Source organism: Bactrocera neohumeralis, chromosome 5, assembly GCF_024586455.1.
Source record: "Bactrocera neohumeralis isolate Rockhampton chromosome 5, APGP_CSIRO_Bneo_wtdbg2-racon-allhic-juicebox.fasta_v2, whole genome shotgun sequence".
NCBI classification, from domain to species: Eukaryota; Metazoa; Arthropoda; class Insecta; order Diptera; family Tephritidae; genus Bactrocera; species Bactrocera neohumeralis.
In genome coordinates this window covers 68822400-68894488 of record NC_065922.1, presented here as the reverse complement: position 1 = coordinate 68894488, position 72089 = coordinate 68822400, and positions in this window count along the sequence as shown.

Genomic DNA, 72089 nt, shown 5'->3' with positions numbered 1-72089 from the left:
GAAAACCATTGATTCCGCAAAGTATTTAAAAGTAATCTTAGTTAGAGTTACTCTATTTTTATTACAAGTCTAAAACTGACTACCTGATGCGGTCTTCAAAACCCTTAGAGAATTCATCATTTCAGATTACTTGATATAAATGTCATAACATAGACTTCTTTGGAAAAGCAGATAGTGCTTTCATGTCTACTGTTACTTGAGTAGCCAGCCAGATTAAAGCTTACATTTGTAACTTGAGTCTAGATCGTACGGACTAAAACTAGGCCAAGAGATCTCTTACTAGAGCTTTGAGAGCTAGAAGATGAAGGCTGTCTTTCATTGCAAATCTTTAACTACTATTATAATGCTTGAAAATTTGTTTTTCTAACCTCACTTAGGATCTGGGTTAACTTTATACTATATAATTATTTTGCGGATATGTGAATTTCAAGAGTAAGGGATTTTGTCCAAAGAAAGAGTTGCTCTCTTACTTGTGAGGAATAGGTGAATGTGATTCTAATTGTTAGAAAAAAGAGAGGTGAAAGAGAGGGGCTTTGACGTTCCCAAAATAGATGCGGTGGCAAAAATAAGAATAGATGATATAACCTGGGGCTCTCTTGTTTGAGCTTTGAGAGCTTTAGAGCTGCTTCAAAATGGTCTGTAATTGTTGAAGATGTCGATTTAGTTTCAATTTTCGATTTATTCTTTATTTTCGTATAAATTTCTTGAAGATGTTCGAGAACACTACACAATTTTTTATCATTTCAAAATATCATTATAAATTACAAATATCGTTGGGATCCAGATTTATGTCGGCAAATGTTGTTACAATTTAAAATAGATTTGAGAGCTTAGTTGTCATATTTGTACATGAAAATTTGAGCATATATCAATTCATATAATAAATGCTTTCAATTTTTCCTGTTTTCAAAGAGTAGCTCTGGCTCTGTATCCTCCATTTGTTTTATTGCTCCATAGAATTCTAAGAAGTAAATCCGAAATGCAGCTGTGTAAGTTTGGTTCTTTAGAAGCTAAAGCAATAAGCTTGTACAGTCAGCCTAAGAATTTTTGTATAAAAGAAGTCTGAAATGCACTGCAGACAGTGCCCAGGTATTTAGGTCAACAGGATGAGACTACTGAGAAGAAAAAATCCAAATATAAAAATTGAAAAAAAAATGCATGAAATTAAATGAAAAGAATTTTAAAACAAAATAAAATGAAAAGCAGAAAAATATTTTTTTTGTGTCTTGAAAAGAGCTGTTACGCAGGATTTATGTGGCGTTCCAACGCACTCGCACATACAACATTGAGGTTATGCTAACGCAGAGGTTTGTGTGAGTCTCTAAATGCTTTATTGCGTTATGGGAATGCATTTTGGCGAAACAATGAAAAAATTTAAGTCTCTTTATTGTTTTTATTTTTGTTTTTTTTCGATTTTTTTATTTTTATTATAAAAACAACATTTTTACCCATTGAACAACCATGTAAACGCTACTCAACAGCTCCATTCATATCTTTTCACTATAAATGCTTGCAGTTTTGAAAAATATTTGCAGGTATGTATTCTACCTGCCGTGTCTTAAGCCCAGCACCATCCCAACCAGCCAACCATAATCGTTTCGAACGCGCAGCTCCTCCTACTTTTGCTGTTGTTGTTGGCTTTGTGTCAGCTAACATCATCCTGTTCATTGCCTGCATGCATTTTTTACCTGCTTCTTCTTCCTTTTTTATCCCTATTCATATGCCGATTGCTTTTGTTCGCCGCACTATTGCAAGCGTTTACAATTTACCATTGTGTCTTCAGACAAATTTTCAAACTTGCTGCATATACATGCATACATACATGTGTTACTTATATTGCAGCCAATACCAATAGATTCGTTCGTATCCTTTTCATGCACCGCTCCCATAAACACAACAATTACAACTACTACTTGAACTTTATGCCAACTGAACTTTATATGGCACTTTAGCTGCCATAACTAGTTATTATTGTTTTTGTTTTTCTTATATGTAAGTTGCAATACAAAAAAACTAGTAGTGCGACTACTAATCCTGTGCGCCGCCTTACCCCTGCTTGCATATCCTGTTTAGTGCAGCAAAAAGTCTTGCAGCGTTGAGTGAACTTTAGTGGGGAACAAATGGCGTAATTATAAATTTACTATTTATGTATGTACATATGTACATACATACGAATAGCAATGTTTTCTTATTTCTTGCAAAAATATTAAAATTCATTTATTTTGTTTATTTTTTTGTGTACTTCAAATAATTTTATTAAATAAAAAAAATATTTTATACCCTGAACAGCATAAATATACATACAAGTACTATATATCACGTTTGCTACGAAGTTTATAATTTCCAGAAAGAAATGTCGGATGTCCTATAATATATATTTACATATCGTCACCTAAAATGCAAAACAATGTATCATCAAAAAAAAAAAAATCGAAAATCGCTGTCAGATAAAATAACCAATATATAACCATTATATAACCAAAATGATAACTAATATATAACCATTTTATAACCAAAATGATAACTAATATATAACCATTTTATAACCAAAATGATAACCATTATATAACCAAAATAATAACTAATACATAACTATTTTATAACCAAAATGATAACCAATATATAACCACTTTATAACCAAAATGATAACTAATACATAACCATTTTATAACCAAAATGATAACTAATATACAACCATTTTATAACCAAAATGATGATAACTAATACATAACCATTTTATAACCAAAATGATAACTAATATATAACCATTTTATAACCAAAACTCAAATTTTATTTCAATATGAGTGGTTTCAATTATATCACTTTTCCTCCGCCTGTAAACTTATGAAAAGTGATGTTACGTTATTTTGCATTTTAGGTGACGATATCAGTACACTCGTACTACTATATAACATAAATTATCAGCATGACGAGCAGACTCTGTTTAGCCATGTCCGTCTGTATATATGCGAACCAGTCCCTAAGTTTTTGAGATATCGATTTGATATTTTACAAATGGCATTCTCTCCCCAAAAAGCTGCTCATTTTTCGGAATCGCCGATATCGGACCTCTATAGCATATAGCTGTCATACACACTGTATAATCAAAATGAAGTCCTTGTATGGAAAATTTTTTTATTAGACAAGATATCTTTTCGAAATTTGGCATGGATTATTGTCCAAGGTGCATAGTTGCCATATAAACTGACCGATCAAAATCCAGTTATTATATGGAAGCGTTTTTACTTGTAAAGCGTATTCTAGCTCTGCTGCAATCGAATTCAAAGTTATTTTGAAGTTTCTTCTCCACGACTTTATAAACGTCAAACGGGGTACGTCCATGTTTTTATTTGTTTTACAGTTTCTGCTTACAATATAACCAATACAACCGAATGAAGCCAAGTTCTCCGCCAATAACTCCATTCAATGCATTCCAGCTTCTACCGCATTGAATGAATGAAGAGTTGAACCGTTCCCACGACAGTCGGGTCTAAGCATCCGGATTTTTAACTGCCCAAGAACTGTTGAATCGGTACCATGCCTCGAAATAATTTCAGGAATGTTTTCTACAACAACAACAATGAATTTATTTATTTATTTTTGTTGGAACTTAACTTTCGGTTGATATTATATAGCATACCACAATATCTCTTCGTAACATAGTCGCCATTAAACACCTGTAGAGTTCCAAAACTCTTATACAGAATCCGTCTCTCTAACACTCGAAACTAAAGGTAGATTACCTGGGTTTAAGCCACACAAATATGCTCTGAGGACTTTGTATAGTGATTGAATGGGCTTTTGCTCCTTACGCAATACGATCATTAACCGTTAGTTGGCTCGATCGATTATCCACGTTAGTTGGAGCCGATTGTGGGTAACCCATTTATAGATTAGACAGTTCGCACCTAAATTTTATTCAGAAGGCGGCTATTGGCCAACTTCCTAATGTTAAAGAGCTGATGCTGAAATTTTTCAGCCCAGCTTCTTCAAATGAAGGTATTTTCGGAGTTGATCGAGAGCTTCCTGACAGTAAACCTCTCCATCAACCGTCCCTCCAAGCTTTGACTCATCCGTAAAGAAGCTCACTACCCCTCTCCTCCAACGGTTTCTTCCTACCCATAGCTCGCTCGTCGGTATAAGGGCAGAGAACGAGCCGCCAGTCAAATATTTTATTTGAAACTTGTTGTGAATTCGAAAAGTTTTTATTGCACTTCAATCCATTTTCCGAAATATCATTTTTCGGTATATGGCACTCGTTTTTTACATAGAAAACTTTATTAAAGCGTTCATTGAATATATATGTATGTATATAGTTCCTTATATAATTCCATTATAATCGTTATATACATACTTACATACTTGTATACGTGCAAAAATACGCATTCCTGCCCTATGTCAATAGCCTTTAGATTGAGAGCGCTCCGCACGCTTTGCCAATTTGTCACTAAACTTTTTTAGTTTAGCTTTGTTTACCTCAACCCCAACCCCTTTTTTGTACAAATAGTTCTAAGTTGCGGTCACCAATCGCATTCTTTCGAGGATAACGCACTTACCATATTTTTCTTTCGCGCCTCAATCTCGAATGGTTTGATAGGTAGCTACATCTATGTATATAGCATTAAGCCACGCCCGCCTTTGTCAATTGGATCTAGCAGAACGTTTTTCTGATTCATATGATGTCTTTCTACCAGATTCTTTACCTAGATATTACAAGTATATATCTTACTAATCTCTATAGGAAGCCTTTCTTCATTTCTTTCCAATGAAGTACCTTTAGTTTAGTCCTAAGATTGTGATGAAAGCCGAATTTTATTGTTATCTCTGAATTAACTTCTCTTTCGATATCTTTCAGCTTCATTCCTGATACAAAATATTTAGTCTCACTACATTTTCGACTTTCCAAGCGTTGTTTGATGTTTTGTTTATGCATTATGCAAATGTCTTTGGTATAGTGATCTGCGAAAGACAGCAGTAAGAGCGATATATGTATATATTTGCTGGTGTTAAGATCTCCATAATCGATAAGCTATCCAGCTTTTTTGTTCTCAGAGTCGTATCTGTATTACATACTATATATATGGCTTCTAGTTTCTTTCCTTAATTCCATCGTCCGAAGTTATTTTCGGAACTAATCTTCGATGTAGTTATTTATACTAATCTTTCCATGAGCTCTTATTGAGCTCAATCAACTCGTGTTGATAAAAGATGCTATAGTTATAGTTATTGATTTCCTTAACGGAAGGCTTTCTGTTGATTGAAATAAAAAATACCATGCCATAAACCCACTAGTTTGTTTCCTAACTCCAAAAATTTACTGACAGTATAAGAAATTGATATTTGTTGTTTCGAGGCTTTTTTGGTACTCAGAAAGCATTCCAAAATCTGGAGCATAAATCAAGAATTCGAAGAAAAAGTCGAACGAATCTTTTGAAGATGGCCTTGAAATAATATACACAGTCGATTACCAAATTCTTCATTTTCAAGCGTACCGAACGAATAATCTTAATTGACTATTTTTCGAAAGCTTTCGGAACATCGAAGTCAAGCTTACCTTGGACCACAATGGCTATTCTCAATAAACCACAAAGATATGGGAACTTTATATTTTATCTTCGGCGCCTGAGCTGGAGTAGTTGGAACATCTCTTAGAATCTTAGTCCGAGCAGAATTAGGACATCCAGCGAAACTACAAAAGAGCCGCGAAATATCATTCTTTAATTCAATTAGAATCTATCTATTGATAAAATTAACAAGCCTACCGCAGCCTACTAAAATAGTTGAGAAATGACTCTCTCTCTAACTCTTCCTTTAGAAGTTTCTAATTAGAGACTATCCAATGACAAAATTATCAATTTAAATATGAGGTTTTCGTTCGAACACCATTGAATACTCTCCCTAAGATCCCTCATCAAAGTTGGAGCTGAAAAAAGTGAAATCTCATGCGAGATTCGAGTGATCATTACGTACCAGCGACCTTAGCCAGATGTAATGTCAGTGGCACATAATAGGAGTCAAAGAAAACCGTTAGCTGAACAAACGAGACCTCCACATAATGAATGGGAAATAAAAACCATAAAATGGGATAAAATATACAAGAAAGTTTAATAGCAGCAAAGTGAGTATAGCGCGGTGAGAAACTCACAACGACTTCATGTAATGGAAACCGCATTCGCTAAAGCCACAACATGTGAGCGAGTCAGCGGTGCATGACATACAGCTGTCATTATTAAAAAGCGGCTAACCGAGCAGCTAGCAAATGCGAATTGGTGAAAACCCCAAACGGAAGCGTGACATAAAAGAGAAAGGGGGAAACCAACGAGCTTGTGAAAGAACTGGCCACCGTTTAGCGGTCAAAGACCGGCCAAGCCCTTGATTATGAAATTTCAATGTCAAACGCCGACGCCAGCGTCAGCACGCACACGCGTGACTGGGATAAGACAACAACAAATATGGGAAGAAGCAAATTTATTTTTGACACTTAGTTGCCAAGCGATGACACCAAAGTGGCGAAATAGCTGACAAGCAAGAGCGCGAGAAAGCAGTGTTTGAGGCACAGGTGTGGGCGCGGGCGTTTAGGGCTGGCGTTTTGCTGAAAAATTGCGTGTGTGTGCGTAAGCGGCTTTGGCCGAGGAGTGTGAGGATTGGTAGCCCGAGGCAGCGTGAGTGAACCGTCGAGCAGGGTGACTCAGCGCGTCGGACAGCATGAGGTGCTTCGCTTCTGTGGTGCGTGTGTGTGCTTGGTGGCGCGCTATAGGCCGCCTATGATGTCGAGGGCATTCAACTTCACGGTCATGGCGTTCAAAATAAATACTTACTCATTATTTGATAACGGCAAAATTATAGTAGAATGACAATGACAATGGCAATCACGTCCAAGGCGAAGCAGGAAAAATTCATTTAGAAATCAAGCAAAAGGAATAAGACTCGTGACAGCTGCTGCAGCAACGTTGGTAAATATTGGAATAAGAAAAGTGGCAAAAGGCAGCAAAAAATAACAGTACATATACGATTGTTTATACTATTAAAGCCGTAAGTTGATAAGCTCTTGCGTGCCTGTGACAGCTAGCCTATTGATTGCTCAGTGCAGGGGGGTGGCGTGTGCGGATTTAATGAATTTATATGTGTTCCGCAGTTGCTGGGTCGCTGCTCTCAGCTACTCAGTGCATTGTCCGATAACAATAATACACGCGTAAAGTGCGATAAGCGCCATCGAACACCATCAAGTGGATTGAGTAACCGCGCCGCGACCGAGCGAACACCCTGCGCACGCAGCTGCGAGCTGAAGAAGTATGCGGCAATAAAAAACATTACTTATACTTATTAAGTATTAAAGAAAGTGTCTGCAGAGTGCGTGAAGTGTCGCGGTTTGGATTTACTTGTGATATATTTGACTTCCAAACTATTTGTTATTATATAAAGACAACGCAGTTTGAAAATAGAAAGCTAGAGCTCTCTGCAAGACTGGATAATATTAATCTGCAGCTTCTTGATCGCCATCCAGCCGATTTGAAGTCAACGTTTTTGTGAGTCCTACTTTCTGAATAGCTTAGCTCGATATCTCAGCGACCGTCTGAGCGATGTCGTCGAAAGTTTATCTGCTCTCTTTACTATTAAAGTTTATTATCTTTCGATGTAGCTGCGATCTTACAAAATATACATTTTTGTTAAGCTATGCCTGTTTCCTGAAACCGTTGTCATGTAGCTTGATTAGGAAAGCCTAGAAGTGATGATTGATGAGCCATATCGAGTTTCATGTGACCTCCAGTGCAACAGTATTTGAATGTATCTAAGGTTTGGTCCCACTCTCCTTAGCAATATTGCTCAGGAACAATTTAGGAGGTTGTTGTATGTTTCAAAACTCAAACAAAACTCGAATGCTAAAGGCTGCTGTTCACAGATTTCCTCTTTGGATGGACGCTGATTCAGCTCCTATTGTTATGATGAGCTTTACATACATAAACGAATCCTTAAAAAATATTGTTTATTTCCATGGAAATCCAAATTTTATCGATTCTACGATTACTAAGTTTTGGTATGTCAATTAAAGCCTAAGAATTACGTCACTGAAAGGTTGCCAGCTCGATGGAAAATAATATGCTGACTTACAGTGCTAACTACTTTTGTATTTTTTGAGCATATGTTGCCATTCAAATAGGCCTTAAGTTTCGTTAAACACTGTTGTGGAAAACTAATCTGACTGAGCTCTATAGGAACTTTTTAAATCCAATATTCTGGATACCGGCATTAGAAAAAATGGTTTCGAACCAATACCATTAAGCACGAGCTTCGGTTTCTCGAGCCCAATCTCGATAAGTTGAGTCCTTTGACAAGAATGGAATCTTCCTACACTTGCTTGAAGAACAACTTCTACTTTCTATAAGAGTCTTGAAATCTATACAAGGTTTGTTCGGAAAGTAATAGGACTGATTTTCTTCCGCCGCGACTGTACTTCGGAGCGTGCGCGCATCGACTGGATTCGGTAAAGGGCGACTGGATTCGGTCGGTAGAGGGCGCTCCTAGCTAATGAACGAGCGACTGGTCAGTTGTCTCCGAGCACCCTTTCTGTGAGTGTTGCAAGCCGAAAATGCAGCGTTCGGTTCGTTAGGTTTTACATGTTTTGGAGTAATTCTTCGCCTCTATTGCTTCAGTTACTTGAGGTTAGTTATTGCAGTTGACTTCGGAACTAAAAAGATTCCACTGACATAAACTTTTTAGGTCAAATACCCCTCAAGAACTTGGCACAATATATGCGGCTTTTTTTTTTTTTTAGTTCCTTAGTCAACTAAGTTGTTTCAAGTAGTAAAATGAATCCTAGTTGTAGGCCAATTACTCTTTTAAATTCCGCTTATTTAAAGACGAAGTCAGCCTAGTTAAATCTCAAAAAGGGGTTTGAATCAGTCGGCCTTGGTGAATTCTCTAGTCACCAAGTTGTGTTCAGTCGAGCAAGAAGGAAGGATGGAAGTTAAGGATGGAAGGATGGATGCTTAATAGTCGCAGCTTAAGACCGATTTTGGAACCACCTCCGCCTAGTTTAGCACAAGCAGGCTTCATAGGCTTCCGAGCATTAAGAGACTTCCGTTTGAAATTTAACTGATTAGACTTAGTTACTTTCGATGCTTATTTAGCTATCGAGTAGCGTTGGGAATCTGTAAATATCTTTCGGATCTCCAAATCTCATTTCGTGTTCAGTCGATGACTCAGCTATGACGGGTGATCCACCTGGAGGTATTTTTTTTTAATTTTTTTTGATAGATTTGACAGATGTCATGTTATTTTTGTTCAGCATTTTATCAAGGAAAGACTTACGCCTGATCAATGCTTGCAAACTGTTCAACTTTATTACGATTATTGTCGCATTTTACATCAAGATATTACATGGAAAGCGTACAAAATACAGCTGTGCAAGAACTGAAGCCACTCGACGTTCCCAAGCGACATCACTTCCCTCTATGGGCTCTTGAAAAGTTCCAAGAAAACTCGACGTTTTCGAGCCAAATTTTATTTAGCGATGAGGCTAACTTCTGGCTCAATCCGTATGTGAACACACAAAATTGCCACATTTGAAGTGAAGAGCAACCAGAAGAGATTCTAGAGCTGTCATTTCATCAAAAAAAAACAATGGTTTGTTGCGATTTGTAGGCTGTTGGAATCATCTGTCGGTATTTCTTCAAAAATGATGCCGGTGAGAACGTAACCGTCAATGGCGCCCGTTGTCGCACCATGATAACCGACTATTTGATGCTTGAAATTTAAGCTCGTGATCTCGGCGACATTTGGTTCCAACAAGACGGCGGCACTTCCCACACATCGCATCAATCAATGGATTTATTGATAGAAAACTTCGGTTAGCAGATAATTTCACGTTTTGGCCGTTCGATTGGTCACCAAGTTCGTGTGATATCACACCGTTCGACTTTTTCCTGTAGGGATATGTAAAGTCTAAATCGGATAATCCCGCTTCGTTTCAAGCCTTGGAGCAAAACATCACGCGTGTCATTCGCCAGTTACCAGTCGTAATGCTCGAACGAGTCATCGAAAATTGAACCATCTGAGACGTAGTCGCGGCCAACATTTGAAAGAGATAATCTTCAAAAAATAAATGCCAAAGAAAGTTCCTTCGAATAATAATAAACTTTCCTCTTTATAATAGGTTGTCAAAAAAGTCTTGCGGTATTTTCGCTAGTTGGCGCAGAAAGCGCGTAGTTCTAGTTTTATTCGTCGCATCGGGTCATGCTATACCTTTTTGGAAAGCTCATTTCACGCGCTAACACGTGTTTGATTGATTGTCGTTTCTTTTAAGTCGTTCGTGAGTTATAGCGTCGCAAACATGGAGCAAAATGAGGAGAAAATACGGCATATTTTACAGTACTACTACGATAAAGGCAAAAATGCATCTCAAGCCGCCAATAAAATTTGTGCAGTTTATGGACCCGATACAGTTTCTATTTCCACCGCACAACGATGGTTTCAACGTTTTCGTTCTGGTGTAGAGGTGGTCGAAGATGAGCCACGCGCCGGAAGGCCTGTCGTCGAAAATTGCGATAAAATCGCTGAATTGGTCGAAAGAGACCGGCATAGTAGCAGCCGTAGCATCGGTCAAGAGCTGGGCATGAGTCATCAAAAATTCATTTTTATTTCAAAAAAAAAAAATCAATAAAAATACCGCAAGACTTTTTTGACAACCCATTATTTGAAGTTTCTGTTTTTTTCTGAAAAAAAAAAGTTGGGAACACTTTAAATGGATCACCCTTTACTACTCCTATACAACGAAATACAGGTCCTTGTTAAGAAAATGTCTTAAAATTGCCACAAATGACGTAACGACGCTAGAAACCCTTTTGGTTTTCCAAATTCCTCCTCAAAGCTAAGTTGGTGACTCAGTTGTACTACTCCTAGACTTCGATAACTGCCTATCTAAATCTTAAAGTATTTAAATTTTGGAAAATTTAATTCCTGCAGCGAGCGTTCTGAACTTTTTGCTCTATAATTGTCCAATTCACTTCCAAAGTTAAAGCCGCGGCGCTGCTTCGTCACATTCAATTTAAATTTCATGCAACAAATAATTTAAATACCGATTAAATCGTATGCTGCTACCCTTCGTGAATTTAAATATACATATGTATGTCTGTCTGTGTGTGTAGGTATTTATATATGGGTGTGTGTGTGCGTCTGCAGTGCACTGATGTGCCTAACCTCAGACAATGCCGCCGTGCTTGGCAAAATTGTTGTGTCGCAATGCCAGCCCCCTTTTTTATGCACAACCACGTCAAATGGCAGCAAAAAAAAAACAGCAACAAAATAACAACAATAACAACATGCCAAACACGCAGTCACGTTTAAAGTCACACATGTGCTGTCTGCCGTTATGCAGGCGAGTGTGTGTGTATGTTCGTGGGCAAATGCAACATTGCGTCCACACGATTTGCGCACGAGTCTAGCTGTCTACAAAAATTGCAGCTGTTGCTGTTGAAATGCCAAAAAAAGCAAATATTCAAAGAACAACAACAAAAATTCGAAAAAATTTAATGCGAACAACAACAATAAAACACATGTATGTATGTATGTATGTATGTCTGTAACAGCAACATGCCAAAGGATGTGGCAATGCCATACAAATACAGACACGCACATTTCTGCATAACAACAACAACAAACAATGCAACGAACTGCAATCGGTCGAGGGCGAGCGAAGGACGTGCGCGCAACGTGTTGACGGGCGCAAAGACCAACGACCAGCACACATTTCGCGAAAGCGCAAAAAACTGCAACCCCAATGCATAACACAGCAACAACAACAAGCGCCGCTGCAAACAACAACAACAGCGGCAGCAATATGTGCACGACTGCCAACGACAGGAGTAATGAAAGAACGCAGCGAACAACTACACACACCAACACATATAAATACACACGCTGGAATGTTTGTTTGTGTGTACGTGTATGTGCACTTCTAAACTGCGCCCGAATCAACGCAGCAACACGAAGCGCCAGCCGAACACAAACTGCCAGCGTTCGGGTTCAATGAACTTGGACGACCCTGAGCGAGGTCAGCAACCCCCATTCGGCTCGCACACAGCTGGCTGCCGTGCACACACACACACATACTTTACATACATACATATATAAATCTATATGCATGTGTGTATACTAACCCTGCTGTCGTCATCATCGTTCATTCAAACGACGTCGTCGTGCTCAGCACGAATCGTTTGCTTAAATGAAAATGAATCGTCGCGTCGCTTTCGTCAGCGGCAACAACAAATAACAGCAGCCGCTTCATTATCACCATCGTGTCACATTGCGCCCAACCGCCCTCATTCACGAAGCCGCAAACAACAACACACACGCATACACGAGCAATGTTGTACAACAACACGAACTTCATTAACAGCAACTTCATCAACAGCGAGCGCATGGTTAGTTGCTACAATGCTTGTTCTTCTTCTTCTTATTTGCCGACGAACTTCATCATTGAGTCGTCGCCGTCGTTGCCGGGGTCGTTGATGGTCGTTATCCCATATACCGAGAAAAATCTATTTTTATGTTCTGCATACAACACACACATACATACACATACACACGCGAGTTCTATTTCGTGTTTGTCTCATTCGTGTGTCCGTGTGCTGCTTCGTACGTTCGTTGGCCCTTTTGGCATATTGCTTTTGTTGTTTTGTGTAATTCATTTCGATTGTGGCTCTTGTTGTTGCTGCTGGTTGTCAGTATGTTGTTAGCACCTTAACGGCTGTAGCAGCAACGTACAGCAATGTTTTTGTACAAGCGGAGAGCGCAAACGAGCCACTCACTGCTCCTCGCTAATTTGCATGGCGCAGAGTTGCCACGTCAGCAGTTGAAATATCCAATACTCTTCAATAGAACTTTGAAAGGCTTATTAATTTCAACAATTATTTGATGTTAATATAATTTGTTTGCTTAAAATTTTTAAAATTAATTTTTTAGAGTTGCCACCTTACCGATTAGTAATGCATAAAAAAAATTAAAATAAAAAATTACCTTGAAACATACCAATTTTTGTCTCTTCTGATAATCGAATATTTTCAAAAATTATAGAGTTGCCAAGTTAATTTTTTCATTAAAATAAATATGAAACTTTTAATTTCTTAAAATGATCAATCGAATATTTTCAAAAGTTATAGAGTTGCCAAATTAATTTTTCATTAAAATAAATATAAAACTTTTAATTTCTTAAAATATAAATATTTTTTTATTACTTCTAGTCAAACTGGAAACGAAAATCTTTGTTCAGTTAACTAAAAAGCGAACAGGGTTGCCAATTCAGAAAAAAAAAATACCGATGCAAACGTCAACGTCAGGTTCTATCCCGTTACACTGATTGCATCTTGATTTGTATACTGGCAATTGAAATAATCAAAAGAAATTAAAAATTGTGTCACATGGAAAGTAGGCGTGGTTGGAGACCGATTTCGCCAATTTTCACTCTGTAATATACATAGGTATGTTAGTAGAATGCCATATACCGAATTTGGTGGAAATCGGTTGAATAGAAATATTAAAAATTAAATATTAATTGATCGCAACCCAACGGGTTCATGAGACAATCGGGTAACCGAAACGTGGGTTACTATTAGACATTGAGCTTAGGAGGCATTTCCTTCAGTCAACTTAGGTACTAATGTAAACTGGAAAGTGTATATAGATTCTCTGTGCGATCCTCAAATTTGTAAAGATCGCTTGATTTATAAAATACATATATTATATATAAGTATAGCTACCTTTCAGCAGCAGCTAGTAAATAAACAATTTATACTTGTACCACCTTTTCCAGTTTCTAGAAATCTCTACCCTAGATTAGGTTATGTTAGGTTAGTCTGGTTGGCCAATGATCCACGCATAGACCAGTTTTGGTCCTTTACGATAACAGATGGAGTTCAGCTACTATGTAGGTCCATGATGAGTATTCATCCTTTAGCATGCCTGCGCTTGACGCGAATTTCAACATACTCTGTGGCCTGTGTGGTTTCCCAATGTTGATCACATTTTCAGGTGTTAACCACTCATGGAAATCTCGTCCACTATCTCATAGTTCTCGATGACTTTGTGACCCGACACCCAGTAGCAGTGAAGTTGCTTGCTTCTGGCAACACTTTCCACTGCTGTCCTGCTTCCCGAGACACTTCTGGCCGTTATGCGATACCAGGTTACTGCCTTAATTGCTGCTTGGCTGTCTACGTATGTGTTGACTCTGGAATTGACTGCAAGTACAATAAAGGCCAGGGGGCCTATTCTGTAACTCGATTCGAAAATGTATTCTATTCGAAATTCGGATCTACTTTATCATTATGCGAAAGTTGTACCACCCTTTGCTTTCTACAACTCAAAAGCTATCGAATATTTTATTCGAAAATTGGCTTGAAAATCCGAAAATCGAGTTACAGAATAAAAAAAATCCGAATTCGAGTAAATTGATTTTCGAATCGAGTTACAGAATAGGCCCCCTGCTCCGCAGCTTTCGCAATAGTAAAGACTTCAGCTTGAAATATACTTCAGTGGTTCGGCAACTTAATTATATCTATATTTTTTAAACTAAAACGCAGTTCTTAGGAATATTATTCAATTCTTAAATTCCTCTAATATTGCGTTCACTACTTCTCATTGCTTTGGCAACCCTAACTACCAATCTTCCGCTTGTTCACCCGTTGCATATCTCCGTCTACACTACTAAGCGTATGCGAGTGACATGAATCGCATGCTCTCCGCTGCGGTTGTTGGTCTGAAGGTTGTGCAGCACTACTGCAAGCACCGCCGCTCGCTTTGCCATCTTTCTTATGGGTACGTCTCCCCGGGGAGCATGCGCCGGCACTGACAACAATTAGATACTTTAACTTGCTTGTTGTATTTGCAGTGATGTTGTTATAGTATGATGTTGTTGTTATTTTCATTTGTTGTTGTTATAGTATGTTGTTGTTATTTCCATTAGTTGTTGTTGTTTTCATTTGTTGTTGTTACTTTGTTGTTATTTTCATTGGTTGTTGTTGTTACTTTCATTGGTTGTTGCTTTGTTATTGCTCAACTGTCATGCCCGGCTGGCTGGCGTTTGCACTTGCTTGACAACCGTGGCGTCTAACAGCATGCTGCCTGCTTGGGCGCATCGCTACTGCTGCTATTGCTGTTGTTGCTGCCACAGAGTCGCTGCTTTGTTGTTATAAATATGTAAATTTTCTTGTTGCTCGCCGGTTGCTTGCCACCAGTAGCGGCTGATTGCTGACAGCGGCTGTTTTAGAGTAGCTATTGCTGTTGTTGTTGTTGCTATTGCTGTATGCCTGACTACTAGACTGTCTGCGCGCCTGCCCCGTCAGTATAGCTTGCTGGCATGTTTGGTTGGTTGCTTGATTGTGTGTGTGTGTTTTGTTGTCATTACGGATTTCCGCATTGTAATCCTGCCGATGGCCTTTGTACACCCTTATTTACATGTTGATGAACCGCACTTGTTATTTTTATTATTGTTTTCGCTTACTCTGGCTGTTGCATAGTTGCATGCATACTTACGTTGTTGCTTGGCATTTATCGCTCGGGCGTTGCGGTGGGTGGGTCGTATCGGCCCTCGGCACGCGCTGTCAAGCAAATTGCTTGAATGTTGCAAATTGTTGCAGACATCGTTGCGTATTGTTGTTGCTGCCGACATAGAGTCACATGTAGGGTTTTAATAGACACGAATGCCTGCATGTATTTATTTACCGTTTATCCATTTTATTTGCATTTTTTCGCTTGCCTTTATAGTCAATTTAATTATTTCCTTTAAGTCCATCAATCATTGACTGGCGGTCAGTGATCTGTTGACAATTTCCGATTTGCGTTGTAATTATAGCGAATTTATGTGTGTGTGTGTATGTTCGCAGACAGCGGAAGTTCATTTGTGCTCAGATCATGATGAAACTCTGTTCGCTTGATGAGCTTTTTGTACTTCGTGGAATTCCAGTCGCCTCCGCTTCGAGCTTCCATAATCTGAAGTTATTTCCGTCTATAAATTTTCCAGCAGTATTTCAATATTTTTGACTCAAAGTTGATTTATAAGTTGACCCGCAAGCTTTAGTCACTGACTGGGCCCCCCAAACTCACTTTGCGATTGTGACACCTTACTTGTATACACAAGATCTTTAAGTATGCTTTATTTCCTCTTAAGCTCTGTCAAGCTTGAATGTGCGCTTGTGTGCATAGGTCATCGATATTGAATTAATAATAAACTCATATAAATACCTTCATTCCTCAATCTCTAAGAGCTTATTCATCCATTAATTCGAACATTTGGATGTTTGCTTTGTGTTTGCTCAGGAACCTGAGTTAGATGCTACTAAGCTCAGCTAAATCCAGATCTCCTGTATTAAGTTGTAGCACACAAAGCAAACATCCAAATGTTCCAATTCACTATGTCAGTTATCAGACTACATAGTAAGGAACAGAACCATAACGACTCATCCAAGAACTTTTTTTGAAAATCTTGTGAGAAATTTCAAGCGTTACCAAGCTTTATATTACAAAACTTAAATCGAAGTCAGAAAATCTTGCAGTGCAAGAAGGGTTATCAGCATCGAGTACACAGCTGAAAAGACCATAATTCAAGATGTAATATCGATATCTGTTGCTGTTGTTGTAGCGAGTTAATAAATAACAGCCATTTTCCGCATAAAATCCGGGACAAGTCTGTTGCTGTAGAACCGACTGTTGTGGGAATTGATCTCCGTCAACCTATCAACCTAAACAAAGACTGCTGAATTCCTCATTCTATGGTCACTCGATTAAAAACTAACTAGCGGTAGTGGTTTACCAGGTTAAAATCAAAGATTAGCCTTACTATTTAGTAGATACGATTTTGCATCGCTTTTAGAAAGCTTTTACTTGAGCAAAACTCTGAACTCTTTGAAATTATGTGGAATTATCTACTATATTAACTTGTACTCCGGAAGTACCTATATTAATTTGTACTCTTGTTCATCATAACTTCATTATATCTTGAATATGCTTACTTAACCAACTCTATGGATTACAAGCTTGGAGTTATTTACTATGGAGTTCAGAGCTTTCTGGACGAAGTGTCTTTGTCAGATGTTATCACGACGAAACCCTTACAGTTCAATAAGTTTTCTCTTGGTCTGACAACTTGTTCCATTCGAGAGTTATTTACCAGGTCTTTCATCCTGAGCTTGCGAGTTCTTTCAAGCCTTTATTATGTCCATACTTGATATTCCCACTATTTGTTATTGATATAGCTGGCTGCCATTGTATCTCAAAAGACTAATACATAAGGTTTGGGAACTGTGCACTAATTTTGGTGTGATCTGGTTTAAAGTCCATTAAAACTTTAATTATTAATTTGCTCCAGAGCATGCAAGTTCTTTGAGACCTTTATAATCACCACCTTTACAGAATAATCCAGTTTGTCTTAGAGACAGATTTACATATGAATTACTATGACATCTATTTAAGCTGGTAATACACCGGGTCTATAGTCCTTAAACTGCTAAAAATTTGAGTCTGTTCTAATTACGTTGAACTGTCTGTCGTGGGAACAACTTCTAACGGAGAATTAAGTGCTTTGGATTATGATAACTCGTTATTGATGAGTAACGAACTACTTCTAACGGTAATGTGAACCTAATAGTTTTGTTGAGACCGAGCCTTTGGACTACAAAGGTTGGTCTTCAATTTGGTTAGGGAAGCTTAGAATGAAGTTTTGATAGTAAGTGGTTCAGATATAATCACACGTTGTTGATAATTAACGAAGTAAGAGTGTTGAGAGCGAATAACTGTAATCGTGAGCTAGTGATTAGTACCGAGGTTAGAAGTAGTTGTAGAGTTGGATGGTTTGACTGAAGACTTGTGAATTTGTTGCTGTAGTGTCGGTTTCGGATGACTCAAACTTGGGTCGGAACCAATTCTATATACATATGGTGTAATGAGTCACAGCGCTAGATGTAGGTTTTGAGCCTTTACAAGTGTGGTTTGACTGAAGAATTATGAGATCGTTGTCGCTTTCGGATGACTCGGAGTTGGAGTTGGAGTCAATTTTATCTATGCTGTAAGGAGCCGCAAGGCAAGAAATAAGTTTAAAACCATTACAAGTCTGGTTTGACTGAAGAATTGTAAGGTTGTTGTTGTAGTATCGCTTTCAGATGATTCGGAGTTGGAATCGGAGTGGGATTTAATTTTATTTATGCAATAAGCAATGGGACTAGAAGTAGTTTTGAGGCCTTACAAGTCAGGATAATTGTGAGATTGTTGTCGTAGTGTCGCTCTCGGATGACTTGAAGTTGGAGTCGGAATAAATTTTAACTATGGCGTTAATCAAGTTATGAAGTTTGTGGATTGTATTGCCAAAGGTAAAAGATTTTAGTGCAGGGAACGTAGAAAGAGCTCAGCTTAGCTTTGTAGAAGTGAGGCATTCTTAAACATAGAACTCCTCTCGTAGGTTTAGCTGAGCTGAATTTGCGAAATTTGAATGCCAAGTTATAGTAGACTTTAAATCGAACTTCAGCACACATTTTACCAACTACACCTAAAAGTATGCAACTGAAAGAAACTTTAAAGATTGCAGGCTAATTTTAGGCGCGCTGCCAGCCGAAGTTGTAACTAAAGTACAGTGAGTAAATTGCGAATACACATTTATTACCATTATAATAAAACAACAACAAATACACTGCATTCCAAGCAATGCAGCAAAGCAATGAAAAATTGCACGAAACGTAAACAAAATCCAATTAAAGAACAGAAGTAATTAAGAAGCAAAGAAAAAAAGTTTGTGCAGAGCAAGCGTTGACCAACATGGTAGGGATACACGCGGAGCCTGTGGTGTGCGGCTAAAGGCCGGCGAACCAACTAGCAGACGACTACTACAATATTATTGTGCAGACGAGTGAGAAGAGGCGAATGAGGAGAGGCGCGAGGAGCAATTACGAACTGCAAGCGTTGCAAAAATGTATACAGAAACTTACTATGTCTGTATGTATACATTTATATAAGTATGCATGTGTGTGTGTGTGTGCCGTGCAATGCGCCCTCTTTGTCAATGCGTACTTTGTTGACCTTTTAAGTTGAGGTTGGCCACCGATGATGATGACGTTGCAACGACCCGTCAACATTGCTAACCACCGATATTGCTACGCTTTTTCTTCCATTTCGTCGTCGTTGTTGTTGTTGTTTTTGTTGCTGCTATTGTGCAGTGCATGGCTGCGCGCTGGTGTGCTTGTTATGCTGTGTTGCTATTGTTGTTGGGGTTAATGAAACCGATTGGCACAGAAAATGCAACACTGCAAATGCGACCGGCCCATATGGAACAACGAACTCAGGAAGACCCAAGACCGTTGACGAGACAGCGACACCAATACATATGAGCGGCGCATCTATATGTGTATGTATGGATGAGTGTGTGCTTGGAGAGGCGCATGCCCTCGCACTGGCAGCCGTTTGGTGCAAATAGTTGCAGGCGTTGCACTAAAGAGTGTTGTTGGCGGTTTCAAAGAGGACCGCGATAAGAGCAGATATGAAGAGAAGTAGTAGGTTTGAAATATTTTTGTGTGTTTAAAGAGCAGCAAAGCAGGAAGTAATTGGAAAACGTTAACCGAAGAGTGTTTAAAGAGCGCATTTAGCTGAAATTGAAATAAGAAACGGAAATAGTTTAAGAAAATATAATGCTTTCAGCATCTTATTGCATCATAAAAAGAGGGGCTTTAAATGAGGTCCATATAAAGTAGTACTATCATTGCCTTTTGAACCCCAAGCTGCAACTTTTGATAAAAAGTATCTTTAGTATCATCAAACAAGCTTCGTCGTTGAGCCGCTGATGCCATCTACAAAGTTCAATGTCATACTCGTACATAGACGAGGGTAAATTAAAACTTCTTTGGTTTCCAGTTATCTCAGGTTGATTTTTCAAAGTTTAAATAAACTGTAATGGATTAAATTAAAGTTTCTTTCGGTTCCAGTTGGCTCAGTTAGATCTTTCCACAGATTGAATGACTGCAATGGATTCGCCTCTATCAACCAACGTAATTCTATCACTTTACTAGGGATTTTGTTTGAGTTTAATAGTCCAACTAAGATTAGTTTTTACTAAGAAGCTCAAGTTATACTGAATTTATACTTTCGAACACTTATTTCCAGTATTTGCTTCGTAATGGACTTCAATCTTTCAAGCTATCGAAGTTTGTTGTAGTAGCGGCAAAATTCAGCCGAGTTGACAGTCCTAGACTGGATATAAATCCGGGTCCGTTCCGGTTACGTAGACTCGATTGTCGTGGGAACGGTTAAGCTATTGTTATTTTGGAATGTTATGGCTGGAATGTCTTAAAATGTATGACTGTAGACTGTAGACACAGAAATTTCCTGCTATATAGCATTTCGATTGGTCTTATCAACATTTTTTGCTAGCCAAACTAAAGCACCGTTCTATCAAACTCAGTGATCTAGCCATAGAATTGTCAGTATAAAATATTGTAGCTCCTGAAAACTAGTGACACTTAATTGTTCCATCCTGATCTCAAGTATAGCCCCATTTCCATGAAGTATATATGTAAGTAGTTTGGGCCTAACTTTTTAATGACTAATTTCTTCATTCTGAAACAATCGTTGTTTCGTGTCCCTTTCCCTAATATAGCTTCTCTTCACTGTTTGTTTTTGTTTATGGACCTTTCGCTGATAGACACCAATTCGTTTTTGTTTTAAGCTTTACTTTTGATCCAATGTTAAGTGAATGCTTGGCCACTCTTCGATTAATCTCTGCTCTCATTTAGTCTAAGTTTACTAAAATATCTGAAGTTTACGAAAAGTTTAATCAAATTGGATAAGTTCGTTATCCAAAGTCCAATCTTACACCAAAGGAATACCGGAACTAAGCTGGATTTAAAATTAAACTTGTATGGATGTATGTATATAACGAAAACATTTCGCTTCAATTCGGTTTAAACTTTATTTCAGCTGTGTCGGATCATTCCAGGTTCTTATCCTCATATCGTATTTCAATTTCCGTGCTGTTGGGCTTCCGATAAGCGAATTCATACCATAGTTATTGCGTTTCTTAGGTGTTTGAGTGCAAAAAGTAGAGCTTTATGTCGTAAGCTCCAAGGATTATCTTACTTTAGACCACTTTGAATCAAAATTAGCTTCATCGTTCAAAACTTGGACTTTTGCGGACTGCCTGGAACTGAATATTATTTTTTGGATTTTTATAGAAAAAGTTTCTTTCAGTCTGTAATTCATGATACCGAAATTCTCATCGCCAAAGCGCACAATAGTCTTATCTAATCTTAAAATTAATCTCAACAACTATTCTTTCAATAAGAAGAAATACTATCACTGACCAATTGTTTTTGTTTATCCTGCCTTTTCTAACTAAATTAATTACTCTCTAAAGTAATTACTCTTCAATACACATAAAATGTACTCTTCTTTATACTACACTCTGCAAGCAAAGCTCTTAAAACTGCTCTTTTCTCAATACTCTTTAATTAACTTCTGTACTCTTAATTTTCGCATTAGTAATGCTCTTCGCTACACTCTTTCTTATTGTGCTCGCTCTTAGCAATTGAAAGTGAACGCGTTTGCAAGCATTCACCCAAACAACAACATCTCCACCCGTCCACGACCCGACGTCCAAGCAAGCCCTCGCATTTTACCAAATACCAACAACCTCAGCACTTTGTCGTCTTCCCGTAGCGCAGCGCTGACTTGTAGACATGCACAACAACAACAACGGCATTGTTTGTGCTGCTCACACCCAGCTATCAGCGCGCATGTTGCAGCCAAAACACTTCCGCATTTTCTTTCACACGAGCATTTCGCTTTTTTGTTTTGCTCTCGTAAGCGCTAGCTGTCTCCCTCTCTCTTTCTCCCACAATGCACTTTCCGTGTTTATCACTACTCATCTCCGTTGCACTGTAGCTTTGCTGCAACAGCCGGCCTTCTTCGCTAGCAAAAGCAATGCAATAAATGCGAAAGTGCGTGGAAAGCGGAATAATAAAAAAACTTTCGCGCCATTTTCATTTTATTTGACGTTTGCTTTGTGCTCTAATTTCTCTACCTTTCTGTTTTTATTCACCGTTTCTTTACTGTCAGCGCTGCAACTGTTGCATTTTGACTTTTATGACAGCTGCAGTTGGGCACTTGGTGTTCGGGTTGCAGCGCTTGAGTGCTGCTATCTACCGTTAGATGGCGCTTGGAGAGCCACATGTGCCGTTATTTTGATTGTGAAAGCTGAAAGTTGTTTTTGAAGACAATTTTGAACGTGAGACAGTTAAAGAGACCATTTGTTGTTTCGTTTCAAGAATTCTGCCTATAGGAAGGCTCCCCGAATATTTGTTTTATGGAATTTTCTACCTTCCTCTTCAGTTGCATCTACTGAGCGAATTTGTGTGCACACACCGATAATAATTTTAATTTGAGGTTCAGAACAGTTTTATTTTCGTTTGAGCCCTTCGGGAAACCTTTTTGTAAGACCTCTGCGTAGTTCGAGTGGAGCGATCTATAAATGTTTGCTGAATCTTTGATGAACTCTAAATGACTTAGAACTCTTTTTGGAACCAAATATCAAAGATTTACACCTTGTCGGTTTCACATCAGTTTAGTTGCGTTCTTGCGGAAAGGTCTTACAGACTCTTCTAGATCTCGTATTCTCGCAGCGTTTTAGCGCCTGTGTTTGGCTTGCTAAAAGTTATTCTGTTTGATTTTCGGCATAGAAAGTCATTACGAGTAAACCAACATATCGTAAAATATAGTAAAAAAAATTTCGGGATCCCGAATTTTCGGGATTTTATATAGTAAAAAATTTCATTTCGAATTTCCGGGATTATATAATTAAGCACATTAAAAATTTCAAGTTTTCAAATTAGTTTGCTTTGATTTTCGGTATAAAAATCAGTATGATTAAACTAAAAAATCGAAATATAATGAAAATTTCGTGGTCATATATATCATAAAAAATCCAATATGCTTAATTTCGGGATCCTATTTTATTTTCGACATAAAGAATCCGTATGCTTCAACAAACTCATCGTAAAATATAGTAAAGAAAATATCGGTATCCCGAATTTTCGGGATTGTAAATTTGAGCACCTTTAAAAACCCAAGAATAATGAAAATTTCGAGATCATATTTTATTTTCGATATAGAAAATGCTTAAATAAATACAGCTTAAAATTTAGTGCGGAAAATTTCGGGATCCCGAATTTTCGGGATCAGAAAATTAAGCACCTCTAAAAATTTCTATATATCTATGTAATATATCATGAGAATTTTGTTTTTAATAATGAAAATTGAATCCCGAAAATTTCGAGATCAGTATTGTTGTCATAAAAAATTGTAAGTCTAAAGCCTTAATTTTTTTTCTCAGCTTTGAATCCCGATATTTCGGTATCATAGTCTTCATTATCTTCTTACACATATCTAAAATGCTTATAATCATCCAATTTTTTCTACAATCCACAGTTTACCATACAACTTGAAACAATTGGCAAACACTCATCACCACAATAATAACAACAACAAGTCGTCGTGCGGTAATCGCTGCAATTTTGTTGACGCCACTTCAACACCACCAGCAAATCACTCAACGGCAGCAATACTGAATAGGCGCACAGCAGTGCTTAGAAAAGCGCCAGCGACACAAATTGCCGCAACAAAAACAAAAGCAAAGCAGTTTACAGAAAATGAAGTAAGTGAGTTGTTGCATGCCATAAGCGCGAAAATAAAAATTGCACTCAAAACAAAAACAACAACTAAGTGTAGACGAAGCCACTGCAATACACATAAACCGCGTCGCAGTAACAACAATAAGAACTATATACATAACAACAACATCAACGACAAGAAAAGCAGGAAAACTGACCAACCCGACGATTTTATGGGGTAAGTCGACGCCAATGTTGCATATACTATACACATCTACTATATACATATGTTTGTAATTGTAGTTTGTTTCTTCCTGTCTTTCTTTTTTTGTTGTGATTTTCACTCTTGTCGGCCCTGTGCCGCAGTTGATTTTCGCTGAAATTTTTTTGCTATTGCTTCGGTCAGCTAACCGTTACTGCTGGTTTCCTGTTCGCAATGGCTACCTTTTCAGCGCCACTTTTGCTCTTTTTCTCACAGGCAACACTGTAGAGGGATAATTTCAGGGTATTGCAGGTGTATTTTTAAATAATGATTAAAATAATTTTTAAGCTTTAGTTAGTGTGATTGGGAAATACATATGTATATTTTCACTACCACTAAAATACGTGAGACTTGAAGAACGTATCTAAATATGTACATACATATATTGACTCCGAAATTTTGGATTATTTTTTAAACTTTAATAAAGCTGAAATATAAATTTAAATATTTCTTAAGAATACCCTTGAAAAATATGTGTGTTTATAGGTAAATATAAGCATTCCGAAATTTCGGAATAATTTTAATTACCATAAAAGTTGAATTATATTTTAAAATCCTATTTAAAATATTGCGCTTACGTTTTTCTGTATGCCCCTCTAATGAAATAACTTAAATATGTTCACTCCGAAATTTCGGATTGGGTTTTTAAACTTTATTAAAGATGAAATGTCACACGAAATATTTTGCTATGTTTATTTTTTTTAAATTTATGTAGATAGTTCACTCCGAAATTTCGGAGTAATTCCTAATTCAATTTTTAAAAGCAAAACTCGCATAAAATGATTTTTGGAAACTTGTAATTGCACAAAACCTTGGATTAACTCAGCTGTTAATCTGAGAAATATTAAATAAAATCTAAAATTTTGTTAAAAAATTTCACAATTTTCCGAAAATTCTTTCAAATTTTATTATTGCATTCAAATAGTTCTTACATAACCACATTTTACATTGTTTTTGGCAAAACTATTTTCGGGATCCCGAATTTTCAGTTTTCAAAAAACAATTTATTAAGCTTAAAATAAAAAGAGGAACTAATATTAATTAATTTCAGAAATTATACCTATTTTAATTAGCATTAAAATAAACCTAATATCAGTTAATCTGTGAAATTATGTTTTTCGGGAACCTATAATTTCAGGATTTAGTTAAAAAAAAGAATCAGTTTTAGAGACATACCTAATAGAACATTAAATGATATTGTGCAATAGAAAAATAATTTTCGGGATCCCGAAATTTCGAAATTTCCGAATTGCGTTTTAGCAATAAACATTAAAATTCATTATCCTCAAAATAAAAATAAACTGAAATTAATTAATCTATGAAAATATATTTTTCGGGATCCCGAAATTTCGGCATTAAGTTTTTTCAAAACAAAAAAAGAATCAATATTTAAAAATATGTATATCTAGTATTAAATTAATTTGTGCAATAGAAAAATTATTTTCGGGATCCCGAAATTTCGGCATTAAGTTTTTTAAAAACAAAAAAAAGAATCAATATTTAAAAATATGTATATCTAGTATTAAATTAATTTGTACTATAGAAAAATTATTTTCGGGATCCCGAAATTTCCGGATTGCATTGTTAGCAAAAAAAAATTAAAATTTCTTAATTCATGTAAAAATATTGATTTTTCGCAGATATTTCATTTTTGGTATACCGTTAGTGCTACTATTTTTAGTATGATTACTAATTCCGGGGAATTTTCGTCATGAGTTGTTGAATATTATGCATGCGTGTGCCTCGACTTGCAGCGTATCAAAAGTCCTATTCTAAGTACTTATACACGTTCTATATTATTGTATCAAGCCAACAACCTTCATATGTCTATTTACACTTTCATTCGAGCTGCGCTTTGGAACTTTGTTTCAATCATATATACATACATATGTATGTATACTTACTTACGTACATACATATCTGTACATACAATGTATATGAATGTGTGTATGTTGCCGTGCATTTCAGCATATTTTATGGCTGAACTAATCGCGTTGTCCTCAAAAACTTTTATCTAGTTACATATTTATGTAAGGTTTAGCAGTGCAATAGAGTTTGCCTTCCTACACACACACACACACAATAAAAATTCTATGTATTCGATAAGAACTGTGGCAGCTATTAAATGAATATATGTATGTATATATATTTTTTGTTATTCTTGTTGTTGTTTTGTGGCATAAAACTCGCGTGTGCGCTTGTATATTGACCATAAATTAAAAGTGAACTTATTTGTTACTCATACGCCCTGTCATACATACCCTAGTCAATACAAAGCTTACAAAAGCAAGCATAAAAGCACATGTCTATACACCAGCGCTATTATTTTATGCCTACATACATACAAATAAATGCCGCCAATTACGGTTTTAGCAATTTTTTTTTATAAAAATCTATTTGCAACACGCCACACACGGCTTTGCTTTACTTTCCACACAGTAATATACATACATACCTGCACACAAACTTTCATATGTATGTATATTCGACACGCAGTCATTTGTGCAAATGCATCTGCTTTATTTGCTATTTCGTTTGCACTTTTGCCGTGCCGCGCCGCCAATGCTGCTGACTGTCGTGCAATGGCCGCGACCAACAGCCAACAACCAAGCACCAAGTGGCAGAGTCATAGTCAGCATATAGCCTCAGTCGTTGCCTTTGCCTTTGCCGTGCGTCGTTCGCCATAAGCACACAGCCACAGTCATAGCCATAGCCGTAGCAATGACCCTTAATTGGGCCAACAACCACTTTAGAGTGCAGGCATGCAACGCCGACAGTTGCACGCTCGGCAGCAGCGTCGTTCTTTGCGTGCGTTTGCTCGTCGACGCGCTTGTTTGTGGTTGTCATGCGATGCTATGCACTTTTCACCAATAGAAGTGTACTTCGCTTTTTATTTGCGCTTTGCGTTCGAAATGAGAGATTTAAAAATAGAAAGGAAAACACTGTAGAGGAAGCGTTGCAGCGAAAGCGCTCGTTTGACTGCGATGGCGGGCGTGGGCGCTACAGTTGTGGGAATTGTTTCTGCAAAAGAATTAAATAAATTTTACAATTTTGAAAGTGAAAACTGAGGCTCAATAATATTTCACTATTTGAACATTTTTATTTGAATGTTAAATTTTGAGAATTTTCTAAAAACTTTTTCAAATAAAAAAGAAATTAAATTAAATTACAAATTAAAAAAAAAAATCGAAGTAAAAATAAAATAAAATTTTCAAATTAAAATGTTTGACTTTTTAAAAATAAAATTTTTTCAATAAAAAGAAATAAATATGTATTTATTTTAAAAAACTATCAACAAAAGTGCAAGATCTTTTTCAGTATCGACATTTTGCGAATTTCCAATTTTTTAAACTCTTAGAAATTTTTGCTGAAGATTTTCAAATAAAAAATAATAATTTTCAGTATTCTAATAATTTTTAATTTTCGATAACTTTTGTTGAAAAAGTTTCAAATTCAAAAATTTAGTTTTTTTTTAAAGTAATCAAATTAAAATATATTTTTTTTTATAAAAATATCTTTCTATTTTTTGTTCTTAAATTTTTATAAGCATCATTTTTAATTTTGTAAATTTTCGAAAATTTTTGTTGAAAGTAAAATTATTTTTGTAATAATATTTTCCAGCTTCTATTCTAATAATTTTTAAATTTGTGATTTTTTTTAAATTTCTTTTCTAAAATTTTTTCAAGCTTGAAATTTCAAATTTTATAAAAATGTCTTTCTAATTTTTATTTTTAAATTTTTTACGGATAATTTTTAATTTTGTGAATTTTCGAAAATTTTTGTTGAAAAATTTAAATTAAAAAATCGATTATTTTGTAATTATAAGAATTTTTACATTAATATTATTTATAATAATAATATTAGTTAAAATTTTTTCAAGTTTTAAATTTCAAATTTCATAAAAATGTCTTTCTAATTTTTATTTTTAAATTTTTTACGGATAATTTTTAATTTTGTGAATTTTCGAAAATTTTTGTTGAACAATTCAAAAAAATCATTTTTTTAAATATTTTTTTTAAATCATTTTTTTTTTTAATTTTAAGAATTTTTAAATTTTTTCATCATTAACAAAAGTAAAATTATTTTTCTAATAATATTTTACAATTTCTATTCGAATCATTTTTAATTTTGTAAATTTTGTGAATTTTTTTTTTAAATTTTTGTTGAAATTTTTTCAGTTTAAAAAAAATTTTTTTATATAATTTTTTTTTATAAATTTTTAACAGAGTTTTTTGAGAATGTGTTTTCGTAAATTTTTGTTGAAATCTTTCAAATTTTTTTATAAGGATAATTTTTAATTTTAAGAACTTTTGAAATTTTTTTCGTCATTTTGAAAAGAATTTCGCAAAAGTGCTTTCTTTTTTTTTTAACTTTCGTATTTTTTTTTAATTTTCAAGAAAGTTTTTTGGTTCTTCCGACCCCATTTTGTTCCCCAGTAAGAGACTTAGAACATTCTGCTTTCCTCAGTAAGTTCTGCTTTATAAAAAGATTAACCGCATCATCATTACTCTCCCAAAACCAACTACATATGTATGTATGTACATACATACATAATATATTTTCCGATGTCTGTATTTACTGCTCAAGTGCTATATGCAACGATTGTGAACTCATGCGAAGTTGCTCCTTGAAAAGGAGCACAATAACCGCAACATCGCGCAACTTCCGCTTGTCATTGGTTTTTGTACTTGTTTTTGTATTTCACATACAATACCACACTAGGTATTAAGTATGCAGCGAGTTGCGTGAGTTGTCTGCATCGACAACCTGAGCTCAGCTGTGCGCCTGTGACATTAAGTTGCACAACAAATACACAAACACACGCGCACGCACTCGCGCGCATTCCAGAAACAATTTTCTATTGCTTTTTTGCAATATTTGCATCTATACATACATACATACATACATGCGAGCCAATGTTCGATTTCGTAGCGTTTTCGCGCATAAATTCGCATGCGAAAGTTGTTGCATGCCACATTGCCACGGCATACTACATGCATACATACATATATGCCAACAACGCACTGTGTCATACAAATGAAGGCGAAAAGGTTGTTGTACGGCAACTAGGTAAAGGAGAAATGTACACAGCTGGAGTATATGCGCTTTCAATGCGGTGTGGAAATGAAGCAAAGAAATGTTCGGAACTCTTATAGAAGCTGCAGTATACTACTATATATAATAAATATTATATATAGCTTCTAAATAAAAAAATTTAAAATCGAAAATTATATTTATTTATATACTAAAGTTTACTTTTTACTTTGACATTTTCCTAAGAAAAGTAACGTTATATTTTTTTAATTATGTGGCAACCCTATTTTTTTTTTAAATTAGTATTATACACTTATACTTAAATATGCCTTATAACAGATTTTAATGATCGATCAAATACATAACCATATTTTATGCTAGTGCAGTGGCAACCCTAATTAAAATTTCAGTATTTGGTTGCTTATACCCAACATATTCCACGTCTATACAAAGAATTTTTGTAAACTCATAAAATATTAAATTCATGTTTTTAATTTTTTTGGGATATGGCAACCCTCAACAAGAAAATTTCTTGTACATATTGACAAAACACTCTTTCCTATAACATGCCTACTTCAATTTCGAAAACAAAAACATTTATGGAAACAATTTAAAATTTTTTTTATATGGCAACCCTAACTATGGAAATATTAAAAAAAAAATTACAAAATCTTACATACATATGTACATACATATAATGACCATATGAGTATGTATTTATGTATATCAGAACTCATTTTCAACTCAACTTTCATAAGGTGAGAAAGCTTTAGGGTTATAAATTTTAAAATAGTTGGCAACTCATTTAAAATAATTAAATAACTCTCTATACATGTGTATATGTATCTGTAGCTATTACTTTTCAAGTTAAGCTACTTTACAACTTTACCACTGAATTTTAAGCCTGGTTCTATAATTTCTTTTTTTTTTATTGCAATAGTTTTTTTGCATTAATTTAAATAGGCGGCAACTCTAGTAAAATTTTTTTTATGCCAACTAATTATTTTGTATTATGCTAAATTGTCTCTGCAGCATATTAATGAGCAATAATGGAAATCTTAAAAATAATTTTTTTAAATGGGTGGCAACTTTGATGAAAAATAGTACAAATTGCTTTTTGCATGTAAAATATTAAATTATGTAGAGTAGCATGTCAAAAAACAAAAGTGCTATATTGAACATACTTAACAAGGTGGCAACATTGAATAATAAATTTAATTATTTTTTTAAACATGCATACAAATGTACTTGTGTATATAATTAAATTAGCAACTGAATTAGCAAACCAGCCATATTGTATTTTTAACTATTGTTTTAACAGGTGGCATCCTTAATTTAAACAAAATTTATTTTTTGCGAATTAAAAAGTAATATTTTATATTTATGCATAATTTGTATAAAAAAATATTTTATTTTTTTATTTAAATATGTGGCAACTTTACAAAGGAAATTTAAAATTTTATTCGCAGCTATATTTTCCCTTAAATGCCATACATACATACATATGTACATATATACATACATACATACATATATACGTTTTTTTATACATTTTTTAAAAATATTTTTTTTTTATAATTGGCATCTCTGTAGAAATATTCATAAAAATTCAAAATTTTTTAAATATGAAATATTATTTTATTTAAAATCGACGCGTTTTCCAAATTATGACGCGTACCTACAACTTCGCACTATACGCTCCCTTCAAAAAATAAAGTTTTGTGGTGCCTGTGGCAACTCTAAACAAAGAAATATTAAAAGTAAATTTTAGTTTTTTAATAAAAAAAAACTCCGCGATATACCCTCCAAAAACTAAAATATTTTGTTGAATATGGCAACTCTATAAAAATATTAAAAGTAAATTTAAATTTTTTAAATAAAAAAAAGATCATTTAAAAATAACGCGCTTTCGCCTTTTGTTGCCTACAATTTGGCGCTACACTTTTCTTAGCCGCCTTTTGGGCGCTCAACATGCAAGCAACTTAACTTCTCAAACTTATTTTACAACCATTTTAAGCACTTGAACTCCTTATGGCACTTTCCGCTTCGCTCTTACACACTGCATTTTGCCACGCTTTCAAAATGTTTTCACCACAAATTTCGCGCCAAATCCACTCCGCCTTTCGTTTGTTGAGCGCATCAATAAATAAATTCTCCTTAACCTCAATTCGCTTGTTTTCTTTGCAGCTTAAAGTGTTGTTGTTGTTTTCATACTTTTTTCTTTGCCACTTGACGTTTTACACCAACAAACTGCGGCAAGGTTCAGCGGTCAGTGTACGCCTTGTGACAACCTTCGGCTTTGGTCGCCTGCGTGGCTTTTCCCTCGCTGGCCGCTGCCTCCATGACTTGCCTTCATCGGCCGCGATTTAATTTGCTATACTTTTCATGCTATTTTTAACTCGAATTTCAAGCCATTTATTCTCCGCATTTTTGCAATTTGTATGCAATTATTCTTTACACACACACACAGTGATACGAGTACGTGAGTGCACTCAACATCAACTTCATTCGCTTCCGCGCCGCTTGTTAACCCACTTAAAGTCATTATCCTTCAGCGCTATTCGACTGTGTAAAAATTATGAATAATGAAAGCGTTCGCTAAGCTGTTGGTGTGGGTAGGAGGGAGGCAGCAGTTTGTGTGTGGCTCTAGCTGAGCTTTATGGCGCACATGAACTTTTGCGCACCTGAAAGTATGCAATGTGGGCATTTTCTCGCTGTTAAGCCTTTGAAGAACTATAACTAATTGGTCTCATGTTAACTTGTATTCAAGGTGAGGGTGTGAGTTGTACTCAAGTGAATTTGATATTATAAACAATAATTGAAATGATAATGATGAATAATAATTGAAATCTAACGAGCTTTACGAAAAGCTCCAAAAGCCGTTAAGTAACTGTTAGGAGTCCCCTCTATTGCAGAAGTCTTTCCTTGATTTCGTTTCGATATCTCAAGCTCGGTTTAGATTTCTCGTTTTATATTTCGATGGGCGAGAGAGCGTTAAGCTTTTTTTTATTTTTTCTTTATTTTCATGCTCTTTTAAAGAGTTTTCACCGTGCTTAAAAGCTTAAATAGTTTTGCATCGTATACATTCGTCTTTACAGGATTTTTGTTTATTTTAGAAATTTATTTTCTTTGAAGAAAATTTTAATATAGTTTGAAAGCTTTAAGCGCATCAGCTTTTATCCAACTTTTTCAATTTATTTCATTTCAAGGAAAACTTGATATATTTGAAAGCTTTAAGCGCATCAGCTTTTTCCTTATTTTTTCAATTTATTTCATTAAAGCAAATTTTGATATATTTGAAAGCTTTAAGCACATGAGCTTTTATGATACTTTTTCATGATTGAAGAACTGAGTGAGTTTTTATGTCATTTTGTTGCTCTTAGCTGATCTCATCGCATTGGTGACACAATGGTAAGACCTCTCAATGAGTTCGTGACTCCAAAATTTATACTGCTCTCCTGCTTTGGAGCTTTTGTGTCAGCTTTTCATAAATGATGAAGTAGGTGATATATAAGTCCTTAATACTTAATAATATCTTAAGTGCTTATCCTACTAACCCTTTGACTGTTAATAATACCCAATGATTGTTAAGAATATTCGCCATCTGGCTTTTTGTTAGTTTAGAAGCATACGTTTGGGCTAAAAAAATTATTTATATATTTAGGGTTAAAATTAAATTTTTCTATTAGAAGCATACTTTTAGGGTGAAATAAAATACTAAATAAAATTTAAGCAAAATTTTTGCTTAGTTTTTTTCTTCGAATATTTTTTTTCTTTCTGTTTTATAACACTTCCATATTTATTTCATTGTCTAGAGATCTCATGGAGTAATGAAAACGGTCGTATATCGCTTTTTATTATTAATCATCAACCTTACTAACCTCTAGAGCATAGAAATTTCCCATGGAGTGTTGGAAATGATTTGTTTAGAGATCTCACGCAGTAATAAAACTCTCGTGTATTCCTTTATATGAATAATCTTAGAACTCACTGGGTATTACGACGATAGAAACTTCCCATGGAGTGGTAAAAATGAAATTTTAGCTGCTGTTTCAGCTGAAACTGACGACATTTATGCTTTTTGATCTCTTAGTGGCATACTTTTAGGCTGAAATACTTATAAAAATTAAATTGAAGTCATAACTTTTCGAAATTTTTGTTTATATTTCGTTGTCGAGCCACTGTTTTATCCTCTATTCAACTTCATTACGATCACAGTCTCTGTCTCACCTTGCTTTGCCGCCACCCAGCTGTCACGCAAGCAATTCCCACAGGCTGCACTCTTGCTATCTCTATCTATGCGCCTGTCAGCGGCATGTTCATGTCAATAGTCTAGAGGACATTGTGCCATTTATTTTGATTGCGTCTGTTGCCAACAGAAAGTCAAGCATAGAGACATGAAGCTAGCATAGAATGCATTTATATAATGTTAATAGAAAAAAATTAAAAAAATACAGAATAGCGTTATTATTATAAGACAATAACAAACAACAGATTTGCAATACATTTTTAAAATAACAAAAACATTGTACATATAACAACAACAACACCAGCTTTCAAACAACTAATACGTCGCTTCAGCTCCTGGAGATAGGCAACGTTTTTGATTTTTTGATTTTTTATTTGTTTTTTTTTTGCTTTCCACTGATTGTATACATATATGTATGTATGTGTGTATATTTATATTTCATTTGCTGTACTAGCCGCGCATATAATGACGTATAATTTAATATTTGTGTGCATAGGTTTCTATACATGTAAGCTTTTATGTTTATACCTCCTGAATAATGTTCTTTATATGTATTGGTACAAAATATGGCGTAAGCAATTATGCGAAAAAATTGCATATAAACTCTTGTAGTTGGCAAAAAATCGCAGAGAGCATGTCTGCTTTCAGAAAGTAGGTTAATTTTTTGCAAGCCGTGGCAACACCGCCATAAACACATGGCATTACATACATACCATACATACATACATACATACATATATACCATTAAAGTTCTATTTTGACTTATGCACACGCTATGCTGCAACTCTGGGGGTCTCTATTATATGTATACATATATATACTTTTGAATATGTTCGCTTTGAGGTAGCGATTCCATGACTGCATTCGAGTTGTGACGCTGGTGGGTACTGTGGTACAAGTTCCAGCCATATTTTCTTGAATTTAAAAATATTCGAGTTCATCCTCCTTAAAGTTCATTTTCTGCAGACTTGAAGTTTAGAAAAAATTAATTTCTCTTATAGCTCTTGATTGAATGTTAACTTCTCGTGGCTTCCTCTCTTCAAATATCTCCTTCTCTCTCTCTCATTCACTATCTCTTATATGACTTGAAACATTTTCCAAAAATTCTGTAATCAACTATACCGAACCTATAGGGGTACTTTGCTAATTTCGTTGCCACGACTGTCGGGTCTACATAAGCGGAACGAACCCTGATTTTAATCTGGCCAAGCACGGTCAATTTGGCAGAATTCTGCCGATACAATAACAGTGTTCGAGACATATTTACCATATTTCAATGAGACAGAGAGGCAAGTGAGACATTTCTGGGTCCCAAAAACCATCTACCGCTCCTCATTCCTATAAGGCTGCTCGTTAGTTCTTTATAAGTTAGTCTTCTCTACTTAAAATACACAAAATGAATTCAGAATTTTAAGATTGAGATGCTTTAAGAGTTGTAGAAAATCAGATACCAACTAATCTTTGGATCAACAACGAAAGCCCGCTTCACAAAAGATACAATTTGTTCTTGAACTTGAGTCATAATATGGAACTCCAGATGAAAGACTCGAAATAGTTTTAAAGCATACTCTGAAAGTGAGAATGGAGTGTATTTTTGGATATGGTTTTGAGATATGTGGGAAGAAAGAAGTCAAATTGCTCTAGTTGGTCTTTCAGAGATTCCTAACTTCTTGCAGTTCTAATGAACAGTAATATTTTGTAGATACCGGGAGATCAGCGGACTGAAATATCTCAAATTGTTAAATGCTCACGGAAACTAGAAATAATCTGAGGTGCTTACCTCAAATGGATTGAACAGACCATGGTTGGGGTTATTTTGGAGCTACCGAGTGATTTATTGTATGAAAGGACTCATTTCTGGAAGACCTGCAATTAATAAGGTCTATTAGTATATTAGATTTTCCTACTACGGAACTTTATTTTCATCATCCACGAAGACTATCCTAAGTGTCTTCGTGAATAATAGCCAAAATCTTTATTTTATTTTTGATATACGTTACTTAGGACTCTGCCTTTCCGTTTGTCACTTGATGTTCGGCAATATGATAGAATTTCCATCACAGAACTGCGGATAAATTAATTTAAGAATGGATCTGTAGATCACTGAATGATCGACAATATGAGAGATATTACCTGCTCTCTTGTGGTAGGTGATGTAATGTTTATCGCCAAGTCTTCGATGGGGTCCTGTAGCGGTTTTTTTACAGCCCCTGTTACTACCTCTCTTGTTGTATGTGAGTCGAGGTATCTAATCTCTATAGCCTTTGGTTTAAGGTCGGCAACAGTTGCAGATTCTTTAAGAGTGGTGTTGAATGCCTTGCAGAAGATGACTTTTGTAGACTGTCTCTACTTCAGCTCTAACACAAGAGCCGTCTTGCTGACGTCGGTGAGTTCGTCTAGCCCTGCTGTTGCGTTCTTAACGTCCATGCTGACATTCTTTTATTTTGCCATCGCCAGTTTTTGCATGATACCCTTGTACTTTTCTAAGGATTCCTCTTCTACTCGTCTCATTTGGAATGAAATCTACAGCAGATGATAACGATGGCCTTATTATTTGACCCCGACAATCATTCCTCTGTCTGAGGGAGCTTCGCTAAACGAGCTTAATCTAATTAAGAATAACATGCTCATGAGTAGTGCAATTCCGATTTATTACGAGATTCATTAGACGAAAATATTACGACATTCATAACCCCCAAGCCTCTCACTGACTGTATAGAAGATTTGCAAGAAGAGTCTGATCTTTCTCTTGGTACTGTCATATCTTTTAAAAGTAGTTATAGTTTCTAATTGTTTTTTCCTCACTTGCTTTCAACAATATTTGGTGCTTCTGTTGGATCGACACCTTCTTCTTGGAAATATCAAGTTTTCGCTACTATGCACTTTTCAACCAAATAAGCCCATTGTGTTGCTGCTTCCTCAAAGTCTACATATTTTTTCAAACTCCGCCGGGCTGCAGTCTCCTCTGACTCCCGAACTATTTAGCTGTCAGTATTTCTCAGCTCCAGTCAACGTCTCATGAAGCAAAGCCACAGAAAAGTCCCTGAACATCGCTAACGACCGCACAGCGCACAAGTATACATAAAATTAGTATAGCAAGTCCTTTTTGACTTTGTGGAGCTGCTGGAAAAAATAGTGAAAAACAAAGAAAAGGAAATAAGATGTATAAATAAAGGGGAAAATGAAACTGAAAAAAAAAACAACAGAGAAAAGAAGAAAAAACATATAAAACTTGCAGAAACGGCAAAAACCTGCATTAAAATGAAAAGTTGCTGTGAAAAGCCATTGTCAAGAGGGATGGTGGGACGCGAAGGAAAGCACTGTGAATAAGCCAGGGCTGTGTTAAAAGCAAGTAGAAGCGGAAAAAGCAGTCAAAACAGCGACTGAGCACACTGCAGCTGCCCAAGCATCTCCCACCGGGTAGACGCAGACGTGACGTTGCACAAATGCGCCGCAAAACTGAACGACCCCACAGATTCGAATGAGAGGGCAAGGACGACATAAAGTGGAAAGCAAGTTAAAGGAAAAATGTTTGCAAAAGCGAAAAATAAAGCAACAACATAACAAAAAAGACAGCGAACGCTTTGAGAATGCACCAACGCAATGCTTGGGCTGATAGAGAAGAGAAAGTCAAACAGCGGTACAAAAGTTAGTTCAAATAGATATATACACAACTACATATATATAAGCTTATAACGTCAAGAGAATTAAGGAAAATTTTGAAAAATAAAAACATGTGGCAAGGCTGTATGACATTGGTAAAGCGCGGCTCAAATTGGCAAAGAACTGAAGCCTGATAGCAAGTGACAGCTGCTTGCAGCTCGTAAGCCATTAGTCAAACTGCGCTTTAGTTAAGCCCGCCAGTCCGCTCCTTAAGCGACCAATCATTCAAGCAGTCATGAGATCTGGCCACACCACCGGCAGTTGCATGCGTGTACCGTTAGAACGCCGCTGGGCGGCCTAAATGCTCTTGAGGTTCATGAACTGACGATTATGTTGCGCATCACTGGTTGGGCGAAGTTGAGGGGCAAATTTGCAATGCTACAGCAACAAAAACAACAAACAACATTTTGCCATTTACCGTTTGTAAGCGGCTCACGCCGACGGCGGCAGCGAGTCACGATGGCAACGGCCATGGAGGTTGTTGGCACACTTTCGGTTCATTGTAGGCCTGCGACTGGCTTTTGCTTATACAAATATGTATGTATGTATGCATGTACATATGTGTGTGTTCTTGTATTCACTGCTGCTAGTGGTGTGTTATAAAACATATGCTTCTTGTTGTTTTTGTTGTGCTGACAATCGTCAGGTATTCACCGCCAGTCAGTCAACCAGCCGAGTTTTATTTGCTCGTTCCGAGTCGGTGCGCTCTTTACCACTTTCACACACACACACTACAGCAATGGTTGAAAAGTATGTATTAAAGTTTTGTTTTGAAAAGCGCTTGAGGGTAGTGAGTGGGAGGGTGTTAGAGTGCGTTTTTTCTGCTGCTCTTCAGTCTAATGGTTGCATGGTTATGCAGCTTGTTGTTTTATGTTGCATATTTTATGGCGTTCGTCCTGCTTTGTGGCTGGCGACAATGGGGTGGCTTAATCGTGGATTAGCGGCGCTGATGGCGGTGCTGGGGTGAATGTTTAGACGTATTTATTTATTATTTATGTGATTTGGCTGAAGATAGTGGTAACTAAATTTTTTTTTAATATAACTTTAAAAAAATTTTAGTCAATTTAAAAGCAAAAAAAAAAATCAATAAATGTCAGAAATTTAAAAATAAAATTTTAAGTTAAATTTTTTTCCATAAATACGTTAAAATTAAATAAAGTCAAATTAAATTAGGTTCATCAATTAAACAAAATAAAATAAAATGAAGTGAAACGGAATGAAATAAAATTAATATAAAGTTCAAAATTAAAAATTACAAATTTTGTAAAAATAAGTACAACTTCTTTAATAATTTTTTTTGGAAATTTATAAACTAAACAATTAAGGTTAAAAAAAATTATAATTTTTTTCATATAAAATAAAAAATAAAATTTAAACTTTTTTTAATATCTTAAAATATATGTATGTATATGTAGGTACATATGAATATTTTTGAATGTTTAAATATTCATTACAAATATTTTTTTTAATAATTTAATTTTAAAAAAAAAATTACAAATATTTTTTTTTAATAATTTAATTAAAAAAACAAGTACGAATATTTTTTTTTAGTAATTTAAGTTTGAAAAAAAAAAATAATTATTAGAACAAAAAATAATTAAAAATTACAAATTTTGTAAAAATAAGTACAACTTCTTTAATTATTTTTTTTTTTTTTTGGAAATTTATAAACTAAACAATTAAGGTTAAAAAAAATTTTAATTTTTTTCATATAAAATAAAAAATAAAATTTAAACTTTTTTTATACATATACATATATTTTGTTTTTTGCTTGTTTAAATATTACAAATATTTTTTTTAATAATTTAATTTTGAAAAAAAAATTAATTATTAGAACAAAAAATAATTAATAATTAAAAATAATTAATTTAAATTTCTAATTTTTTTAAACAACATTACAATTTTTTTTTTTATTTCTAAACTTGTTAACACTTTCTTATGGCACCAGTGCGTATGAGTGATATTTTTGCGCCAAATATACGATAGTACGCTATATAACCGGTGTGACATTAGATTTTGGTCCAGTCAACGTATTTTGCCTCGACTATAATTTCCAACACCTTTTGTGAAGAGTCTTATGCCACTACAACATAAAAAAAAGATTTTATGAGCCATATGATCATATCACTCATACGCCTTGTGGTCCAACGAACCGTCTACTTAGCGTTAGCAAGCGCAGAATAAAAATGATTTACATGCGAAAAAAAGCGGTGAATACAAAAAGTAGTGGTAAAAACTTATATTAGTTGAAATAAAGTTGGAAATGTTTTTTTTCGGAATTTTTTAATACAAAGTAAATTGTGGTGCTACTTCTTGTTAGAAAAAAAACTTAATGCGGACAGTTTTGCTGCTTTCGTTACATTATAAACATTTTTGAAATGTAAGCCTAATTTTTTTATACTTCTTTCTATTTATTTATTTTTAAAAGTTTCTTAAGGGCGTATTATTGTCTAGGATTTTGAAAAAATCGATTTTTTTTTGCATATCTTGAAAGTTTAGACTTTCAAAAATATGATCTTGGAAGAAAGATTTTTCAAAATTCGATTTATTTTCGGAGATACAGCCGATTTTGTGACGTGGCGTCCGTGTTCACTAGAATTGTCTCCTAAACTTTAAACGCGTTTTTCTCAAAACTGACTTTTTCGGAATGATACCCGCGATTTCTCAGGTTCTACTGTACCGGTTTACTTGAAATTTTTATAGTCTTCTTTATAGGCTTGTCTACGGTTGGAACTAGCCCCATCCCCAAATTTTTATTATGTATTTTTAAAAAATTCGAAATAGTCAGAAAAAGTGATCCAAAAAAACTTTTTTTTTCAGGCAGTCGCCATTTTGTGAAAAAAAATTGTTTCCCACTTTTCCGTAGTTCCGGCCATTGCGACATTATTCTAGATTAATAATCTTTTTTTTTTTGGTTTCAGATAACTAGGAGGGTTGAAATCATGGGTATGGTCGCGTGGAAAGTTTTAGAGACCCCCCACTTCGTCAGCTCATAATTTTTGAAATTTTTTACTTTTTTTTAGTTTTACTGTGGGCAAAAAAATAGTCAGACTTTGTTTATAATTCTAAAATTCTTAAGTTATTCTTCTAAATCTATGTCGTTCCACACAAATTAATCACCCTTGGTCACAATACACTTGTGCCAACGTTTTTTCCAATCTAGAAAAAGCATATTTCGACGAATGGGTATTCACGCTAAGTTTAAACTAAAAAGTCTTACTACTTTTTGCCCAGACTATATACAATAAGGTTGTTAAATAATTTGTTGTGTAATGTGAAAGAAAAATTTCAAATTTTGTTTTTAATTTTGTTGACAATCATTTCTATTTCTCAAGTTTGTAATTTAGCTTAAAATTAACAATTTTTTTCTAATTTTAAATATCTACAATTATTCTTATGTATAATAAAATGAAGAATATAATATTTGTTATTCAATATTATAAGATTGTCTTTAAAAAATTATTGTTTTTTCCATAAAGAACAATAACTACATAGCTTTTAGTAATTATAATAATAATTTAGCAACATATGCCAGCAACATGTTGCTTAGCTGTTCGCAGCAACAAACCAACAAGATCATATTTCAGTAATCAAAAATAAGTCGATTTACATACAAACATGTACTGCCAACCTGTGAGCAGCAAAGAGAAGTAGTGAGAGCTGAAAATTTACTTTAAACAAAAAAGCTCACGCTCTGCTGCGAGCTTTCTAATTAGTGTACACGCTCTCGCGCTCTTCAACAATTGCGCTCGTTAGCGTATTTTGAAAAGCTCAGCGTTAGTGAAGCAAACTATAAATGTAATGAAACATAAAAAAATTAGATTTTTTTATGAAAATTGTGCAGCTCACCAATATAAATACATACATATACATATAAATATGTATATGTACTATTATGCTACAATACTAACATATATATGTACATATACTATATATGCTATAATACATGCATAGTTATGCGTGCAGAAAAAAATGAATGCGGAAAGAAAAGCGAATTGAAACTACCACACTGAACTGTAACAAAACAAAACGAAAAAAAAATTATAAAATATACAAAAATGAAAAAAATGGAGTAAACTGTCGGTCGCGCAGTCAGGCTTATCGAGTAGCTACCGTTGTGCTGTAGCCTAAAGCAGCTATAACGCATTATACTTACACTTATGTTGCTATGTAGTGTACATATGTACATACATAAGTATGTTTATTTATGATTAAAGTGGGTTGCCACCCGGCGGTTGTAGTACATTATGACAAAAAATAACCGGAAATTGTAAACAAAAATAAAAATATTTAATTATTCATTCATTCATCATTATTTGTTAGATCAGAATTCGCACATTGAAGCATGTCCAAAGAGACCTGTTTACAGTACTATTTTAAAAAAATTTGTATCCTATGACTCCGCGGAGCAGCAAAGGGCCACTTGAAACCTTTAAATTCTGATCTGAATTAAAAAACAAGAAAAAACGTTAACTTCAGCTGCACCGAAGCTAATATTACCCTTCACAGGTGCATTTATGTGTTCAGTTTGTATGGCAGCTATTTGCTATAGTTAACCGATCTGAATAATTTTTTCGAAAATTATATTATTACCTTAAACAGTAATCCATGTCAAATTTCGTGAAGATACCACGTCAAATGCGAAAGTTTTCCATAAAAGCCCTAGATTCCGATCGTTCGGTTTGTATGACAGCTATATGCTATAGTAAGCCGATCTGCAGAATTTTTTCGGAGATTATATTGTTGCCTTAGAAAATAATCTATACCAAATTTCGTGAATATATCTTGTCAAATGAAAAAGTTTTCCATACAAGAACTTAATTCCTATCGTTCAGTTTGTATGGCAGCTATATGCTATAGTTAACAGATCTGAAAACTTTTTTCGGAGATTACATTGTAGCTATAGAAAATAATCTGTACCAAATTTCGTGAATATATCTTGTCAAATGAAAAAGTTTTCTATACAAGAACTTTTTCCTATCGTTCAGTTTGTATGGCAGCTATATGCTATAGTAAGCCGATCTGCAGAATTTCTTCGGAGATTACATTGTTGTCTTAGGAAATAATTTATACCAAATTTCAGGAATATATCTTGTCAAATGTGAAAGTTTTCCATTCAGTTTGTATCGCAGCTATACGTTATAGTTTTCCCATATCGGAAGTTCCGACAAATGAGCAGCTTCTTGAAGAGAAAATGACGTTTGCAAAATTTCAAAACGATATTTTATAAACTGAGGGGTCAACCTAAAAATATCACACTCCCACAATTGATCATCTATTTAGATCATATACATACATATCTAAAAATTAAGTAATTAAATTATAAAAAAAATAGTATTACACTTGGCAATCCTAAAATGCGCTAGTCGATCATTTGGCGCTAGGTCTGCACTTAACTAATGCATACACACATACATTTCATACGCACTGCACATAATTATGCTTGTAAGCCGACATAATCTCGCCGCCAGTGCTGCACTGCTGACGCTAACTGCGCTGCCCACCTACTCACCCGCCAACTGTCAGTCGCGCACACAACGCGCCCACTCAATTGACGCCATGACTGCAGTGTGTACAGCAGGCAACCTACAAAACCACGACTGGTCTATTACGACATTAAATAACAGCAACAACAACAGTGACACAACAACAAAAATCCGCGCTAAATGCTAGCATAAATATTAGAGAACAATAACAACAAGCACATGCCGGCGCAACAAAAGAGTAAAAAAATGTGCAACAACAACACATAAACACAGCATGTTGTTGTTGTATTGCTCTTGTCTATTGTATTGCACATTCGCACACTCGTCTGCCATTCGTCGTGCACTCGTGCATTTGCTCAGCCATCATCGTTTAGCCAACAGCCGACGACGGCAACGTCGTCATAAACCATTATTGCTGTTGTTGTTGTGTTCGCGTTGTTGCTATTATTATTAACATCATCGCTATCGTCGTCGTCGTCGCTAGCATGTTGTTGTTGCTGTGTTGCGCTCGCTTGCCGACACCGACACAACGAAAGCGAAAGGCCATTGGCCGGAATTTTATTTGACCTACTAAGCAAAAGTAAACTTAAACTACGACGAACACTGTCATTGCCGTTTGTCTAACGAAAAAGACTTTCGGCGTTCGCAAACGGCGACAGTGACAACAGCGCCGCGATACGAAGGCAAAAGCGAGTAGGCGATGACGAAAATGCAAGAGCGTGAGTAAGTGAGTGTACAGACGGGAGCAGTGTGAGTGAGGCAGGCGTGAGATTCTTGCAATTGCAAAAGCTTTTGTGAGGTTAACAGTAAAAACGAATAAAATGCAGTGAGCTGAGCGTATATTTTAGCGAACAGAGCGTGGTTATGTGTTGTTGCAATAACAGTTGGAGCGTACAGTCGCTGTTAAACATATTTACAGTATACTTAGTGAGAGCAAATGCAAAATCAGCTGTTCGGGCGTTTGAGCTTTTTCTGCATTTGCTTTTCGGTTAATTTTGTTTATATCGAAAAGCAGAGCGTGGGTTTTGGTTCATTCTCACAAATTAATTTCTCACGTTTTCTTCAATTAACTACCGTTATTTAATCGAAAGCTTTCTTTTTTAGCGACATTATGTATAAAAAATGTCTGGTCGGAGAGGTTTAGCTCAACCAGAAGCACTTTTCATACAAAAACTTCGCTCGCTTTTAATATTATCTCCAAATTTCCATTTCGAGGTTTTGAATACTTAACACTATTTTCTCGTGATAATAGTATTTACCTCAACAGTCTATGACTTTTACGGTCCCTAGTCCTAATTTTATTACGTTCATACTGTTGTTACTTCCTGATTCATATTTCAGGACTGAAAAGTTTCATTGTTGAAGTCGGCAAGACCTTAAACAAGCCAAGGTCTTCAGCCTCTATGCTGCAGTGGAAGGTATAGGAAATTATTACCAGGGCCTTCAAGTAATACCAAATGCCAGTTTGCTATGCCGACAGTTCTAGTAAATATAATAATATGGGTTTCGTAAAGAGCCAGTAATTGTATATTCAGTGCAGTATTCGCCAATACTATTTATGTTATAGAAAAATATAGACTCTAACGAAGAGCAAATACTTTTATATCCACTGTCTAATGCTTGGTCCTTTTCGATCTATTTTATCGCAATGCGTACCGTCTTCTCCAAAAAAAAAACCGACTACCCGTCGGTTTGAGTATTGAATCCCAATGGTGACACTTTAAGGTGATGTATGTTATGTTGCACCGGCTCATAAAAATCTCCATGTGTTCCATCAGTTTAAAGTGACCATGATTTTGAACAGTTTAAAGAATTATTTTTGGCTCTTGAGTTGAATCGAATCTTCAGTTGAGATTTGCTTCAACGCAGAGGTTCCTAATTTTGGGCCCTTAATAATCCAAACCGGTCAGTATTAAAGGATGCTCTCAATCTTCTGTGATAACAGAGTTGCAATGCTTTGTGTTCTTTTTCCGACTCGCAAGTTTGATACGTCATAGACAATGTACACTTTCGAAGGATTCTCCGTAGACGTGCCTTGACTCTCACAGAAATCATCCAAGGATGTCTCGGTTTCAAAATTCTGATAGATCTCTACCTTTAATCTTCGGCCATTAGAGACTTCCATACATTACATGCCCTGGTTGACACAGAAAAAGTCTCTGATTCATAAATCTGACAGATCTCTACTTTCAATCTTCGGTCAGTAGAGAATTCACCATAGACTTTCATACTCTACATGCCCTGATAGACACAGAAATCATCCAAAGATGTGTCGGGTTAAAAAAATGTGATGGATCTTTACCATCAATCTTCGGTCTTTAGACGATGCGCCTTAAACATATCTATCATCCTTCAGTGGGTAATTGTGGATATCTTCTTTCGACATAAATCATATTTCGTAATAAAAATTAACTACTTTCTTTGTAGCATAGTCTTTCGCGCTTCTCCATTCCTTCGTCTATGTTTTGTCTTCAAGAATGTTAGCAGTTCTGGAGGCTAAACTAGGAGGATATTGGAATCTCTTTATTTTAGTATATATCGAGAGGTTTCAATATGGTTATCTTAAGTCAAAAGAAATTAAAAATTTATTATAAGAAAACGATAAAAATCTTTCGAAAAATCGATATCTATAAAACTATAAAGGCACAAAAATAGGTCTTTCGGCTACAAAAGCCTGAAGAACTGATAAAGAATCCATTTCTTGAGTAGAGCTTTAAAAATGCAACAATAAAATTAATACGCTAATACGACATGGTGCATGTAAGAAAACCCAGATCGGTCTTGACTTGTTCTGAGGGGTCTCCGAATATAAGTATTAAATAAGCATTTACTTAGAGGAAGGAGTAGAGTGGAGTGAAGTGTGATCTTACAGGTTTCTGGTTAATTCTGCGTTCCGATGCGAATGTCCGTATATATTCCCAGCGACTAGAGTTACCTTAGAATGGAATCACAAGAATGCTTAAGATTTTTGTAATAAGCGAAATCTTACTGATGTCTCTTAGTGTTTCTTTGGTTCAGATAGGAATATCGGATTATTTATCACACCACAACATTTGATGCTAACGGCTTATCTACCTCAAACAGTACGCGTTCTCTCATAAGATTATGATTTATATATAGGTTAGGGTGAAAAATAATTGCAAGAAATTCTACTAGATCTGGATCCTCATATGGTAACTTTTTAGAAGCACGAACCCACTTTTTCTGAATGACTACTTCAAAATAGACGCCCAGTAAGTAACAAAAATATATAAAAGTATGCGTTGAAAAAAGTTCGGAAATAAAATCGCTGAGTAATAGCGCCAATAATAGAAAATAAAATATTTCACCAATTTCTTTTCGTCGCTTTTTTCGTCGGTGTTTTTGGGTCGGTGACCGCAGTTAACACCGGCGCAGCGAAATACGGAAATTGCGGCGCTGCTGCGCACAGCTCAAACTAGGGTTAGGTGTCATTGTAAGCGCTAAACAAAGCGTAAAAAGCAACAAACACAAAACAAAAGACACAAATGAATAATAAATGCATGCTTTCATACAATACAAGTCAAACAAACACGCACACTCACACACCTTTATGCATACATACAGACACGTTGTGGGGGTTAAAAACGAAAAGTATGATAAATTGTGAAAAAAGTGCGACTCTGTGCTCGAAAGCAAAAACAATAAGCACGCATAGACACACCACTTCAAAAAATGTTAATAATAACACTTACAACAACAACAACAACAACAATTATAACAAAGTAACAAAAAGTAACAATGCAGACAAAGTGATCACGCAGCGCCAGTCTGCACGCCAGCAGAACGCAAAAGGCGGACCGTTAAGTTTGTCGGCAAAGTCAACTAAGTCAGTCGGCCAGGCGGATCAGCAGTCGGCGGTCTGGCTGACGGCTGACTGGCTTGCTGAGGGATTATGGTGTACCTTTTGGTTATAATTTTCTGTTGGTGTCAGAAGAAAGGTATAAAACGTGCTGGGTTGTTGAGCACGACAAAAAAAAATCGAAAATTTCGAAAAAAATTTTTTTAATCAAAAACCAAAACTTTTTATCACTTTTTTTTGTAATTAATAGTTTCAAATTTTAATTAAAAAATAATATTTATGTTAAGTTACAAAAATATTTGTTTAAATTTTAAGTTTCATAAAATAAAATTTTTAATTAATCAAAATAATAAAAAAAATTTTTAACCAAAAACCAAAACTTTTTTCATTTTTTTTATTAATAGTTTTAAATTTTCATTAAAAAATAATATTTATGTTAAATTACAAAAATATTTGTTTAAATTTTAAGTTTCATAAAATAAAATTTTTAATTAATAAAAACAATAAATTAATTAAAAAAATAAAATTTTAAGTTTTGAAATATAAATAAATGTAATATAATTTTGAAAAAACATAATGTGTTTACTTGATTTTTTTTAGTAAAAAAAAAAAAAATTTCACATATTACTGAAATTTAGTTTTGTCTTATAATTTGTTCAAAAATAATTTTAAAACAAAATTTTTATAAAAGTTAAGAAACAAAAAAGCTCACTTTTGCTTTAATTGTATCTTTAAAAATGGTTTGTAAATAGAAAATATTTTAAAATCAAATATTTAAAATCAATTTTTATTATTTTACTTTGTAAAATCTAAGTTTAAGAAATATAATAAAATTATGTTTTTTTGAATCTATTAAGAAATAACATTTTTTCGGAACAAAAATTGTGTTCCAAAAAAAAAAACAATAATAGATTTACTTTTCTATTTTCTTTTTAGCTAGTTTTATTATTTTTTTTTTATAATTTCCTCTAAGTTCGTTTAAGCCAACATTTTTTTGAAACTTCAAAAAACTTTAAACAAAATTTAAATTTTCCTTGCATTACTTTAAAAACGATTTATGTTTAGAAAATTTTAAAAAATATTTTTTTTATTGTTATTATTTCTTTGTGAATTGTAAAATAAAAATCTTAGAAATAGAAAAAAAATTTAAAATTTTTGAATTGTAAAATAAAAATCTTAGAAGCAGAAAAAAATTTAAAATTTAAAATTAAAAAAAAAAAATAAAAAAAAAAAATATAAATTAAAAAAAAAAAATTTAATTTTTTTTTCATGATTGCTCAAAGTTGAATTGTAAAATAAAAATCTTAGAAACAGAAAAAAAATTTAAATTTAAAATTAAAAAAAAAAAATTTAAAACTTAAAAAAAAAAAAAATTAAAATTAAATTTAAAATTTCATGATTGCTCAAAGTTGAATTGTAAAATAAAAATTTTAGAAACAGAAAAAAAATTTAAAATTAAAATTAAAATTTTTTTTCATAATTGCTCAAAGTTCTTTAAACCAAAAAATTTGTAAAGCTTTAAGAAATTTTACACAAAAATTATATTTCCCTTGCATTACATTAAAAACGTTTTATGATAAGAAAATTTTTAAAAATAATTTATTTTTGTTGTTATTTTTATTGACTTGTCAATTGTTCAAAACTTAAATTAAAAAAAATCAATTTTAAGAATAAATTATGTTTTCTTCTGAAAAATTTAAAATTTCCCTAAATTTTTATTTTATTTTTAATTTATTAAAAACAAAAATAAGTGATAAAAATTTTAATTTTTGAAAAATTATAAAATTTTAAAATTAAATTATAAATTGCTTAACAAATTTATTTTAATTCATTATCTCATTAATTAAAATGTATTCAAATGCAAAATTTTTTTTATCTTAATTTTAAAAAACATTAATAAATAAATAAAAATTATTATTATTAAATTTTAAGTTTTAAAATTTCAAATTAAAATTATTAATTAAAAAAAAAGTGATACAAAGTTTTGGTTTTTGGTTAAAAAAAAAAATTTTTTTCCGAAATTTCCAAAATTAAATATTTACCTTATTTAATTAAATAAAAAATGTTACAAAAATCGCTAATTCGTCAACTGCGCCTATGAGTATGCTTCAGTTTTTTCTCCTTTTGCTTTTGCCAAATATTTTATAAGCATGTTATTTATCTGACATCTTTCACGTAATTATGACACTTAGAAATTGTTATCAACGCTTCGTGTATTTGTTGTTGCTTTAATTTCACACTCTACATATCTCCTTTCAAGCTAAGCGCTAAGCATTTACGCTCACTACTCTCGTGGCAAAAGCGCATTTAAGACAATAACACGAGCACCCAAAGCAGAAACTGAATAGAAGTGCGAAAAATACAACAATAACAGCAACAAGAATAATATGATAACAGCAAAAGCATTTGACACGCACACATTTGCATATTGCGTTTGTTTTTTTTTTTTTGCTTCAATTTTTTTGCATGTGAAAAAACTTTCACTAACTCAATGGTTTTGAGCTGTCTGACTGACGGTCTGACTGAGCCATTGAATGACTGCTGAGCGGTTTGCTTGTGTTGATTGACAGTTGGAGAGTGTATTGGTTAGAGGGGATGGTGGAATTTTCGTTAAATTTTTTTAAACTTGGCAGAATTTTTAATTTTTTAAGTATTTTATTTAAATTAATTAAATTAAAATTGATATTAAATTAAGAAAATACATATGTATATAGAAAAAATATTTGCATTATTTTTTTTTTACTTTTATTGTATTAAAGATTTATTTTTTCTGTAATTTTTTTATTTTTATTTTTTTAATAAAAGTTGTTTTTTTATATGTAACACCATTGCAAACATTTTGTGCAGCCTGCATGTATGACCTAAGTACATATGTATTTGCAAGTACACAGCAGCCGATTATCATGAATCATGCATCTGCTGCCATTCAAACCGTCCAATCCAGTCTGAATGCTTCTTTTATACCTTGCCTTGGCTCAGTCAGCCATTCAGGCGGCCGGCGCGCTTAGTGCTGTCAATCAGCGCTGCAAAAGTTCAAAATTTCATAGTTCAATTTTCATACAATTTCGTGCGGCTTCACGCCCACAAACAAATAGTTTTATTATTGCAAAGATTTCTGATCACTCAATTCCCGTTGGCAAATTAGACAAAAAGCTTTCAACGATTGCGCGCGGCGGCAAAAAAAATGTATTTAAAATAAAAGTGAAAATTTCGCCAAAATGCCATAAAACAGTTATTGAACTTTGTGCTAATTTTTTTTTGTTTTTGTATAGCTGATGTTGAATTTTTTGGACAATGTTTGTAATTTTTTATAATGCACATAAGAAAAAGTGTGTTTTATGTTGTTAGTTTAAAATCAAAAAAAGAAAAAAATATTAAAAATTATAAAAATATTTTTAAATTCGGTTTACTCAAAACGATGATGAATGAATGAAAAATTAAAATATTTAACAAATTAAATTCAGAGATATGTATGTATGTATGTACATATATGGATTTAAAAAAATTCTAAAACTTAATTTTGGTATAATTATTATTTTAATTTCCCAGCCTGATTTTATTTTAATTTTTATTTTTATATAAGTAATTATTATTTTTCTTTTTTAATTTTTTGTGCGCAGTTGAAATATGTATGTATATAAAAAATTTTTTTTTGAAAAAATTAAATTTTTAATTTTTGTAAATATAATTATTTTTTTTTTTTAATTTTGGATGTTTATTTGAAGAAAATTGGTAAAAAAAATATTAAAAAAATGCAAATAATTTATAAATTAAAAAAAATGCAATTTAATTTTTTTTAATATTTGGTTATCAAAATATTTTTGTTTTCGATATAGTAAAACTCGAGTGCTTTGCCAACAATAATGTAACAAAAGATGAATACTTCAACGTATTTCAAAATTTAAAATTTTTTTTTTCATATTCTGTGTACAGTTGAAATATGTTTATAAAAGAAAAATTAAAAAAAAAATAAGTTTTTCAATTTTGTAAATATAATTATTATTTTTTTTTAATTTTGAATGTTTATTTGAAGAAAATTAGTAAAAAAAAGATATTTAAAAAAATGCAAATAATTTATAAATTAAAAAAATGCAATTTAATTTTTTTTTTAATATTTGGTTTTTAAAATATTTTTGTTTTCGATATAGTAAAATTTGAGTGCTTTGCAAACAATAATGCAACAAAATATGAATACTTCAACGTATTTCAAAATTTAAATTTTTTTTGATTATATTTTTTTTATTTTTTTTTTAAATTTTTTTTTTTTTTTTTAATTTTTTTTTTAAATTTTTTTTTAAATTTTTTTTTTAATTTTTTTTTTTAATTTTAATTTTTTTTTTTTAATTTTAATTTTTTTTTTCAATTTTGATTTTTTTTAATTTTATTACTATTTTTTTTTTAATTTTAATATTGTTTTCAAATTAAATTTTTTTTTAATTTTCTTAATTTTGGGCGTTTATTTGAGAAAAGTTTGTAAAAAAATATTTTAGAAAATACGATTAATTTTTTTATTTCTTTTTACATTCGATTGAAATTAAATTTTAATTTTATTTTAATATATGTAACTATTATTATTTTTTTTTAATTTTTTTGATTGGTTGAAATATGTTTATAAAAAAAAAAAATTTGGAAAAATTAAATTTTTAATTTTTGTACATATAATAATTTTTTTTTTTAATTTTGGTTGTTTATTTGAAGAAAATTAGTAAAAAAAAATATTTAAAAAACGCAAATAATTTATAAATTAAAAAAATGCAATTAATATTTTTTTTTTTTAATATGTGGTTTTTAAAATATTTTTGTTTTCCATATAGTAAAATTTGATATAGTTCGGACGGTTCCTTAGAAAAAAAAAAAAAATGTAACCAAATATGAATACTTCAACGTACATATTTCAAAAATTAACTTTTTTTTGATTATAAAGTTTTTTTTAATTTAAATTTTTTTAAAATTTAAATTTTTTAATTTTAATTTTTTTTTTAATTTTTTTTTTAATTTTTTTTTTAATTTTATTTCTTTTTTCTAATTTAAAAAAATATTTTAGAAAATACGATTAGTTTTTTTTTTAATTTTTTTTTACATTCGATTTAAATAGGTTTTTAAAAAAATTTTAAGAAAAAATTAATTTAAAACGAACGTTTGAATTTTATTTTTAATATATTGTTAAATGTTTTTTTTTTACGGAAATTCAAAAAATGCCCAGACCTCAGCTCCGTATATTAGGACGCTGATTCTCATCGACATTAGAAGCTTTCTTTTTTATTGGCTGAGGCCCCCTATATTGGCCATTTGTCTGTTAAGTTGAGAGGTGATTTTCGTTGTCTTACTTGCGGTGTGCTGAATTTGTACCCAGAAGGTTAGTCTGGGGTCTAGTCTTACGCCTAGTTAGTTTACTGCTTTTTTCGAGAGCTTCGATCATATTCACCCATCTACCACTGTTGAAGGCATTTCGGACACCTAAAGTCGCCAGCAGCACTATTATTTTGTATTTATCGTATCTACATATGTTGTGCGGCTTCTACACTTTTATTGACGCTTTTTATAGTTCCTAAAGTTGATCTGACATGTCAAAAGCCGTGTTGTCTGGTGGAGAGTGCTCCAGCATCGTTTACAGTCGCTTCGAGTCTGAGTTTAAGTAGCCTTTCATAGAGCTTTTTCGCTGTGTCAAGCGTACATAGTGAACGGTATCCTGATGACAACTTGCGATCTTCTTTTCCTTTATTGATTAGCACCAGCCGTTGCTTTTTCCAGGGTTCAGGAAATATTCCGGCTTCGAGGTAGGTGTTGTACATATTCAATAGTACTGCCGGTCGTTCTGCAGCGATTATTGTGAGGATTTCTGCTAGGAATTCCGTCCGGGCCGTGTGATTTGTTGGCCTTGAGCTTGCCAGTGGCTAGTTGCAGTTCTTCGAGAGAGAACTGGGGGATTTGCGAAGATGTTAGAGTCTCTTCTGAGTCACTGGCCCTTTTTTCGTGTGTTGAAACGAGTGCGTTGACGCTGTTATCCATTTTGACAGCGGTTAAGTTAGGTGGCTTTGCTCGAAACCCGAATTTTTTCATCACTATTTTATTTCCAAGTCCTCAGGATTTTTGTTAACATCCATAGGTCCTCCCTTTTTTCTTTTGCTATCATCGACGGCGTGCTTAAGCTCCTTTTTTGCTGCTTGGTGTTGCTCAGCTTCTCGAAGGCGGAGGCAAGTGCGTTTGAGTTTGGCGATATTTTTGGAAAAAAATATTTTAAACTCGGCCATTGCGACGCAATTTCCGATGACTCCTCGGAAATAAGATGCGACCGCGTTGGCCGGAAAACTCCTTACAGGATCGTCTAAAGTGAAAAAATAAGTGTTTTAGTTAAAACCTTAACTTAGAACTTGGAAGAAGAAAATTTGGAGTTTTTTGAAATTAAAAAAAAATTAAAATTTCAGTAAAAATTTCGCGACAAATACTCTATTTTCTAAATTGTTTATATTTTTTAAATTTTATTCCCTAAAATTTTATTGTAGTTATTGCAATCATTTCCGCAAAAGTAACCGCTTACCACCATCACCCGCTACCAAATTACGCCGCGCCGCTCACCGAATTGCGCATCGCTCATACGCCCCGTGGCGCCGCTCTACACTTTACACGACAACAAGAGCGTAAGTGCGAGCGAAAAAAAGGCCATAATCTTGACATTGTTGGCATTTGTCACATTTTTGTTTGCTAATTTTCGTATTTACGCTTCTTATTAGCACGCTGCGCGCTGCGTTTTTTGAGGTCACGAACACCCGCGCTCGCTTCATCCAGCAAACTACAGCTGGCAGAGAGAGCGCGCGCAGCAATATGCGCGCCTGTTGCGCAGCGGCTGATTGCTTATCAATTCGCGTGAAATAAAAAAAATGTTTTTTAAAATTTTATTTCGTCGGTTTTTTCGCTTTCTCCCGCGTCACGTTTCTGTCTATCTTTGCGCGGCGCAAATACATACAGACATTGATTTCTTTGCGCCTTGTTTCATTTAAATTTTTTCGCGGTCGCTCTCTGATAATGAAATCGAATTTTCATTGTTAATAACGCGTCTGCGAAAAACAATAATAACAACAAAAAAATTAAAAAAAAAAATTTAATTTATATACATACATACATACATACGAACAAACACAGCACAAAAATAGCACGCTTTTGCAAAAATGCAACAACAACACATTTTAGTAAGCAAATACACACATCTGTGTACATTTATATACAGTTGACCCAATTTCAGCGACGGTGTATCAGTATCAGTAAGAATAATAAAAACAACAACGATAAAATATATGATAGATAAACAATTTTTAGTTTTATACAACACTTTTTGCTGTGTTTGTTATTATTATTGTCGTTTGTTATAATTTTGTTTTTGTTGTTATACTTTTTGCTGGTATGGTAGATTGTTGCTACTGTATTTATATTTTCGTCTTTTGGGAAGAACTACAACAATAATAACAACAACAAACACTTTATTTCGCTAAATCATTTCAAGGACAAATGTGCGTTTGTTATCAATAAAAAATCAGCGAAATCACTAGGCGAATTTTATACTTGTATATTTTCGTTTAATTGTGTTTTTTAGTTTTTGTATTTTTTTGATTTTTTTTTGTGATTTGATTTTTTCTGCTTTTGTTTCTTCCTTTTTCCTTTACTTAGAATATCCCTCTATAAACCCACATATCTAGCGCCTGCTTAGTCTTGTCGTTTGCTGTACAAATAACGCGCTGATTAAAGCGAAAAAAAAACAAAAACAACAACAATGTAACCTAATTTTTAATGTTTTGAAAGTGCTTATCAGTGTTGACGGCTTCTTCTCGAAAATGTATTGGGGTAGGTTTGCTAAAATTAAAAAGAAAAAATTTAATTAAATACAAATTTAATTAATATAAGAAAACAATACTAAATTAAAAAATAAATTAAATTAAAAAAATTTATAAAATTAATAAAATTAAAAAATTACTAATATAAAAAAAATTAACAAAGTTGATATAATTAAAAAATTACTAAAATTAGAAAAAAATAATGAAATAAAAAAATAAATTAAAAACAAAGAAAAAACAATTTAATTTAATTTATTTTTATTATTTAAAAAAGTACACACTTTTTAGTGCCAAATTCCAAAATGGAAAATTATTCAAAAAAATATTTCTCAAAAAAAAATAATACATTTTTAAAAAAATGTAAAAATATTCTTAATTTTTTTATTAAATTTTTAAAAAATATTTTATAAGAAAACAATTTTTTTATTTAAAAAAATTTAATTAAATAAAATTTAATTAAAAAAATTAACTAAGTTGATATATTTGAAAAATTAAAAAAAAAAATAAATTAAAAAAAAGAAAAAAATTTAATTAATTTAAAAATTTTTATAAAACTTTTAATAAAATTAAATTGAAAAATAAAAAAATTTAAAAAAAATTTTTTTTTCTCCAAATATTTTCAATTTTTCTGCCAAATTCCAAAAAAATTTTTTTTTTAAAAAATTTTCTTAATTTTTTTATTTAAATTTAATCAAATACAAATTTGATTAATATAAAAAAAAACAAATTAAATTTAATTAAATACAAATTTAATTAATATAAAAAAACAATACTAATGTAAAAAAATAAATTAAATTAACAAAATTTATAAAATTAATAAAATTAAAAAAAAATTAAAATTAAAAAAAAAAAATTAAAATAGAAAAAAATAAAAAAAAATAAATTAAATACCAAGAAAACCCAATTTAATAAATTTGTTATTTTAAACCTTACTGAAAATCAGAAAAGGGTTCCCGTGCAAATTTTTGTTATTTAAAAAAGTACGCACTTTTTAGTGACAAATTCCAAAATGGAAAAATTATTCAAAAAGCAAAAAAAAAATATTTTTCAAAAAAAAATAAACATAATAATACATTTTTAAAAAAATATTTATAAATTTTTTTATTAAATTTAATTAAATGGAAAAATTTAATTAATATAAAAAATCAATACTAAATTAAATTGCTATTTAAATTAAAAAAATAAATTAAATAAAAAAAAAATTTATAAAATTAATAAAATTAAACAATTACTAATATTAAAAAAATAATATATTTTTAAAAAAATATGTACATAAATATTCTTAATTATTTTTATAACTTCAAATTTTTTTGAAAAATTTTTCCATTTTGGAATTTATAATGGGTTGTCAAAAAATCTTGCGGTATTTTCGCTAGTTGGCGCTGAAAGCGCGTAGTTCTAGTTTTATTCGTCGCATCGGGTCATGCTATACCTTTTTGGAAAGCTCATTTCACGCGCTAACACGTGTTTGATTGATTGTCGTTTCTTTTAAATCGTTCGTGAGTTATAGCGTCGCAAACATGGAGCAAAATAAAGAGAAAATACGGCATATTTTACAATACTACTACGATAAAGGAAAAAATGCATCTAGCCGCCTCTAAAATTTGTAAAATATGGAATACAGTTTCCATTTCACCGCACAACTATGGTTTCAACGTTTTCGTTCTGGTGTAGAGGTGGTCGAAGATGCGCCACGCTGCGGAAGGCCTGTCGTCGAAAATTGCTATAAAATCGCTGAATTGGTCGAAAGAGACCGGCATAGTAGCAGCCGTAGCATCAGTCAAGAGCTGGGCATGAGTCAACAAAAATTCATTTCAATTTCAATAAAAAAAAAAAATTCAAGAAAAATACCGCAAGACTTTTTTGACAACCCATTATATGGAGCTTCAATTGCACTAATCTGCCATATTTTAAAACAAAAATATGATAATTTTAATAACTAGTTCATTTGTAAAAGAGCATTTTTTGAAATTAACTGTTTCTCAAGGCTCCACAGGGCTTGTCGCGCGCCGCTTGGAGGTTATTCACTCTGGGGTCGTGATGCGTCTGCTTAGATGTTCCCATTTTTTCTCATTTTCTGCGTTGAGCCAGTTTCTACGGTAACTTTTGATTACGTCGAAGAGTTCACCTAGCTGTGCGGCTCCGTTCATAACATCCATGTGGAAGTTTTTTTATTTTGCCATTGCCGTCTTCATAATTTGAACGATAACCTTGCATTTTTCTAGGGATTCCTCTCTCATTTGAGTAATGTACTCTAGTTGCGCTGAGTTTTGAAGTCCTTCTGTAGTGGCGACTGGGATGCTCTTCGTTTCGCTTTCGGTAGCCTTACTCCTGGTTCTCTATACGATTCGAATACACACTTCTACTAAAGAAAGCAATTTTCTAGAAATTTCGAAAGTTAATATTTCATAAAACAAAAGTATAAAATCGAAAAATGCTTACCTTTTGCAATAATCGCAGTTTTCAGCTCAATTTCCATTGACAATTATGCGCAATTAACCTAATTTCAGATTGACAAGTGTGTACAGTTATAGTTCGCACAGTTTTCGTTATACTATATACATATGTACATATACAAATGTGTATGTATGTGTGTGTTTTTGAGGTGCAAGCCAAATAAACAAAAATTATTTACACACACTTATTCATTAAAATTTTTTCGTCATTGATGTTGTTGTTGATATTTTAGCAAATTTTCAGTAATTTTTCACTTTGATTGCCTCGCTTATGTATACAAACAGATACATATTCATATGTATGTACATTGACACGTATTTAGACAGCTTGTAATGTGCTCATGGCAGTGCTTTCTTTGTGCCGTTATTTAAATTGTCATCGATGGCTCAACGACCTGTCCACTAGTTTTACCTTTACCTCATTTGGTGGCAAAATATCGCTGTAATCACTAATTTCATTTTGTTCTAAAAATAAAAAAATCACAACAACAAAAAATAATGAAAATAAATAGCAATTATAAAAACAATAAAAATATCCAGAAATCGTGTCCCATTTTTTGTTAGTGTATATAACTTTTTTATTTACAATTTCTTTTGGTCGCTTTTGGGAAGAATACTAGGTGCAAGGTTGCAATTTTTAACTGTTACTACTGTACCGTTACATATATTCGTAGTATATGTGTGTTCCATATTTTTTGAAACACTTGACATTTGCATTGTGCAAACAACTCGAATTTATATTCAGCCCAGTAAAGCGGTCAAGTACTCAATTTCGTAGCGAAGGCACATATCGAACAAAGCAAAATAAATAAAAAATTATTTTACAATAAAAAAAAATTAATTACAAAAATTAAAACAGAAAAATAAGTTAAAAAAAATTAAGTAAAAAAATTAAAAAAAAAAAAATCAAAAAAAAATTAAAAAAAAAAATAATAAAAAAAAAATATAAAAAAAAAAAAATAAAACAAAAAATTAAAAATAAAATAAATCAAAAAATTAAAAAAAAATAAATCAAAAAAATTAAGAAAAAAATAAATCAAAAATTAAAAAAAAATATAAATCAAAAAAATTATACAAAAAAATAAATAAAAAAATTATAAAAAAAATATAAAAAAAATAAACCAAAAAAATTAAAAAAAAGCTAAAAAAATTAAAAAAGCTAAAAAAAAATTAAATTACGAAACTTAAAAAATAATAAAAAAAAAAACATTGCATTAAAAAATTAAAAAAATATTGGTCTCTAAATTGAAATAAATAATTTTTCTGAACATTAACTTTAATTTATATATTTTTTAATAAATACTAATTAATTTTTGCTAAATGGAAATTTTGATTGATATGTGTTATAACGAATCATAAAAGCTATGCTTTCAATTAAAATTTAAAAAAATCGATTTTGATATACATTGTGACAAAAAAGTGCTGGGAAATTGCAAATAAAACGCAAGTCCCCATCAGATGTACACTTAAGCCAAAGATGTTTTCAGTCCTCGAAACACTTTCCATAAGCGCTTTTTGTGATGGCCAATTTTGTTTTATGTCCTTCGAACAACTGAAAACGGTTTCCACGTAGCGACAATTTCAGTTTGGGGAACAAGAAAAAATCACACGGAGCCAAATCTGATAAATACGGTGGTTGAGAGTTGATATTCATTGCGTTTTAGGCTGTAAATTCGATCACAGTCGTGGCTCGATGCGATGGCACATTATTATCGTATAAAATCCATGAATTGTTAATCTACACTTCCTGCAGTTTCCGGCAGATGTTCTCACGCAAACGCCTCAATACGGCCAAATAGAACTTCATATTTTCACTTGAAGAGGTCAAAGGTCGTCGAGAACGAGGCATGTATTTTTTTATTCTCAATAAGCTTTTCCATTCGATTTTTTTTAGTTCTTTCTTGGTTTTTAAAAAATTTATTTCAGAAAAAAAATTTCTCATTAATATTTTGAAAAGTTTTTTATAAAAATTTTATTTTCATTTTAATTTTTTGTTTGATAATTTTGAATATTTGATTTTTCTTTTTTATTAATTAATTTATTTATTTCAGAAAAAAAATTTTCTCATTCATATTTTGAAAAGTTTTTTATAAACATTTTATTTTCATTTTAATTTTTTGTTTGATAATAAACAATTTTTCATTTTTATTCTTTTTTATTTAAAAAAAAAAATTATTATTTTGAAAATTTTTTTCAATTTCAGTTTCAAAATTTTGAATAAATAGTAATTAATTTTGAAAATTTTTTTTTTTTTAAAAATTTTATTTAAAAAAATTTTCATTTATGTTTTTTTTTTAATTTTGTATAAACAATTTTTCATTTTTATTAAGTCATTAATTTATTTGAAAAAAAAATTTCTCATTATTTTGAAAAGTTTTTTTATAAAAATTTCAGTTTCATTTAATTTTTTTTAATATTTTTGAATATTTGATTTTTCATTTTTATTAAGTTATTAATTTGTTTCAGAAAAAAATTTTTTTTATTAATATTTTGAAATGTTTTTTGTAAAAAATTCAGTTTCATTTAATTTTTTTAATAATTTTGAATATTTGATTTTTCATTTTTATTAAGTTATTAATTTGTTTCAGAAAAAAATTTTCTCATTAATATTTTGAAAAGTTTTTTTATAAAAATTTTATTTTCATTTCATTTTTTTGTTTGTTGTTTTTCAATAAACAATTTTTAATTTTTTTTTTTAATTTTGAAATTTAATTTTTTTAGAAAAAAAATTTTATTTTCATTAATATTTTAAAAAGTTTTTTTTTTTATATAAATTTCAGTTTCATTTAATTTTTTTTAATAATTTTGAATATTTATTTTTCATTTTTATTAATTTATTTATTTATTTCAGAAAAAAAATTTTCGCATTAATATTTTGAAAAGTTTTTTGTAAAAATTTCAGTGTCGTTTATTTTTTTTTTTTGATATTTTTGAATATTTGATTATTCATTTTTATTAAGAAATTGATTTGAATAAAAAAATTTTTCATTGAACTCAAAAGTTTTTAATAACAGACTTTTTTTTTAATATATTTAAAATTTTTTGGAATATTTTCTATTAATTTATTCCTTTGTCGTTAAAAAATTTCAACTAATTTTAAAATATTTTTTTTTTTTTATTTTATATTGTTTTTTAATAGTTTGCTATACCACAGAGACTGAAAATTAGTGAAACATAAAGTCTATAATAATTTAGAATTTCTGCATATATGTACATATATACATACATAAGTACATATATTCACTCACCTTATGGGTCAGCGACGCCGCGTCCCACTTTTCACCACTGCCATTACGAAATCACTCAATTTTCCGATGGAAAATACCAACTCACTGCAATGCGTCGTAACTTTTTTAAGGCAACAGCAACAACAACAGCGGCATGCATTCAAAAACTATAAAAATATTAATTAGTAAAACGAAGTGCACAGCTCGGAGAAGCAGAAGTAAAGTGGCAACCTAGAACATATTAAAAAAAAGACCACAAGTACCGACCAAACATGATAAAAGCGTCAACAGCAATTAGTGAATAAATGTCGCAACCCAAAAATATCGAGAATAAGCAATTAACAAAACTTTATTTTAGAATCTAGATAATTCGAAATATTTTTTTCGTTGTCAATATGATTCAGCCACTGGCCTATTTTCCACTCACCGGCAACCGAAGAAGGCATGTGCGCGAGCAGGTGAAGGGCTGGGTGTCTTCATTCTTTACTTGTGGCCACTTGAGAACGGTGTTTACTCATAGACATACTTCTGTGCATATGCGCTCATGTTTTTTTTGTAATTTTCCCTTGGTTTGCACAGCTCTATGTTTGCGGTATGTTGCAATTATTGTTGTTTACCACAAAAGAAAATTAAGAAACATACTTAAGCTGCAAGTAATCGATGAGCCATAATTTTATTAGATAATTTTGGAGCTAAACGTGCTTAATGCACGTAGACACCGGCAGAAAAGCTTTCATATCTCTCATGTAAGTACTCGAAAAATTCACTTCCGATTATAAATAGTGCGTCAAAAGGGCACTCTGAGCGGATCTGAAGAGATCGAACTTATTAATTATAGAAAAATGTGCTCTCTACTGCTTCTGAGACCATTTTCTTGCTCTAAATATCATGTCTTACAAAACTTTGAATATTAATTTCAACTGAATGCGATATTAACTCCCGAAATTCGTCAGAAGAGTGCTAACCAGGTACAAAACATTGACGTAGGATCAGTTCGATTAGCTCTCGAGTTAAGAGCATACTTCTTACGACTTCTAATGTAGACTGATTTCCAATCTAGACTGGAGTTGATATCTTGTAACATAAACCCACAGTCTACCCGAGTTAATCTCAATGAACTTAGATATTTCCTTATTTGGTCAAACCTGGCATGGCGGAATAGTATCAATGTCTACCGTTCCCACGGCAGTCGGGTCTATGTAACCGAAACGGATCCGGTTTTTCATCTGGTCAAGGACTGACAACTCGCCAGATTTCTGCCGCTATAACGACATTAGTTTCTACTTAATACAAACAGTAAATAGAGCGCGTGAGTTTTATTTGAATTCTGTGGGTTGGAAGTCCCTGTTGAGGGGTTCGGTTTTCAAAGATCTTATGCCAATTCTATCAAATTTGTGTCCAATATATTGTTCCTTCCGAAATCCTTTTAAGGGCGCCACTAGTGACCACTAAGAATGGGTTTGTTCCAAACTCATGCCCATTTTCACTGCTAGGGCTATTAGTTACTGGTTACCTGCTACTCGGAAGAGTACTTGTTTTTGTCGAACTATCAGTAAGATCTATGGTAAAAGACCTTTATATCAATGAAGCTGAGTTATTATATGCCTTGTGTCAGGACTAGTTATAAGCTACATAAAAATATGGCCTAAGAAAGGTATCATCATGGATTTTATTTTTGTTTTAAAGAAGACCTGGTATATATCTAGAGGTGGAAGCATATAATGCGAGTCATCAAAATAGAAATTAACCAAATTGATCCAACAGTTATGCCATAGATTCTACGCTATTAAATAGTAACTTTATTATTTGAAATTTTAGTTAAGAGATGAATCATATTAAGTTGGCCTACTAATATTAAGTTGAAGTCGAAGAAAGCTGCTTGTTCCTAAGGATTATTTATAGGTATATTCTCTATTTAAAGTGACCTTAGTATAACGATCTTGGACTTAGTGTACGAAAACGTTGAACGTGATAGGGTCCACACTTCGGTGCTAAAGCTTAGAGAAGTTCTCTTAACAGATTCTCGCTCACCTAACTTATATGGAAAAATACACGCTCTTTAAGCATACGTTGAAGTATTAATATTTTTAACTGAACCTTAATAAGAAAATGGGTTCCGATTCATAATCTAATGGGGTAACTATCATAACATCTATATTTCCTTGCGGCTTGTGCTTTCATTCATCTATAGCTACTCTCTTTAGAACTCCATTTCTTTTGTTTATGCCTTTGTTTTACTTCTTGTGGAAAAAGAGAACTGAGTGAGACGTTTATTTTTTATAATTGCAATAGATATGTATTGGTATTTGCTGTTATATACCCCATAGGAATTATTAGTTGTAATGTTGGTTGTTGATTAATATTATTTTTTACTAACAGTGATATAGTTTGTTATTCAACTTAAGGTCTGGACATATTATTTGTACTATAATGATTTAAAGTCCAAATACAGTATTTCGGCTCATAGAAACTCGGGTTAATTTTCGATACGAAAAATCGACATTGTTGGCGGCCTGTATCGAAAACTCTCAAACAAACTCCGAAACTTTTCTTTAAGAGCATAAGGAGACCAGCCAAACATAGAGCTAATCATATGCTGAATAGGCAACATTAAGTTTGCACGTAACTTTTATAAGTATACAGATCTTCTAAACCACTTAAGGTACAATATTCAAATTCGCTCTGGACAAACCACTTGAGCACCTCAATCCACTTTGGATGAAATTGGGTGATTACCCGACCACTCCCCATATAAAGGTTCCGTTAAAAGCTACGCTAAATCAATAAATAAACATTCCAGAGGCATTCAATTTTACCTCTGGGATGATACAAGAGGACTTTGTAGGAGCCGGGGTCAAAATTGGACAATAGGCGAGGCATCGCTCACATTTCGATGAAAAGCCATATCTCAGGACCTACTCGACCGATATCGACCATATTTGGAATATAGTGTTACCTTGACTTTGCTATGTTTCAACGCGAAAACAAACGAAAACGAGGCTACAACCACGCCTACTTTCCATATAATTCAATATTAAATTCCATCTGATTCTTTCACTTTCGAAATGTTCATAAAACCCCAATAAATGTATTCAGTATCGGTATGAAACTTTGCCCGAATAGTGCGCTTAAACTGTCCACCTTATAACCAAAAAGTGTCCAAATCGGACCAAAACTATTTAAGTCCCCAGATATCGAATATGTAGATCAAAGTCTAATTGCGAAACTTTTATTTTTTTCATATCAATATAATTCAGTTCTTTGTATTGTCCGAGAGTTGCATTTTCGGAAAAAATCAACTGCAGTGCACTAAGATTTGTAAAAACTATTTATTTTTGAACTAGTTTAAAGACTAGTTCTATAATTTCATCTTAGTTAAACTTTTTTCTACTGGGTAACTTTAGATAAAATTAACTTCACATATGCTAAGAATTGTAAAAAACTAGTTATATTTGAACTAGTTCCATAATTTCATCTTAGTTAAACTTGTTTCTACTGGGTCTATGTGAGCAAATAAAAGCTGCAGCGAGGCGTATGAGTTATTCATGCTTGTTGTTGGCTGCAGACGTTGAATTTTCCTGCTTTCATCGACGCATTGTGGTTACGGCTGCAACGGGTGACGGGTGCAAACAGGTGGCAACTAACAACACACACACATATATGTATGTATATGTGCATGCATTGAATGGCTGCTACATTTGTTTACTTGTTGTGTATTGGTGTGCGTACGTCTGTGGTGAGGTGTGCTGTGCTCGGCATTGTGCTGCTGTTGTTGTTGTTGGCGGTGTTGCAACTTTTATCATGGCAGTTCTTCAACCTTTCACCTACTTTTACGCGCTTTCAAAACTTTTGTTTATAGCATGCGACTATGGCAGGCTTTGTTGTTGTTGTTTTTTTTATTATTCTGGTTTCTAAGGTTGTTGTTGAGCATTTTTTTGTTTCTATTTTTATTTTTTTTTTGTAATTTTGTTCTTTGCTGTTGACGTCGTTATTGCTTAACTGCATTTTTAGCATTCTTTTATTTTCAATTTTGACTGCAAGAATTTTCTTTTCGATTTTCTATTTCATTTTGCTGTCATTTCCCATGCTTTGTCTTGAGCAACAAAAATTACAAAAACAAATGCTCGAATCTACTTGTACTGCCAGAAATTCAGCGCCGCCGCATAGACCGCTGTAGCTTTGAAAGTCATTCACCGCCGCTGACAGTTTGACAGTTGCGCAAATAAGCAAGCAGTGTTGCATTTTGACAGACAAATGAGCTGTCTTTCGGCTGACAGCGGCGCGGCGGATTAAGCAGTAGAACTCTTTTATGTTTTTTTTATTTAATCGTAGTATTTAAGAAACCATTGCTGCGTCGGAAGCTGCTCCAGAAATAAGTGAATGGTTGCGTGTGTGGGCAGCGCTGTCAGATTCAGCAAATAGAAATGTCATTGCAACTGTTTGCTCTCATTTTCTCATTGGACGTTGTTAATGTTGTAAGAGTTATAGTTAGAGAGCTGGAGTAATGAATTTGTATTGATACAGATGTCAGCAATTCTGGGAAGGTGAATTTATGTGTTCGGTTTAACGGTGGGCAGATGTATGAGTATCTAAAGTGGCACAGTGGGGCGATTTGTAAAACTTTTTCAAAATATTTTAAATGCTTTTAATAATGAACAAAATGTTGACATTTATTAATGAAATAATTCAGAAAAGTTTTGAAAAAAAATAAAATAAAAATAAAAAAAATAAATAAAAAATTAAAAAAGTAAATTTTAAAAAAAAAATTTTGTTTATATGTTTTTTAAATAAATAAATAAAATTTTTGTATATAATTATTTTTTTTAATAAATAAATAAATTCAGATTTTTATAAAAAAAAATTCAAAAAAAATAAATAGACTTAATAAATTATAAAAATTTTTCAAGCAATAAATCGATAGCAAAAAGGAATATTTTACAAATAAAATTGCAAAAAATTAAAATGATTAAAAAAAAAAAAATGAAAAAAAAAAAAAAAAAAAAAAAAAAATAAAAAAAAAAAAAAAAAAAAAAATAAAAAAAAAAAAAAATAAAAATGAAAAAAAAAAAATTTAAAACAAAATGAAAAAAATTATATAAAACAAATTTCAAAAAAAAGTATGTTTCATCAAGAAATGCAGAATAAAATTTATTACATTTATTATTATTATTTTTTTTTAATTTTAAATTTAATTGACTGAAAGCTCTAGAAAATTTAAAATATTTTCGTTGAAAACTTCAGTAATCGAAAATTTAGGTAGCTTTATGTGAGTATCTATCAAAAAGATTACACTTGTTATTTACAGAGCTTTCACTTGTGGAGAGTTCTAGATGAATAGAAAATTGTCATTACGGCCCTCGATATTTATTTGAATGTAACGCTTCATCAAGAATACCCCCATTTCGAATTTAGAATTTTGGCAGTTAATTTACTCGCTTAAGTCTCAAATTTTGGATCAAAATCGATCTTGAGCTAATTCCACTCACTTGCTGGAGCTCATCAAGAATACCCCCATTTCGAATTTAGAATTTCGGCAGTTAATTTACTCTCTTAAGTCTCAAATTTTGGTTAAAAACCGATCTTGAGCTAATTCCATTCACTTGCTGAAGCTCAGCTCTGTTTTCACCCAACTTCTAATAAAAGACTTCACGCAAAGTCGTATAACTCTAGAACATATCGATGGTTCTGAAATTGTTCAACTTCAACAAACAGCACGCTAATCAAACTTGACTTTACAACAAACACTACTAGAACAACAAAGGCAGCAAAACTCCAACTTTGAACACCGCTTGAGGTCACCAAAGCCAATGCTGTCAGCGAAGTCGCAAAAACGAAAAAAAAAACACAACCACCAGCATAAAAGACGTCCTTCAAACTTCACGGTGGCGATAATTTTTGCCCTGAAGTTCAGGCGTGAGATAGAAATCAGAACAACATCGAATTACTGCGAACAAGTTAAAAATTATCGAAAACAGCATGAGCTACCAAAGCTAAGAATATTTCAATGAAAAGCAAAAAAAAAAAAACCAAAGTGTATGTTTAGACAAAAGCCAGATTGCAACTTAGTTGCTTAGCGGTTGCTACTTCTTGGCGGTAGAAAATCTGCGCCGAACAAATCATGTTTATTGCGCATAAATTGGCTTAGCGCAAGCGTGAAGCGCTGCAGCAAATGTTGTTGTACTTGTATTTCTTGAAAATGTTGTTGTTGTTGTTTTTGTATTTGTTGTAACTGTTGTTATTGACAACCAATTGCTATAGTTGTTGTTGTTGTTTTTATTACTATTGTTGTAGTCACAATTGCTGTTTTGTGTTTTTTGTTGTTGTATCTTTTATCATTATTGTTGTTACTATTATTTTTAATATTGTTGTTGTAATTGTTGTAACTTAATCTAGTTATTGTTGTAACTTTTCTTGTTTTTGTTGTTTTAATTGTTGTTACTACAATTCTTATTAGCTTTGTTGTTGTATTTTGCCGCTATTATTATTATTATTGTTGTATTGATATTTGTATTTGTTGTTGTTGTAGTGGCACACTCATCTATAAAGAACTCAACTCGGCTCTTTGTCTGATTTATCGGCCCGCTCATTTACTTTTCGATTGCATTGCCATTGGCAACTCTTTCTTCTTGGCTCTTCTACTGTTGCCAAGCAGCCAGCAGCCAGCTGCCGTCACAGCAACCGGGTAGCAACTATTTAAACACATATGCACGTATTGGTGGTTGTTGTTCTACATATTGAAACGATCACATTGACAATGTGTGGCAAATTTGCTGTTGCAACGTGCGGAGTCAGCGTAACAACAACTACAACCACAATGGCGGCAGCAGCAAGTAGCGGGTGACATATGCCCAAATGGCAATAAACGCCCTTGGATGCATACTGTGGATGTCGCCATGTCGTTGACGGTGGCTGGCAAGCGTGTAATCAGCTTGTTGTTGACAAATTTGTTGTTGTTGGTTGTTTTTGCTGTGCTTTATAGCGACTGACGTCTTTGCAACGTGCTTGGTCGCTATTTTTATGCTCTTCGTGCAAGCTTGGAGCTAACTTGATGTGCAGAAGAGCGTATGAGAGAGCTATGTCATGGGCTCTCTCTCTGCTGTTTGTATTTCCTTGAGTTTTTGTGCTGAGAAATAGCAGGTGTAAAAATTACATGTATTTGGTTTAACTGGTATTGGTTGTAGTCGATGAGATTTGGTAAAGTCTCCTAAATAAGTATCCCTAAAAAAATATTTTATTTCACTTTCACTTACAGCTTTTTGTTGTAAAAAGCTTTAAGGAAATTTGAAGATCATAACTAAGCTTCTGTGTTACTTTTATTGTAAGTCTCGAAATTGTTACAAAAGAAGCTTTTTTTGTTAAAAAAAATAACTATTTATTATTGTGATATGCCTTAAGCTTTCACTTGAATATATTTACAAATTTTGGAGGTTTTGTAGGTCTCCTAAGTAATATTAAAAATATTATTCTTCTATCACTTTAATTATAACTTTCAATTTTAGCACAGTTTTCCATTTGAATAGAGCTTTCACTTACAAACAGCTTTGAATAAATTTAAAAATCATAACTGAGGGGTGATATCTGTACTCTATATCGCGAAGTATCTATAAATAATGGAAGGCTTTTTCGTTTTCGCTTAAATGTATTTTTATCTATTTTATTCTTTGCTTAAAGCTTTCACTTAAAATGAGCTTTCGCGAAAAAATAAACTTTGCTAAACTCAATTTATTCTAAAAACAACTCTATGAAGGAGGAATGAGGGCATGTTTTTGTTTATACAAAATTGAAAATATGGATCGTCACATTTGTGAAAGCTTTCCTAAATTTTTATATATGGTTGGTTTATATTGGTTTTCTGAAATTAAATTTGAAAATTCTTTCCTTCATTTTCCTTCAACAAACATAACTACTTAAATGTGTACTCTGGAGTTATATACATCGAAAGCTCAATTTGACTTATAAGCTACAAACGATAGAGCTTTCGCTAGCACAACTACCTTAGTCATTCATTTCCGTTGTCTTTTTTGGTTCATGGGAATAGAGTAGCGACTTAAATACTAAGTGATCGTTCTTGCAACGTTTGTACTGGTTTCTGATCAAGGCAGAGCAACATAGAGTCTGATCTGATCAATAATATCACACATTAGAAATGCCTTAAGTTAGTTCCTCTGTTTTAAAATTATTTCCATACGTTTCCCATTACGCCTTTATCGAAGAATTTATAAGTAAAATTCAGAGCTTTCACAGATTCATTTAGCACTAAACGGCGCTAAGAGTTTTTTTCAGAGCTTTTAAGTCATACGATATTATAGCCTTCGTAAAATGTGTTTAAGAATTATTTATGAAAATATTATAAATAAAATGCAGAGCTTTTGCTGGTTCATTTAGCACTAAATGGAGCTTAGAGCTTTTACTGAGCTTTAAGTCATATGATATTATAGCCTTCCTAAAACGTTTTTCAAAATTATAGCCTCCGTAAAACGTGTTTTGAAATTACTTACGAAGATTTTATAAGTAAAATTCATAGCTTTTTTGGAGCTTTTAAGTCATATGTCATATATGTATACATATAACGAAGAATCTATAAGCAAAATTCAGAGCATTCTCGGATTCATTTAGCATTAAACGGAGCTTTTTCGGAGCTTTTAGGTCATATAATATTATAACGAAGAATTTTCATATAAGTAAAATTCAGAGCTTTCGCGAATACATTTAGCACTAAATGGATCTTAGAGCTTTTAAATCATATGATATTATAGCCTTCCAAACCGTGTTTTAAAATTATTTACGATTGCTTATATTTCTGAGACGCACCTAACCATCTGAGTTTTCGATAAGTTTGGTTCGGAGGATTTTCGATGATCACAAGCTATGTATATTCTTTGTAAAACGTGTTTTAAATTATTTACTTTCAATAATATTTCTCATGCAAAGAAATTATTATTACTTTTAAAGCTTTTTTGGAGCTTGGCTTCGTAATCTTAGGTTATAGCGTGTTTTTAAAATTTACGTTTTAAATTTTTTTTGAAGATTTTATTGCAAAATTCGAATGAGGTTATCAAACTTTTAAGAGCTTTTTTAATGATCTTATAATACTTGTAAAAGGTTTTTAAAATTTTTATATAAAATCCTTCGAATTATAGTTTCTAAGATTTCACTGGTTTTTTTTTAATGATCTCAAAAGCTCATTAGAAGCTTTTTAGCATTTTTATATAAAATTATCAAGAGTTTCTAAGCTTTCACTGGTCAATTTTTTTTCAATGATCTCAAAAGCTCATTAGAAGCTTTTTAGCATTTTTATATAAAATTTTTCTTAAAACTTAAATATCCAAATATTCACGGAATGAAATTTTTTATTAAAAGCTTCTGAGCTTTCATTTGTTAATTTTTTTTAAATGCTTTAAATACCTTTTTAGAAGCTTTTTAACATTTTCATCTCAAAGCTTTCTTAAAACTTCAATATCCAACGACGTAATCTTCAGCTATAGCGCAATCAATCATTCACATACATAGCAACGGTAAATTCTTCGCACCATGTGTTATCGGTATTAAATCTCCACAAACCTGCCCACTGCATTGCATTACTCATGCCAACAAATTCGCACCTTTGACGTGTTTCTTCTTTTGCAGCTCATTGCAAATTCCCACACATAGAGCAGCGCCTTACACTCTCTCACCTCTCAGCCTTGCGCGCTCACGTCCTTTCGAACACGCCGCAGCGCCGACCAACCGCATCGGTCACGTCGCATCGTCGGCATGGCATGGCGCTGCTGTGGCCGCGCACCAAGGCGTTCGTTCGGTCACTGACATCGCAGCCTTGCACCGGCTTTGTTGGCTTTTCTAATGCAATTCTAATACGCTCGTATTTGCAACTTTGTTGTTGTCGCGCATGTTTTTGCGCACATTGCCTCGCCATTGCAAGCATGGCGCTGTCGTTGGTTATTTATGGGTGCACGGCTGTATAAATACATACATACATACATACATATACATATGTATGTAGGTGTGTGTATGCAGGTATTTGTGTATTTGCAAATGCAGCGCAAATTTGGTGTAAATGAAGGCGGGCGCATATTAGCAGCGAGCTTATTTAATTCTTATTGCTTTTGCACTGCTGCTGTCATGGCTGGCGCTCATGTGCATGTGTGTGTGTGCGTTTTTGGTGGTTGTAAAGTATTTTTATTGCACCATTTGTTACTTCTGCTGTTACTAACCTAATGCATGGCACATTGAGGTAGGCTAGGGTTGCCAAATAGCAGTCACTATGAGTTCTGAAGCCTAGAAAATTATATAATTATTAAAAGAATATTTTTTAATTTAAAAATGTTTAAATTTTTACTAAAGCATTTAATGTAATAAAAATAATTTTTAATTTATTAAAAAAAAATTAAATAAACAATTAAAAAAAATAAATAAAAATTATTTTTATTAACCAAAATTCTAAAATATAAAATATTTAATATTAAAAAAAAACTAATTTGCCTGAGGTAGGTTAGGGTTGCCAGCTGATGCTTAATATGAATTTTGAAAGTTAGAAACAAATTTTTACTATGAAAAAGCAATTTTATAAATTAAAAATATAAAAAAAAACTCATTGCATTTACCGTTATTAACCTACTGTTAGCCTTGGCAGATGTTTGATTCTTGAAAAAAATGCATATAAGAATAAAATTTTCGTATCAGAAAAAAATGTTTTGATATAAGAAACAAAAATTTTTATTAGAAAAAAATTTTTTTGCTTCATGTTTTTCAATAATAATTAATTTTACTGTGTCTACATACATATATGTATGTATGTAAAGAAATGTTTTTTAAGTCCAAAAAATTTTTTATATAAAAAAAATATATTAAATTAAAAATTTTTAAAAATATATGAAAAAAATAAAAATGAGCTTAAAATTTTTTTCCTCACATAAAAAGCTTGCTTTGTTTCTTTCATATAATGTTTTTGCATTTAACATTTTTTTGTGTTGTTTTAAGCAGAAAATAATTTTAATTAAAAAAAGTTTGTTAGGAAAAATTTTTTTTGCTTACACTTTTTCAATAATATTTTGCATATGTACATACTTACATACATATGTATATATTTTTTAAGTCCCAAAAATAAAATTATACAAAAAATATTATTTTTAAATAGTTTTGTATGAACTTTTATTTTCAAAAATAATTTATACATTTTTTAAGTCCCCAAAAAAAAAATTGTACAAAACATATTTTTTAAAATAATTTTATGATTTTTTATTTGCAAAAAAAAAAGAAATAAAAACATTTTTTTATTGTTTAAGTAAAAATTAATTGTAATTAAAAATTTTTTTAGGAAAAAATTTTTTTTTTCTTACACTTTTTAATTACATTTTGCATTTGTATACATTTTTTAAGTCCAAAAAAAATATATATACAAAAAAATATTTTTATAAATAGTTTTATATGATTTTTTATTTTCAAAAAAAAAAACATTTTTTTTGTTGTTTTAAGCAAAAAATAATTTTAATTAAAAAAAGTTTTTTATGAAAAAATTTTTTTTCTTACAATTGTTCAATTATATTTTGCATATGTTTAAGTCCCAAAAATAATGATTCAAAAAATATTTTTTTGAAATAATTTTATATGATTTTTTATTAAAAAAAAAAAATTAAATAAAATAAAAAAAAAAATTTTGAAAAAAAATGAAATAAAATCAATATTTTATTTTAATAATAAAAATGCATGCATTATAAAAATATTTTGAAGCAAATAATTTTTTTTCTAGACAAATATTAAAAAAATGAAACAAACAAAAAACAGTCTACAAAAATTTAATTTTTTCAATAATTCGGTAGCGAGCTCTATTCTAATATTATCTTTATATGCCGCAAAAGGAATGTATGTACATATATAGAAAAATTGAAAGTTTTTTTTTTTTACTAATTTCAATGATTTTTTTTATACAGTTTCAATAATATCAACCATCACTTTTACTTATGCATGCGCGAATAAGTCTATACCTTCAACAGCCTAAGTCCTCAACCTTCCACTGCGTTAGTATGCGTGTGTTCATGATTAAGTTTTTCCCCTAAACTTATTGCAAGTAGTATATAGTATAATAAATACACAAATAGATACATGTGCACAGCCCTTGTTAGCGAAGGTACTAGGAGATTGAACTTTTGCCTTACAAATTCGAACATAATGTCATGCAAATATCAGCTAGGTACATAAATATAATATATACTTACATATGTAAGCGCAAGTATATATGCAATGATGTGCAATGGCCTGTAAATGAAAATATAACGGGTGCTTCAAGTAGAGGTACTTTTTTAAATAGCCTTTTTTGACAGATCATGCGTCATGAGTCGCGTCAAGCTGTTATGTTATTTTTGTTCAGTATTGTTTGACGTTTCAAATGAATGAAAAAAATTATTATCTGGCACCCCTGTTCATAGTGTAAAAT